Source organism: Anolis sagrei, chromosome 9 (genome assembly GCF_037176765.1).
Source record: "Anolis sagrei isolate rAnoSag1 chromosome 9, rAnoSag1.mat, whole genome shotgun sequence".
Taxonomy (NCBI): Eukaryota; Metazoa; Chordata; class Lepidosauria; order Squamata; family Dactyloidae; genus Anolis; species Anolis sagrei.
The window spans coordinates 31,647,703-31,705,427 of record NC_090029.1 but is presented as its reverse complement, the minus strand read 5'-3'; the positions used below and the strand labels follow the sequence as shown (position 1 = coordinate 31,705,427).

General features: G+C 42.7%; 2 protein-coding genes across 3 annotated transcripts; one reads left to right on the top strand and one right to left on the bottom strand.

The window, feature by feature from the left end:
* Positions 1-2,238: 2,238 nt before the first annotated feature.
* Positions 2,239-12,349, bottom strand: BLOC1S6 (biogenesis of lysosomal organelles complex 1 subunit 6). The gene is made up of 5 exons (XM_060755240.2): positions 12,081-12,349; positions 8,775-8,919; positions 7,084-7,171; positions 4,757-4,843; positions 2,239-3,224 (listed from the first exon to the last, which is right to left on the bottom strand). The coding sequence occupies exons 1-5, from the start codon at positions 12,151-12,153 to the stop codon at positions 3,090-3,092; spliced, it is 528 nt and encodes a 175-aa protein (XP_060611223.2). The 5' UTR covers positions 12,154-12,349; the 3' UTR covers positions 2,239-3,089.
* Positions 12,350-17,672: 5,323 nt separating this feature from the next.
* SLC30A4 (solute carrier family 30 member 4) lies at positions 17,673-52,353 on the top strand. 2 transcript variants are annotated; one of them, XM_060755241.2, is made up of 8 exons: positions 17,675-17,926; positions 22,034-22,582; positions 34,039-34,185; positions 39,116-39,269; positions 41,153-41,360; positions 46,042-46,147; positions 48,500-48,634; positions 49,453-52,353. In XM_060755241.2, exons 2-8 carry the CDS (start codon positions 22,201-22,203, stop codon positions 49,605-49,607), a joined length of 1,287 nt encoding a protein of 428 aa, XP_060611224.2. In that variant the 5' UTR covers positions 17,675-17,926; positions 22,034-22,200; the 3' UTR covers positions 49,608-52,353. The 2 variants fall into 2 exon arrangements, with proteins under 2 accessions (XP_060611225.2, XP_060611224.2); XM_060755242.2 differs by lacking the exon at positions 49,453-52,353 and having other exon boundaries at positions 17,673-17,926; positions 46,046-46,147; positions 48,500-48,585.
* Positions 52,354-57,725: the final 5,372 nt, after the last annotated feature.

The following is a 57,725-nucleotide window of genomic DNA, read 5'->3' as shown; positions in this document are numbered from 1 at the left end:
ACTGTGGACTCAAACTATGATGGATCTGGACCAAACTTGGCACCAATATTCCATTTGCCCAAATATGAACACAGATGGAGTTTGGGGGAAATAGACCTTTATATTTAGGAGTTGTAGTTGGTGGGATTTATAGTTCACCTACAATAAAAGAGCATTCTGAACTCCACCAATGCTGGAACTGAACCAAATGTGGTACACAGGACTCCCATGCCCAGTAGAAAACACTAGAAGGGTTTGGTGGGCATTGACCTTGAGTTTGGGAGTTGTAGTTCACCTACATCCAGAGAGCACTGTGGACTCAAACAATGATGGAACTGGACCAAACTTGGCACGAATACTCCATTTGCCCAAGTATGAACACAGATGGAGTTTGGGGGAAATAGACCTTGACATTTGGGAGTTGTAGTTACTTGGATTTATAGTTCACCTACTATCAAAGGGCATTCTGAACCCCACCAATGATGGAATTGAACCAAACGTGGGACACAGGACTCCCATGACCAGCAGAAAACACTAGAAGGGTTTGGTGGGCATTGACCTTGACTTTGGGAGTTGTAGTTCACCCACATCCAGAGAGCACTGTGGACTCAAGTAATGATGGATCTGGACCAAACTTGGCACTTATATTCCATATACCCAAATATGAACACAATGGAGTTTGGGGAAAATAGACCTTGACATTTGGGAGTTGTAGTTGCAGGGATTTATAGTTCACCTACAATCAAAGAGCATTCTGAACTCCACCAATTATGGAATTGAACCAAGTGTGGCATACAGGACTCCCCTGAGCAACAGAAAACACTGGAAGGGTTTGGTGGGCATTGACCTTGAGTTTGGGAGTTGTAGTTCACTTACATCCAGAGAGCACTGTGGACTCAAACAATGATGGATCTGGACCAAACTTGGCGCGAATATTCCATTTGCCCAAATATGAACACAGATGGAGTTTGGGGGAAATAGACCTTGACAACTGGGAGTTGTAGTTGCTGGGATTTATAGTTCACCTACAATCAAAGAGCAGATTATAATACAATATAATATAATATATACAATATCATTCTAATAATATTAATATTACAATATAATGGTATAGTGCAATATAGTAATATTTAATACTGATATTGTATTATAAGTCCCAGCAACCACAACTCCTAAATGTCAAGGTGGAATGTGTCCAGAGGAGGGTGACTAAAATGATCAAGGGTCTGGAGAACAAGCCCTATGAGGAGTGGCTTAAGGAGCTGTTTAGCCTGAAGAAGAGAAGGCTGAGAGGAGATATGATAGCCATGTATAAATATGTGAGAGGAAGCCACAGGGAGGAGGGAGGAAGCTTGTTTTCTGCTTCCCTGGAGATTAGGACACGAAACAATGGCTTCAAACTACAAGAAAGGAGATTCCATCTGAACATGAGGAAAAACTTCCTGACTGTGAGAGCCGTTCAGCAGTGGAACTCTCTGCCCCTGAGTGTGGTGGAGGCTCCACCTTTGGAAGCTTTTAAACAGAGTCTGGATGGCCATCTGATGTTCTTTTGGCTGGTTTGGCTGTCAGGGGTGCTTTGAATGCAATATTCCTGCTTCTTGGTAGGGGGTTGGACTGGATGGCCCATGAGGTCTCTTCCAACTCTATGATTCTAAGGTCTATTTTCCCCAAACTCCACCAATGTTTACATTTGGGCATATCGTGCTTTTGTGCCAAGTTTTTGTCCAGATCCATCATTGTTTGCGTCCACACTGCTCTCTAGATGTATGTGGACTACAACTCCAAAATTCAAGGTCAATGTCTACCAAACTCTTCCATTATTTTCTGTTGGTCATGGGAGTTCTGTGTGCCAAGTTTGGTTCAGTTTTATTGTTGGTGGAGTTCTGAATGCTCTTTGATTGTAGGTGAACTATAAATCCCAGCAACTATAACTCCCACATGGCAAAATGAATTCCCCCCTCCACTACTATTCAAATTTGGGCGTATTGGGTATTTGTGCCAAATTTGGTCCAGTGAATGAAAATACATCTTGCATATCTGATATTTACATTACGATTCATGACAGTAGCAAAATTACAGTGATGAAGTAGCAACGAAAATAATGTTATCGTTGGGGGTCAACACAACATGAGGAACTGTATTAAGGGGTCGTGGCATTAGGAAGGTTGAGAAACACTGCTTTAAGTCAAGAAGACTGTGTTTTGGAGATATATAAATATATTAAGCAGAACATTAAGCAGACAAGAAACAAGCTTAACATTCGGTGTGCAAAAATCTTTCCTTTTTATTTTTCCAATATATTTTAAAGACAGTATGTACAGTCTAAGTTCATTTACACTTTATTACAAACTGGATGTTGTAAGAGTAGGTTTTATAGTCCCCCGCACCTCTTCTGGACTCTAGGATTTATGTGCTTTTCTTTTACACGAAGGCCAACACATTTTTTCTGGCTTGTTTGATTTTGCTGGTTAAAGAAGTACGCCATCACGTTTATTCTCTTTGGAAGCCAAGCAGAACTCTTTCCTATGAATGACTGCCTTTATCCCCGGTCAGCCATAAAAAGTGCTCACATTTTAAATTGAGAGTAATTTTCACCAACTTGCCGCTTTGAACGGTGAGGTCCACAACGGTTTACATAAATAAGACAAAGGTTTAACTAAAGGAAACAAGCCACTGAAAATGTGAGGCTCAAAGCCTCCACTTGCTTTTGATCTGTTCAGAGTGTTGATAATATCCTTCTATACATGATTACAATCAAGAAAGACTTAAGAAAAAGAAGAGTCCAGTAAACAAAGTAAAAAAATTCAATTTGGACCTGTATATGCCAACTTCAGACCGTTTTAAGATACTGTAAAAGTCAGACATTAATGTTTTACTCCAGTTGTGCAAAACATCTGACATGACAATATTATGCGGCACAGCATTAACCAAAAAGGCATTATTGAAACCTCAAGCTCCCAGCCACCTTCCCATGTACGGCAACAACCATCACAAACTATTCATATTGTACGAATTGGCTTCTCGGCAAGAAAAAATATATATCTGGTTATGAGGTATAACTCCGCTTTTCCAGCCAGTCCAGAGAATGTCCTTAGCAGCTCCACAAGTCACTACATGTCCGGCTTTGATGTTCTTTTGGCTGGTTTGGCAGTTAACTGTTTCTCTCGTTCAAGCTCTTTCTCCCGTTGCTGCTCCCGCTCTAGTTCTTCTTTCTGCCTCTTTTGCTGGAGTTTGAGAGCTCTTTTCTGAAAGAGTGGGATGGCAGGAAGTTATGTAAGTGGGCTGAAGGCAAAAATAAGGTTACTTCACAGTTTATATTCACACTTTAATCTCCCAGGATTCCTGAGATAGTTTTTTTGGCTATTGATGTAGTGGTTTGAACATGGAGTTCAGGATTAGCATCCTTGCTCAGTTATGGAAACCTTGGACAAATCACACTCTTTCAGTCTCAAAGGAAGGCAAAGGCAAACCCCTTCGGCGCAAATCTTGCCCCCAAAAATCCCATGATAGGTTTTCCTTAGTCATTGTATTTATTTATTTTATTTATTTACGACATTTATATGCCACCCTTCTCACCCCGAAGGGGACTCAGAGCGGCTTACAAGATATATATACATACAATATATATTATTAGCATAGTACAATATCAGTATTATATATTACTATATTGTACTATACCATTATATTGTAATATTATTAGTAACATTACATGTAATATAAAATATATAATTATAATATGTTATTAGTAGTATTATATTGTATTACATTATAATATTATAAATATTACATGTATTATAAAATATTATAAATATTATATTGCATTATATTACATCATATTACATTGCACTGCATTATATTATATTATATTATATTAAAGTTATCATATTTATTTATTAGAGTCATCCAGTCCAACCCCCTGCCAAGAAGCGGGAAAACTGACTTCAAAGCACCCCCAACAGATGGCCATCCAGCCTCTGTTTAAAAGCCTCCAAAGAAGGGGCCTCCACCACACTCTGGGGCAGAGAGTTCCACTGCTGAACAGCTCGCACAGTCAGGAAGTTCTTACTAATGTTCAGATTGAATCTCCTTTCTTGTAGTTTGAAGCCATTGTTCCACTGCGTCCTAGTCTCCAGGGCAGTAGAAAACAAGCTTGCTCCCTCCTCCCTGTGACTTCCTCTCACATATTTAGTACATGGCTATCATGTCTCCTCTCAGCTTTCTCTTCTTCAGGCTTAACATGCCCAGCTCTTTAAGCCACTCCTCATAGGGCTTATTCTCGAGACCCTTGATAAATTTAGTTGCCCTCCTCTGGACATATTCCAGCTTATTAACATCTCCCTTCAATTGTGGTGCCCAGAATTGGATACAGTATTCCAGGTGTGGTCTAACCAAGGCAGAATAGAGAATGGGGAGCATGACTTCCCTGGATCTAGACACTAGACTCCTATTGATGCAGGCCAAAATCCCATTGGCTTTTAAAGCTATATATGCTATATATTTTTGCTATATAGCTACTATTGCTATATATGTTTACTAAGAAATATGTTTAATTGATTACAATATTAAGAGCCAAATTTCTCTGGTAAATCATTAAGTCTCAATTCATACAAAGATTAAATTTAACTTCAAGTTACCACATCTGAATTTGAACACTGGGAAATCCACAATGGCACTGCTATAAGAAAATATATGCAAAAATCAGTTTGCAACATTTTCAAGGATGTAAGGCAGGGGTGCTTTTCCATCTTTGTTAGCCAAAAAGAGAAATGATACTCACTTTCAACTTTGACGTTTTCTCATGGAGCATCATCATTTCTTTTCTAATGTTGACCAACTTATTATGATAATGCTTTGCTTCTGAAAACTTTGAAGGAAAAACATGAGAATACAGTGGGAGTCGATCCAAACACATTTATTCCACACAACAGATTTTAGTCATTTCAAAAATGTAATCAACTAAAAAGGACTGACTGGAAGTATGAAATAAGTGTAAAATTGCACTCTTACATGTACAATATCAATAGAAATTAAGTCCAATTGGCTCAACAAAAGTTAACCTGACTTTTGTTGTTGTTTATTTGTTCAGTCGCTTCCGACTCTTCGTGACCTCATGGACCAGGCCACGCCAGTGCTCCGTCAGCCGTCACCACCCCCAGCTCCTTCAGAGTTTATGATTATGATTTATTATATTTGTTATTTATTATTAACCTGACTAGACGTATTTATTTATTATTGGTTTGGTAAAATGTTAACATGATCCTTCTCCAAATGATCCTCCTCCAAATACCAAAAAGTTAGAAAAAAAACCCCCTCTAATCTTTAATTTTATGTATTTAACAACCTCTGGCATATCCCTAGATCTTATTTAGGGCCCTTCCACCCAGCTGGAAAAAATCGCACAATATCTGCTTTGAACTGGAATATCTGAGTCCACACTGCTGTAAGTCCCAGTTCAAAGCAGATAATATGGGATTTTTTTTCCAAGCTGTGTAGAAGGGGCCTCAGTCAGTTTCATCCTGTCTATTTATGGCCAGTTTTTTAAAGGGTAGGCATGGTTCACTTCCAATCAAATCAATATATGTTATAATCTTTGTTAGAGAACAACCAGATTTAACTAAATCTTGTTTTCTGCTCTTTAATATTGGTGTTATTGCAATGATAGATTTTAACCTTGTTTTTATTCTGTATGTCACATAAATAACTCTTGTTACTGGATAGCTATGGAGCAAAATATGAAATATATACACCATATTTAAACGTAAGTCTGGAGAACAAATGAGACTCCATCACAGGAACAATGGTTAATAAAGAGTATAGACATTATGAACATGGACAAATTGACTCAACTGATGAATGCAAACCAAAAATTGAATACAACAAAAATAGACTGGTCTTTAGTAAAGAATTTTATATCACAAGAAAACTGGAAATGAATTATTCACTTAAGGTAAAAACTGGAACACAATGCTCTTAAAGAAGATTGTAAGACTGACAACTGTTAATGAAGGAAAAACTACAAAAAATATCATTACCGACATCAAGATGATTAGAAGTTTGTTTTCCCAACCCAACTCCCAATTACCCACTTTTTTCTGTTTCCCCATCTCTTTCCTTCAACCCCACCCCTAGCTTCACCCCAATTTTTCCTTGTTAACCTTTTGTTTTTAAAACAATCTCTGTAAGAAAACCTTAATAAAATATCCGCATTATCACAGGGTGTCTGCGCCCTACACCACTGGAGAAATTACACTGCTTAGCCGGTATTGCACCACCTGACATCCGCCGGGAAGTAGCAGCCAATAGTGAAAGGACCAAGGCAGAGACATCTCCAGCTCATCCCCTGTTTGGGTATCAGCCAGCACGTCAATGACTTAAATCTAGAAATAGTTTTCTAAGATCTACAGAGACACTCGCTGGAACACCTCAGCAAGCGAGAGTCCAAAAGTAGCAGGCTCAAACCCAGAACCTCAACCAATGGCTGATACCAAATGAGAGACTCCCCCCTGGGCACACAGAGGACTGGGGAGACTTGGAAGGCGCTGAACAGACTGCGCTCTGGCACCACGAGATGCAGAGCCAACCTTCAGAAATGGGGCTACAAAGTGGAATCCTTGATATGCGAATGCGGAGAGGAGCAAACCACTGACCACCTGCTGCAATGCAACTTGAGCCCTGCCGCATGCACAATGGAGGACCTCTTGCAGCAACACCAGAGGCACTCCAAGTGGCCAGATACTGGTCAAAGGACATTTAACCAACTACCAAACTCACAAATGTTGTATTTTATCTGTTTGTTTGCTTTGTTCGGTTAGAAATGTAATATAATTGACTGGTTGCCCTGACACGACAAATAAATAAATACCAAAAAAAATAAGCCCCCATGCCTATGGTAGGCATGTCAAGCGATATTGTAGTCCTAAATGCAGTATGTGAAATGTTAAACTTCTGATTGAGAAGTTAAGATTTTTGTTAAACAAAATCAAATTTTACCCTATGCTAGATTTTTCATTTAGAACAGACTTTCTAATGCAGTGTTTTTATACAGAGTGGAAACTAAGTACATAGTGTTTGATTAAACAAACAAAACTGAGAGAAGAGACTTACCAGTACATTGATATCAAGAACAGAATTACATTCTTTAAATTTTGAGATTTCTTGCTGAAGAGTCTCTAGGAGTACTTCTTGGTTCTGTCTGAAAGAACACAATATTTCTAATGCACTTTGAAATCAAGTCACACAGGGTTCAGAACAGGATGACACATTTACTTTTAGGAATACGGACTGATAGTGAAGATAAAGCAGCTCTCTGAAGTATTTGGAGAAGAACAGGCTGAAACCGTGCTGAAAGTTTAGGTCTACACAGAAATAAATTATTCTTGTAGTCTTTGAACAGAAAGGTCAAATCAAAAAGAGGAAATAGCAACCTTCTCAAGCCTCCACTAGTCGTTTGTCATGTCTATAATTGCTTACTGTATTGTGTGTGTATTGCTATTTTACCTAACCTCTTTGTTGTGCGAGGGGCTGCAGACCATGTGATCAGTACTGAGAATGTTCAGGACTCTGACTCCATTTTAGTTCAATGTTTGCTTTAGACTTCAGTGGAAATAGAAGCTATTTAGACTCTTAGAGTTAGTAGAACTGTAAAAGTAGAGTTACATTACAACTGTACCCTCGGTTCAATTCTGATACGATAAATAAATGGTCAAAGCAATCTGTAAGCTTTAGACTTCAATGCAGGAACAGTATGCTTAGAGAATTATTTATTTACGACATTTATATGCCATCCTTCTCACCCCGAAGGGGACTCAGAGCGGCTTACAAGTAAAAAGTAAATACAATATATTATATTATTATCATAGCACAATATTATTATTATATATTATATTGTACTATAACATTATACTGTCATAATATTATTAATATTACATTTAATATAAAATATATATATTAGTAGTAGTAGTATATTGTATTACTTTATAACATTATCAATATTATATGTATATGTGTGCTTATATTATATTATATTATATTATATTATATTATATTATATTATAAGCACAGTGCAGGAGACAAGATGGAACTGCCTTCCTGGCCCCTCTCTTCACTCAGAGCAGCAGTTGGTGCTGGAAGGGGTGGGGGGGTCCCAACCTATGACACTAGCGAATAGACAGTCTATTGGATTCTCAAAACAGAGAGATGCCTTGACTATGTACTATTGTTTCTAAGGAAGATGCCCAGTGTTACCTGCACAGAGAAACTATCACAAACTCATATTATAACTGGTTTCATAAGCAAAGTACCTATATGCTGTATATATGAAGTTTTGTGAGTAAACCAACTCTGTTACTTTTTTAAAAGACTGTTGATTTTGTCTCTTGAGGGCATGATTTAAAGGCAAATATATTTTAAGGGAGAGTAGATGTTTTTGGGCAACCGAAGAAACACTTCTGTAACTCTGCTGAAAAAATATATATTTTGTGCATTGGCATGTCTTTGTCTCTAACAGTTCAAAAACATACCTAGCTACATTAGTTTAACAGCTGAGAAATCTAGTTGCCTTGCATGAATGCTGGTGACTGCCACTTTTCAAAACCAGTTAAGACTTCTAACAAGATCGTGCCTTTCCTTTGATCAGTGGTTTTCAAAAGAAGGTTATGAATCCCATTTCCCAAATGGTTATGGAGATTCACATTTTCCAAAATTCTGACATCAAAATATTGACTACACAACCCATTCGTGACTGAAAGGCATAAAAAGATCTCAATGCATGTACTTCATTTTATAGCTTTACGTACGTTAGCTCTTTTAAAGCTAGTTTTGACCGCTGGAGATCGGGTACATAATGATTAATCAGCCCTTCTGTTAGTTGCTCCACAGCTTTTTTATTCACAACACTGAAATCGTCTTCTAATCCTTCATCAGGAGAACGGTCGTTTGAATCTGGAAAAAGAAATAAAATGCAGAAAATAATTTTACCAAATAAATCCTCAGCAATGATTGCAAGAAATATTAAATTATAAGACAACATTAATTTCTCAGATACTTTGTAGACAGCCTTAAACTGTGAGCGTTCCTAAAGAGTGTGGGTATTTGTAAATGGGAAATAAGTTACAGATGAACAATTAATAAGGGCCCTTCCCCACAGTCAGACAACCCAGAATATCAAGGTAGATAATCAGGAGACCCCAGTGGCACAATGGGTTAAACCCTTGTGCCAGCAGGACTGAAGACCAACAGGTTGGAGGTTCAAATCCGATGAGAGCATGGATTAGCTCACTCTGTCAGCTCCAGCTCTCCATGTGGGGACATTAGAGAAGCCTCCACAAGGATGGTAAAACATCACAACATCCGGGCGTCCCCTGGGTAACTTCCTTGCAGATGGCCAATTCTCTCATACCAGAAGCGACTTGCAGTTTCTCAAGTCACTCCTGACACACACAAAAAAGGCAGATAATCCACAATATCTGCTTTGAACTGGATTACTGGAAGGCCCTTCCACACAGCCCTATATCCCAGAATATCAAGGAAGAAAATCCCACCAGGGTGGGACAAAGAACTCTTGTCTGCTGGAGCTAGGTGTAAATGTTTCAACTGACCACCTTGATTAGCACTGAATGGCCTGGCAGTGCCTGGAGCAATCTTTTGTTGAGATGTGGTTAGATGTCCCTGATTGTTTTCCCTCTGTAGTTTTGCTGTTTTAATTTTAGAGTTTTTAAAATACTGGTAGCCATTCAATGCTAATCAAGGTGGCCAGTTGAAACATTCCCACCTAGCTCCAGGAGACAAGAGTCCTTTGTCCCACCCTGGTCATTCCACAGATATATAAACCCCTTTTCCTAGTTCCAACAGACCTCACAACCTCTGAGGATGCTTGCCATAGATGCAGGCAAAACGTCAGGAGAGAATGCCTCTAAACCATGGCCATATAGCCCCAAAAAACGTACAACAACCCAGAGAGTTCCACTGCTGAACAGCTCTCACAGTGAGGAAGTTCTTTCTAATGTTCAGGTGGAATCTCCTTGTTGTTTGAAGCCATTGCTCCATTGCATCCTAGTCTCCAGGGCAGCAGAAAACAAGCTTGCTCTCTCCTCCCTATGACTTCGTGTCACATATTTATACATGGCTATCATGTCTCCTCTCATCCTTCTCTTCCGCAGGCTAAACATGCCCAGCTCTTTAAGCCGCTCCTCATAGGGCTTGTTTTACAGACCCTTGATCATTTTAGTCTATTTAATCAATTTCAAATCTGAAAATGTGGATTTTCTGCTTTGATAACCTTGTTGTTGTTCATTCGTTCAGTCATCTCCGACTCTTTGTGACCTCATGGACCAGCCCACGGCAGAGCTCCCTGTCGGCTGTCACCACCCCCAGCTCCTTCAAGGTCAGTCCAGTCACTTGATAACCTTATGATAACCATTTAATCAAAGCAGATAATCCGCATTATCTATTTTGAACTGGACTATATGAGTCTAGCTTGCCACATAATCCAGTGCATTGAATGGCTAAAAAGGTAAAGGTAAAGGCTGTCCCCTGACATTAAGTCCAGTCATGTCTGACTCTGGGGTGTGGTGCTCATCTCCATTTCTAAGCCGAAGAGCCAGCGTTGTCCGTAGACACCTCCAAGGTCATGTGGCCGGCATGACTGCATGGAGCGCCGTTACCTTCCCGCCGGAGCGGTACCTATTGATCTACTCACATTTGCGTGTTTTTCGAACTGCTAGGTTGGCAGAAGCTAGGGCTGACAGCGGAAGCTTACGCCGCTCCCTGGAATCGAACCTGTGACCTTTCGATCAACAAGCTCAGCAGCTCAGTGCTTTACCAGTATTAAAAAACTCTAAAATTAAAACAGCAAAACAGCAGAGGAAAAACAAACGGGGACATCTAATCACCTCTCAACAAAAGATTGCTCCAGGCACTGCCAGGCTATGCAATGCTAATCAAGGTGGTCAATTGAAACATTCACACCTAGCTCCAGTAGACAAGAGTCCTTTGTCCCACCCTGGTCATTCCACAGATATATAAACCCATTTTCCTAGTTCCAACAGACCTCACTACCTCTGAGGCTGCTTGCCATAGATGCAGGCGAAACGTCAGGAGAGAATGCCTCTAGACCAGTGGTTCTCAACCTTCCTATCGCCACAATTCCTTAAGTGCGTTCCTCATGTTGTGGTGACCCCCAACCATAAAATCATTTTTATTGCTACTTCGTAACTGTCATTTTGTTACTGATATCAATTGTAATGTAAATATCTGATGTATTTTCATTTACTGGACCAAATTTGCCACAAATACGCAATACACCCAAGTTTGAATACTGGTGGGGTTGGGGGGGGGGGATTGATTTTGTCATTTGGGAGTTGTAGTTGCTGGATTTATAGTTCACCTACAATCAAAAAGCATTCTGAACTCCACCAATGATGGAATTGAACCAAACTTGGCATTTGGAACTCCCATGACCAATAGAAAATGCTGGAGGGTTTGGTGGGCATTGACCTTGAGTTTGGGAGTTGTGGTTCACCTCCATCCAGAGAGCACTGTGGACTGAAACAATGATGGATCTGGACCAAACTTGGCACAGGTACTTAATATGCTCAAATGTGGACACTGGTGGAGTTTGGGGAAGATAAACATTGACACTTGTGAGTTGTAGTTACTGGGATTTATAGTTCACCTACCATCTAAGAGCATTCTGAACCCCACCAATGACAGAATAGGGCCGAACTTCCCATACAGAAACCCATGACCAACAGAAAATATTGTGTTTTCTGATGGTCTTTGGCGACCCCTCTGACACCTCCTCGAGACCCCTCCAGGGGTCCCGACCCCCAGGTTGAGAAATACTGCTCTAGACCATGGCCATATAGCCCTAAAAAAACCTACAACAATCCACTAGTATGTGGATTTTACGCAGCTGTGTGGAAGGGGCCTCAGACTGCCATATAATCCAGTTCAAAGCAGATAATGTGGATTCAGAAACTGGACTGTAGGAGAGTGGGCAAGGCCTACCTCGCAGGGCTGTGCTGAAGGAGGGGGCAAAGGGGGAGGGACAGAGTGTCTTCCTTGAGGGAAGGAGACATGGAATGAGGCCCTAAGATACCCACCCACAGCAAGGTCGTCGAAGGAATGGGCTCGCAAGGCCGCCTCCTTCGCCTCGAGCGGCTCCGCCAGGGCCATGGCCGGAGAAGGGGAGGAGGGAAAGCAGGCAGGCCCCGGCACCCCTCGCAGGAAAGCCCAAGGCCCCTTGCCTTCCTCCGCTGAGCCCCAAGCCGAGCCCCGCGCCTCAAACCGGAGCTCCTGAGGGAAGGAGGTGGGCACGCGAGCCCCGCTTCGAGGGGAGACTAGGCCTTCCGGCCAGGCCTGTCACTTATGCGGAAGGGGCGGGGCCAAGCGCTGACAGCCCATAGAGCTAGGAAAAGAATAGAACCACCATGTCAGACTACACAGAGAAGCCATTGAAATCCACAAGCATGTGGACAATTTCAACAGAAAGGAAGAAACCAAGAAAACGAACAAAATCTGGCTGCCAGTATTAAAAAACTCTAAAATTACAACAGAAAAACAGCAGAGAGGAAACAACCAGGCACAGATTAACACCTTTCAACAAAAGATTTTCCCAGGCTCAGCCAGGCCTTCAAATGCTAATGGAAGTGGTCAGTTGAAACATTCACACCTAGCTCCAGCAGACAAGAGCTCTTTGCCCCACCCCAGCCATTCCACAGATATATATAAACCCATTTTCCTATTTCCAACAGACCTCACTACCTCTGAGGATGCTTGCCATAGATACAGGCGAAACGTCAGGAGAAATGCCTCTAGAACATGGCCCTATAGCCCGAAAAAACCCACAAGAACCTAGAATAGAAGTTCTTTTGAGGCTCTTGGGAAAGATGGAGCAGAGTTTTTCCCAGACTCCTTCCACACAGATATATACAATCCACATTGAACTGGATTATATGACAAAGTGGACTCAGATGACTCAATTCAAAGCAGATATTGTGGATTATCTGCCTTGATATTCTGAGTTACATGGCTGTTTGGAAGGGTCCAATAAAGGGAAATGGAATAATACAATACACATTTTATTTTGGATCTCAAAGAGTAGGCCAACTACAGCCCTTTATACACTGCCATTTAAGATCCAAACTATTTGAACAGTTTGGGACCGCATTTCTGTGTACGAACCCACACGATCTCTTCGATCATCTGGAGAGGCCCTGCTCTCGATCCCACCTCCATCGCAAGCGCGATTGGTGGGGATGAGAGAGAGGGCCTTCTCGGTGGTGGCCCCTCAACTCTGGAACTCACTCCCTAAGGATATCAGGCATGCCCCAACACTGGCAGTCTTTAGGAGGAGCTTGAAGACATGGTTGTTCCAGTGTGCCTTCCCAGAATAATGAACCCTTAGCATTACCCTTAGATTACTACAGATGCAGACAGTGGCCAGAAGACGCTTATTTCTTGGGAGGAGAGCAATGTCCTGTCTCGATAAAATAGTAAAGAGCAGAGACATCAGACTGGCAACAAAGATCCATTGCCTAGTCAAAGCCATGGTATTCCCTGTAGTCACCTACGGATGTGAGAGATGGACCTTCGGGAAGGCTGAGCGAAGGAAAATCGATGCTTTTGAGCTGTGGTGTTGGAGGAAAGTTCTGAGAGTGCCTTGGACTGCAAGAAGATCCAACCAGTCCATCCTCCAGGAAAGAAAGCCCGACCGCTCATTGGAGGGAAGGATACTAGAGGCCAAGTTGAAGTCCTTTGGCCACATCATGAGGAGACAGCAAAGCCTAGAGAACGGAATGATGCTGGGGAAAGTGGAAGGCAAAAGGAAGAGGGGCCGACCAAGGGCAAGATGGATGGATGGCATCCTTGAAGTGACTGGACTGACCTTGAAGGAGCTGGGGGTGGTGATGGCCGACATGGAGCTCTGGCGTGGGCTGGTCCGTGAGGTTACCAAGAGTCAGAGACGACTGAACGAATGAACAACAACACAGCATTATGTCCTCCAAAAGCACTTTATACTGATTTAGCACTGCTTGTATGTTCCCTCCACGCCCCACCTCCTAAATATGTTTTGTTTCCACTGTTCAATGTTTATGCTATTTGTGTATGAGATTTATTTTAATTGTTTCGCATTAGTATTTGTTTGTTTTGATGTATTGTGGGTTCGGACTCATGTAAGCCGCACCGAGTCCCTTGTGTACCTGGTAGCGGGGTACAAATAAGGTTTTACTATTATTATTATTATTATTATTATTATTATTATTATTATCTGCTTTGCACTGGATTATGTGGCAAGCTAGAGTCATATAAACCAGTTCAAAATAGATAATGCGGATTATCTGCTTTGATTATATGGTTATCATAAGGTTATCAAAGCAGAAAATCCACATTTTCAGATTTGAAATTGATTAAATAGACTAAAATGATCAAGGGTCTGGAGAACAAGCCCTATGAGGAGCGGCTTAAAGAGCTGGGCATGTTTAGCCTGAAGAAATGGCTGAGAGGAGACATGATTGGTAAAGATAGTCCCCTGACATTAAGTCCAGTCATGTCTGACTCTGGGGTGTGGTGCTCATCTCCATTTCTAAGCCGAAGAGCCAGTGCTGTCCGTAGACACCTCCAAGGTCATGTGGCCAGCATGACTGCATGGAGCACCGTTACCTTCCCGCCAGAGCGGTACCTATTGATCTACTCACATTTGCATGTTTTCGAACTGCTATGTTGGCAGAAGGGTGAGAGGAGACATGATAGCCATTTATAAATATGTGAGAGGAAGCCACAGGGAGGAGGGAGCAAGCTTGTTTTCTGCTTCCCTGGAGACTAGGACGCGGAGCAATGGCTTCAAACTACAAGAAAGGAGATTCCATCTGAACATGAAGAAGAACTTCCTGACTGTGAGAGCCGTTCAGCAGTGGAACTCTCTGCCCCGGAGTATGGTGGAGGCTCCTTCTTTGGAAGCTTTTAAACAGAGGCCGGATGGCCATCTGTCAGGGGTGCTTTTAATGCAATATTCCTGCTTCTTGGCAGGGGGTTGGACTGGATGGCCCATGAGGTCTCTTCCAACTCTAGGATTCTATCTTCGTCTACATTGCCACTTAATCCAGTTCAAAGCAGATAATCTGGATTTTTTTATGGCAGTGTAGAAGGGGCCTTTGCCGTTCCGTTTTACTAGCAAACCAGAGGTTAAGACAACGCCTTCTAACAGAGTTGAACATATAAACTGCAACAGTTAAATGTACACAAGCATGTGGACAATTTCAACAGAAAGGAGGAAACCATGAAAATGAACAAAATATGGCTACCAGTATTAAAAAATTCTAAAATTAAAACAGCACAACAACAGAGAGTAAACAATCAGGCACATCTAATCACCTCTCAACAAAAGATTCCCCCAGGCACTGCCACCCCATCAAATGCTAATCAAGGTGGTCAGTTGAAACATTCACACCTAGCTCCAGCAGACAAGAGTTCTTTGTCCCACCCTGGTCATTCCACAGATATATAAACCCATTTTTCTACTTCCAACAGACCTCCCTACCTCTGAGGATGCTTGCCATAGATGCAGGAGAAACGTCAGGAGAGAATGTCTCTAGACCATGGCCATATAGCCCGAAAAACCTACAGCAACCCAATTAAATGTGTGAGGACACAACAGGTCACATGAAAACCATATATAAGATGCATAAAAATTCAGGCAAATTTGTATTGCTCATTTCACATAGCCTACACATATCAGTGTAGGCTTCTACACTAATATATAAAATCCAGATTATCCGTTTTTAAGTGGATTATATGGTAGGGTAGACGCAGATAATCCAAAACATGTGGATTATTTGCCTTGATATTTTGGATTATATGGCAATCTAGAAAGGCCCAAAGTTTAATGCAAGCAAGTAACTGGAAAAAAGGAAACGACTTGTCAAATATTTTATAGCCAACATGGAACACAAAGCTTCAAAATATTTATAAGTAAACTATACAAACTATCAAAAAGCTAAAGAGAAGAACACGCCGTTCTTTTGCCTTTACAGATTTGGTTCTTGGGAAAGACGAGGCTCTGTGTCCATCCCACAACAATAGAAAACCAAAATGAGATAAGCCGCAAACGAAGAACAGTAAAGTCTAATTCTTATTATCAAGTGTTTTCAAAACAATTTACAAATTGTTCTTCTGGTGCTCTCTGTTCTACTGCTGCGGTTTGCGAGATCAATCCTGTTCGTATTTCTTAATAAAGTTTTCCCCTTTTTTTCTTGTTTGCATGCATTTTTGAATCAGTACCATTGTGGATCCTAATTTGCACCGGTCACAGACTGCGAATAAATGCACTTTTGGACCAATGGGATTGCAGATCCCGGCACTGCACCAATCGCCTGTTTCTCATGTTCCCAAATGCATATGAATTCTCTATATAATACCCATGGTCTGTATTTGAAAGACACACTGGATCAATTTCTACTCCTGCCTTCTGCTTGTTTCATTGGACCAACTGGAGACCCCGGGATTTTGGAAAACAGCTGGGTAAGATTTCCTAAAGACTCAAGCTGGTTCTACACTGCCATGTAATACAAATGATCAAAGCGAGTAATCCACGTTACCTGCTTTTAAGTGGATTATAGAAGTCTACACTGCCATATAATCCAGTTCAAAGCAGATAATCTGGATTTTATATGGCAGTGTTTTAAGTGTTGTCAACTGGTTTTAATTCCTTTTTTTAATATAGTGTAATAATTTATTTTGGTACAATGAATTTGGTATTTTGTTATATACATATACACATACATGTCCATACACACATATATATACACTCACATACACATATCCACACATATATATACACTCACATACACATATCCACACATATATATCCATATATACACATACACATAAACATACACATATATACAATACACACATACACATATCCAGATATACACATACACATGCATATAAACATACACATACACACATATATATCCATATATACACATATACATATATACACATATATATCCATATATACACATATACATAAACATACATATATACAATACACACATATACATATGTCCATATATACACATACACATACATATAAACATACAGATATATACAATACACACATATCCATATATACACATACACATGCATATATACAATACACACATGTACACATACACACATATATATCCATATATACACATAAACATACATATATACAATACACAGATACACACATGTCCATGTATACACATACACATGCATATAAACATACACATATATACAAACACACATATATATCCATATATACACATGCATATAAACATACACATAAATACAATACACACATATACACATACACGTCCATATATACACATATACATATACATACACATATATATATATACACATACACATATAAAAACATACACACATACACACATATATCCATATATACACATACATATAAACACACACATATAGGTCCATATATGCACATAAACATACATACACACATATACACATTCACATATACACACACACACATATATAAATTTATATACACCCTAAGAATGCATGCTGCCTCAAGTCCCAATGGGGAAAAGTAGAGAGGGGCTGAGACTGAGTGGAGGCGTGGCTACCGCCTGCGAGGCCCCGCCCCTCCTTCCCTGCCTACAGTTCCCAGCCTGCCTTGCGCGCGGGTTAACCCTTCCGAAGCCGCGGCGCCGGGGCAGTTGCTGGTTGAGAGACGTCGCCGTGGACGAGGAGGAGGAGGCCTCTCTCTCTCTCTCTGCCTTCAGGGCTGAAGGGCGGCATGGAGAGGCAGCAGCCGGGGGGGCCTGGCCGGGTCCCTCTCCCTCCCTCTCCCCAGGAATGCCCCTCCTTCCCTCCCTGCCAGGCGGGGACCCGCGCCCATCCCGACGTGCGCCTGAAGACACGCGTCTTGGAGGTGCAGCATTCGTATCCCTCTCACAGCAGGCCTGGGCCAACTTGGGCCTTCCCTCCAGGTGTTTTGGACTTCAACTCCCAGAATTCCTAGCAGCCTCAGGCCCTTTTGCCCAAAGGGCCTGAGGCTGCTAGGAATTCTGGGAGTTGAAGTCCAAAACACCTGGAGGGAAGGCCCAAGTTGGCCCAGGCCTCTGCTCCACAGCCAAACCCCATCTAACCTGGGCAGAGCCAAGCAGAGGCTGGGTGGGCATCTGTTGGGAGGGTTTCGATGGTGCCTTCCTGCCTTGTGGGGTCTCTTCTGACACTTTGATTCTGGGGTTGCCTACCTTCTCTGCCCCCTCCATGGACACTTGAGGAGATGGACGAGGTGTGAATGAAGAGGAGAGCCATGACTGTCCAGCCTTGCTAGACTTTGCACCTGGGCAAGGAGGAGCACTGTTGTGCCATGTTGTGTACCTGCAAGTCTTTTATGACTTTGCGATGGAAAGACAGGTGCTGTTGTGTATTTGCAAGTCTTTCCTGGCTTTGCGATGGAAAGAGCGGTGCTGTTGTGTACCTGTAAGTCTGTTGTGTCCCTGCAAGTCTTTTCAGGTATACAACTGCAAAAGAACTGCTGTTGTATACCTGTAAGTCTTTCCTGACTTTGTGATGAAAAGAGCAGTGCTGTTGTGTACTTGTAAGTCTGTTGTGTATTTGTAAGTCTTTTCTGACTTTGCGATGGAAAGAAAAGTTCTGTTGTGTATTTGCAAGTCTTTTCTGACTTTGTGATGGAAAAAGTACTGCTGTTATGTACCTGTAAGTCTGTTGTGTCCCTGCAAGTCTTTTCAGGTATACAACTGCAAAAGAACTGCTGTTGTATACCTATAAAGTCTTTTCTGACTTGGCGATGGAAAGAGAGGTCCTGTTGTGTATTTGTAAATCTTTCCTGGCTTTGTGATGATAAGAGCAGTGCTGTTGTGTACCTGTAAGTCTGTTGTGTACCTGCAAGTCTTTTCTGACTTTGCAATGGAAAGAGAGGTGCTGTTGTGTATTTCCAGGTACTTTCTGACTTTTTTGGTGGAAAGAAAAATTCTGTTGTGTATTTGCAAGTCTTTTCTGACTTTGTGATGGAAAAAGTACTGTTGTTGTGTACCTGTAAGTCTGTTGTTTACCTGTAAGTCTTTTCTGACTTTGCGATGGAAAGAAAAGTTCTGTTGTGTATTTGCAAGTCTTTTCTGACTTTGTGATGGAAAAAGTACTGCTGTTATGTACCTGTAAGTCTGTTGTGTCCCTGCAAGTCTTTTCAGGTATACAACAGCAAAAAACCGGCTGTTGTATACCTTTAAGTCTTTCCTGGCTTTGTGATTAAAAGAGCGGTGCTGTTGTGTACCTGTAAGTCTTTTATGACTTTGCGATGGAAAGAGAGGTGCTGTTGTGTATTTGCAAGTAGTTTCTGAATTTGCGGTGGAAAGAAAAGTTCTGTTGTGTATTTGCAAGTCTTTTCTAACTTTGTGATGGAAAAAGAACTGCTGTTGTGTACCTGTAAGTCTGTTGTGTCCTTGCAAGTCTTTTCTGGTATACAACAGCAAAAGAACTGCTGTTGTATACCTGTAAGTCTTTCCTGGCTTTGTGATGAAAATAGACTGCTGTTGTGTATCTGTAAGTCTGTTGTGTACCTATAAGTCTGCTGTGTCCCTGTAAGTCTTTCCTGGCTTTGTGGTGAAAAGAGCGGTGCTGTTGCGTACTTGTAAGTCTGTTGTGTACCTATAAGTCTGTTGTGTCCCTGCAAGTCTTTTCGGGTATACAACAGCAAAAGAACTGTTGTGTACTTGTAGGTCTGTTGTGTACCTGTCAGTCATTTCTGACTTTTTGATGGAAATTTCTGTTGTGTACTTGCAAGTCTTTTCTGACTTGGTGATGGAAAAAGAACTGCTGCTGTGTACCTGTAAGTCTTTCCTGGCTTTGTAATGAAAAGGGAGGTGCTGTTGTGTATTTGTAAGTCTGTTGTGTACCTGTCAGTCATTTCTGACTCACCCCCCCCCATGAAAATTTCTGTTGTGTACTTGCAAGTCTTTTTTGACTTTGTGATGGAAAAAGAACTGCTGTTGTGTACCTGTGATGAAAAGAGTGGTGCTGTTGTGTATTTGCAAGCCTTTTCTGACTTTGCGATGGAAAGAAAGGTGCTATTGTGTATTTGCAAGTAGTTTCTGGCTTTACGATGGAAAGAGAGGTGCTGTTGTGTATTTGCAAGTAGTTTCTGTCTTTACGATGGAAAGAGAGCTGCTGTTGTGTATTTGCAAGCCTTTCTGACTTTGCGATGGAAAGAGAGGTGCTGTTGTGTTGCAGTTTTTTATGACTTTGCAATGGAAAGAGAGGTGCTGTTGTGTATTTGCAAGTAGTTTCTGACTTTGCAATGGAAAGAGAGGTGCTGTTGTGTTGCAGTCTTTTCTGACTTTGCGATGGAAAGAGGGGTGCTGTTGTGTATTTGCAAGTCTTTTCTGCTTTTGCAATGGAAAGAAAAGTTCTGTTGTGTACTTGCAAGTCTTTTCTGACTTTGTGATAGGAAGAGAGGTGCTTTTGTGTACCTGCAAGTCTTTTCTGCCTTTGCAATTAAAAGAGTAGAACTGTTGTGTAGCTGTAAGTCTGTTGTGTACCTACAAGTCCTTTCTGGCTTTGCGATGGCAAGAAAGGTGCTGTTGTATACCTATAAGCCTTTTGTGTCACTGCAAATCTTTTTTGCTTTTGCGATGGAAAGAGACATGCCTTTGTTTACCTGCAGGTCATTTCTGGCTTTGTGTTGAAAATAGCAGTACTGTTGTGTATCTGTAAGTCTGTTGTGTCCCTGCAAGTCCTTTCTGAGTTTCAAATAGTTTCTGACTTCGATGGAAAGAGAGGTGCCGTTGTGTACCTTCAAGTTGTATCTGGCTTTGTGATGGCAAGAGAGGTGCTGTTGTGTACCTGCAAGTATGTTGTGGACGTGCAAGTCTTTTCTGACTTTATGATGGCAAGAGAAGTGTTGTTGTGTACCTGCAAGTCTTTTCTGACTTTGCGATGACAAGAGAGGTGCTGTCGTGTACCTGCAAATCGTTTCTGGCTTTGTGATGAAATGAGAGGTGCTGTTATTTATTTATTTATTTACTTTGCTTGTTGTGTGCCTGTAAGTCTGTTGTGTACTTGCAAGTTGTTTCTGAGCTTCTGCTGGTTAGAGAGGTGATGTTGTGTATTTTCAAATACTTTCTGACTTTCCGATGGAAAGAGCAGTGCAGTTGTGTACCTGCAAATCATTTCTAGCTTTACGATCAAATGAGAGGTGCTGTTGTGTACCTGTAAGTTTGTTGTATACCTGCAAGTTTTTTTTCTGAGCTTCTGCTGGACAGAGAGATGATGTTGTGTATTTGCAAATACTTTCTGACTTTCCGATGGAAAGAGAGGTGCAGTTGTGTACCTGCAAATCGTTTCTGGCTTCATGATGAAATGAGAGGTGCTGTTGTGTACCTGCAAGTTGTTTCTGAGCTTTTGCTGGGTAGAGAGGTGATGTTGTGTATTTTCAAATACTTTCTGACTTTCCGATGGTAAGAGAGGTGTTTACCTGCAAGTTGTTTCTGGCTTTGTGATGAAAAGGGAGGTGCTGTTGTGTACCTGCAAATATGTTGTGTACCTGCGAGTTGTGTCTGGGTAGAGAGGTGATGTTGTGTGTTTTCAAATACTTTCTGACTTTCCGATGGAAAGAGAGGTGCAGTTGTTTACCTGCAAATCGTATCTGGCTTTGTGATGAAAAGGGAGGTGCTGTTGTGTACCTGCAAATATGTTGTGTACCTGCAAGTTGTTTCTGGGTAGAGAGGTGATGTTGTGTGTTTTCAAATACTTTCTGACTTTCCGATGGAAAGAGAGGTGCAGTTGTGTACCTGCAAATCGTTTCTGGCTTTGTGATGAAATGAGAGGTGCTGTTGTGTACCTGCAAGTTGTTTCTGATTTGTGGTGACCCTAAGGCAGAGACTTTGCCTTTGGCTTCATCTGAGGCTGAGAGAGAGTGGTCATCTAGTGGTCTTCCACAGCCGAGTAGGGATTCAGTCCCCGGTTCTAATGGGAGAAACATTCCGTTTGTTTCCTAACTGACTTCTCTTTGCAGCTTTGATCTTCTGACGAGCCTGACACTCCACGGTGCGCTTGGCTTCATCGAGATGGAACATGGCCCAAACAAATAGCACAAGGAAGCCCGAGCGGATCACCGAAAGGCCAGAGCTCGCCTGAGGGAAAGAGGCACTGTTGGACGTTCCCGGCCCAACAGAAGGAAGGATGGCCCGCTCCGGCATCTGGAACCGCCTCAAGTCCATGCTGAGGAAGAACGATGACGCCTTGTTCTTGAATGACTGCAGTGCCTTTGACTTCTCGGACGAGGGGGGCGAGGAGGACATCCCCAGGTTCAACAAGCTGCGGGTGGTGGTTTCGGAGGAGGCGGGCGAGGCCTCCGCCAACGGGACTCATGTGGGGCCCCATTCCGACGACGAATCCTTGCTGGACAGGGATGTGGCTCCGCGGAGCGCCCAGGCCGGCCCCGGGACGGACCCTTGCCACAACTGCAGCAAAGAACGGGAGCGGGCCAAGCAGAAGAAGGTGAAGAGGCGCCTGGTCCTGGCAGCCATCCTCTATCTCCTCTTCATGACGGGGGAGCTGATAGGTAAGAATGATCCCTTGATATCCATCTCTCGATTGGCCTTCCTCTTTTCCCACTTTGAATCATAGAATCAAAGAGTTGGAAGAGACCTCACGGGCCATCCAGTCCAACCCCATTCTGCCAAGAAGCAGGAATGTTGCATTCAAATCACCCCTGACAGATGGCCATCCTGCCTCTGTTTAAAAGCTTCCAAAGAAGGAGCCTCCACCACAGAGTTCCACTGCTGAACGGCTCTCACAGTCAGGAAGTTCTTCCTCGTGTTCAGATGGAATCTCCTCTCTTGTAGTTTGAAGCCATTGTTCCGCATCCTAGTCTCCAAGGAAGCAGAAAACAAGCTTACTCCCTCCTCCCTGTGGCTTCCTCTCACATATTTATTCATGGCTATCATATCCTTTCTCAGCCTTCTCTTCTTCAAGCTAAACATGCCCAGCTCCTTAAGCCGCTCCTCATAGGGCTTGTTCTCCAGACCCTTGATCATTTTAGTTGCCCTCCTCTGGACACATTCCAGCTTGTCAAGATCTCTCTTGAATTGTGGTGCCCAGAATTGGACACAATATTCCAGGTGTGGTCTAACCAAAGCAGAATAGAGGAGTAGCATTACTTCGTAGATCTAGACACTATGCTCTGATTGATGCAGGCCAAAATCCCATTGGCTTTTTTTGCCGCCACATCACATTGTTGGCTCATGTTTAACTTGTTGTCCACGAGGACTCCAAGATCTTTTTCACACGTACTGCTCTCGAGCCAGGCATTGTCCCCCATTTTGTATCTTGGCATTTTGTTTTTCCTGCCAAAGTGGAGTATCTTGCATTTGTCACCGTTGAACTTCATTTTGTTAGTTTTGGCCCATCTCTCTAATCTGTCAAGATCGTTTTGAATCCTGCTTCTGTCCTCTGGAGTATTGGCTCTCCCTCCCCATTTGGTGTCGTCTGCAAACTTGATGATCCTGCCTTCTGACCCTTCATCTAAGTCATTAATAAAGATGTTGAACGGGACCGGGCCCAGGACGGAACCCTGCGGCACTCCGCTCGTCACTTCTTTCCAAGATGAAGAGGAAGCATTAGTGAGCACTCTCTGTGTTCGCCCATTTAACCAATTACAGATCCACCTCACCGTAGTTTTGCCTAGCCCACATTGGACTAGTTTGTTTGCTCAGTACAATATTTGCTCAGTTGATGTGTTTCGAGCATAGTATCTTTCAACAGAAATTTTTGGTACCAGAGGTAGAAATAGTATGGAAAGGTACATCCCTAAAAAGCGAAGCCAGGCCAACATGTTTCAGCAAACCTTTTATCCAAAAAGAACAGTATGTACATAGGAAATGAAACAACCAACTCAGATCAGCTTTGTATAAGTAAACAATCATATTTGAGGCTTCTTGAGACTTTAAAGGCTTCCAAAATGCTTATAGGGTCGACTCTTTGAAAATCCAGCTGTCACTTTTATGATTTTTCCATTTTGGAAAGTCTTTGTTTTCTTTTTGTTGCTGTTCACACATGTTCAGTAAGGGATCCTGAAAGCGGGTGTTCAATATCTTTTTCAAGGTAGGCACACACAAAAATATTAGGAACAGCTAGAGCAGATATTTGCAAACTTTGGCCCTCCAGGTGTTTTGGACTCCAAGTCCCACAATTCCTAACAGCCAGTACGCTGTTAGGAGTTGTGGGAGTTGGAGTCCAAAACACCTGGAGGGCCAAAGTTGCCCATGCCTGAGCTACAGCACAATCCTATTCTTCCTAGTCAAAGTTTTATTGCTTTGTTTACTACAGATATAAGGCAGCCTGATATCAAAAGTTTGTACTTTTCCAGCCTTCCTTCATTTCCTCCTGATGCTGCTAAAAACCTTTCAACTTGATCAGTGTTTCTCAACCTAAGGGTTGGGACCCCTGGAGGGGTCTCGAGGGGGTGTCAGAGGGGTCGCCAAAGACCATCAGAAAACACAGTATTGCTCATGGGGGTTCTGTGTGGGAAGTTTGGCCCAATTCTGTTGGGGTTCAGAATGCTCTTCGATTGTAGGTGAACTATACATCCCAGTAACTGCAACTCACAAGTGTCAATGTTTATCTTCCCCAAACTCCACCAGTGTCCACATTTGGGCATATTGAGTATTCATGCCAAGTTTGGTCCAGGTCCATCATTGTGTGAGTCCATAGTGCTTTCTGGATGTAGGTGAACTACAACTCCAAAAGTCAAGGTCAATGCCCACCAAACTCTTCCAATATTTTCCGTTAGTCAAGGGAGTTCTGTGTGCCAAGTTTGGTTCAATTCAATTGTTGGTGGAGTTCAGAATGCTCTTTGATTGTAGGTGAACTATAAATCCCAACAACTACAATTCCCAAGTGACAACATCAATCCCGTCCCAACCCCACCAGTATTCAAACTTGGGTGTATTGTGTATTTGTGCCAAATTTGGTCCAGTAAATGAAAATACATCTGATATTTACATTACAATTGATATCAGTAGCAAAATGACATTTATGAAGTAGCAATGAAAATGATTTTATGGTTGGGGGTCACCACAACATGAGGAACTCTATTAAGGGGTCATAGAATCATAGAATCAAAGAGTTGGAAGAGACCTCAAGGGCCATCCAGTCCAACCCCCTGCCAAGAAGCAGGAATATTGCATTCAAATCACCCCTGACAAATGGCCATCCAGCCTCTGCTTAAAAGCTTCCAAAGAAGGAGCCTCCACCACACTCCGGGGCAGAGAGTTCCACTGCTGAACGGCTCTCACAGTCAGGAAGTTCTTCCTAATGTTCAGATGGAATCTCCTCTCTTGTAGTTTGAAGCCATTGTTCCGCGTCCTAGTCTCCAAGGAAGCAGAAAACAAGCTTGCTCCCTCCTCCCTGTGGCTTCCTCTCACATATATATACATGGCTATCATGTCTCCTCTCAGCCTTCTCTTCTTCAGGCTAAACATGCCCAGTTCCCTAAGCCGCTCCTCATAGGGCTTGTTCTCCAGACCCTTGATCATTTTAGTCGCCCTCCTCTGGACACATTCCAGCTTGTCAATATCTCTCTTGAATTGTGGTGCCCAGAATTGGACACAGTATTCCAGATGTGGTCTAACCAAAGCAGAATAGAGGGGTAGCATGACTTCCTTAGATCTAGACACTATGCTCCTATTGATGCAGGCCAAAATCCCATTGGCTTTTTTTGCCGCCACATCACATTGTTGGCTCATGTTTAACTTGTTGTCCACGAGGACTCCAAGATCTTTTTCACACGTACGTGGCAATAGGAAGGTTGAGAACCACTGAACTAGATAGAGGGTGAGGAGGAAAGGGAATCTCAAAAGACCTTGTTAAAATGAGCTTCTTTGTCACAGGCTTTGTTAACTGTAGTTTTTGGGAGTGAATCACATCTCATCACTTGTCCAAAGTACAACAGCCTCAGTTAGTTTAGTCAGCTCAGGCTTGATTTCTCTTGGACCAATTTGTTTGTTTGTTTGTTTAGCATTCTTGATATACAGCTTTCCTCCATCACCACATTGTAAATGCATTAATAAAATAATAATAAAACTTTATTTACATACCGCTCTATCTCCCCGGGGGAACTCAGGGTGGTTTCCAAGCAACAACATCAAAACATACAGAGTCATAACATGAACAAAAAATAACAGTAACAGCAACATAAGCATGGAATTACCCAACAACACATAAATCTTAAAAGAAAAAGATCCTGCCTGCTCTTCATGCCTATTTGTAAGGGCATGGAAAAGGAATGGGAAAGGAGAATTAAAAGGCTGGGTCAAGGCTGATACAAATTGAAATAAGATGGGACCAGCATTTGGGTATAGTACTGTAGTAGGTAAACAACAAAAGCGGGGATAGACTATTTCCAGGGGTCTGTTAGGAGAATGACTAGGGTAATATATAAGGGGCTAGGTCGTGTCCGGATAGTGTCTGGGTTGAGCTAGCACTGGTCACTCTCAAAGATTTGTTGAAACCACCAAGTCTTCAAACTCTTACGAAAAGGGGGGAGAGATGGGGCCTGTGATATTTCCCTTGGAAGGGAAATAAGAGGTGGAGGCCACCATCCAGAAGACCCTCTCTCTCGTCCCCACCAACCGTGCTTGTGACGGAGGTGGGAGAGAGAGGAGGGCCTCCCCAGAGGATCTTAGAGTTCACACATCAAGTCTCTTCCTTTTCTTTACTGTCCACCCATCCATAGAAATCAGAAAGATGATGGGTTGGATGGTTCCAACAACCACTTTATACTTGTCTAGTTCCTTCATCAGGACCATAGGGAAGGCTGAGTGAAGGAAGATAGATGCTAGAGGAAAGTTCTGAGAGCGCCTTGGACCATGAGAAGATCCAACCAGTCCATACTTCAGGAAATAAAGCCCAACTGCTCACTGGAGGAAAGAATAGTAGAGGCCAAGATGAAGTACTTTGGCCACATCATGAGAAGATAGGAAAGCTTAGAGAAGACAATTATGCTGGGGAAAATGGAAGGAAAAAGGAAGAGGGGCCGACCAAGGGCAAGATGGATGGATGATATCCTTGAAGGGACTGGCTTGACCTTGAAGGAGCTGGGGGTGGTGACGATCAACAGTGAGCTCTGGCATTGACTGGTCCATGAAGTCACGAAGAGTCGGAAACAACTGAACGAATCTTAGTCTTCTGCTTTATTGATTCCACTTTCCATTCTGATTATTGACGAATAATTAGGAAAATCGCCTTCATTATTTTCTTGAAGGGACAATGGAAACTAGACTTGTAGTTGCAAGGAAGTAGCAAGTGGAGTAAGCGGAAGCAAGCAAATAGAGAAATGGGGGCACCGAAGGGCATTGGCAACATCTTGAGCTTCTGTTGTGCTGACTTAAGTCTGCAGAAAAATACAATCGCTCAGCTTTCAAAAAAGATCCAGTCAACTAGATTGTGTATTAAATTGCTAGTGCTTTCAAGGTCTTTTCAGGAAGGGCAAGTCTAAAAGAAAACAAAGCACAGCCCAGAAAACACACTACCAACTGGTCTGTCTGCTTGTACACCCAAGTGATTAACAGATCATTGGGCTGGAAAGTATAACTTTATTTTGAACCCTATGGAATTTGCATCAGAAGCTTCTCAGTCTTGCTCTCAAAGGTCAATCGAGAAAAAGTTTGGTTGCGGGTAAAAACTCCATAGGAAGAGGTGCGTCACAGCATAGCTCAGGTTTGGGGAAAGTTTCCAGAGCCATTTTTATGATTTCTGAAACCTCTTTGAGGCCTCCCCTCTATCTAGCAAAGGACAATCACCCTTGACCTTCTGTCCACCCTTGGCTTAATGCATTCCATTGTTCTCCCTGGAATGATTCTTACTGACTTATCATTGTGAGTTCAGTTGAACTTGTTATATGGATACATGCTTGGTTCAAACGCTTAATTCTTTGGGAATATATTCTGGAACAAGTGATACAAAAAAATCAATCCCGTGGTTTTTTCTTACTCTGAATTTTCCCTTCAGTTGGATTTATGAGAATCTATCTGTGTAGCTTCTGCCAACCTAGCAGTTTGAAAACATGCAAATGTGAGTAGATCAATAGGTACCGCTCCGGCAGGAAGGTAACAGCGTTCCATGCAGTCATGCTGGCCACATGACCTTGGAGGTGTCTACGAACAACACTGGCTCTTCGGCTTAGAAATGGAGATGAGCACCACACCCCAGAGTCAGACATGACTGGACTTAATGTCAGGGGACTACCTTTACCTTTACCTATCTGTGTAAATAAAAATGTAATGTTAGTTTGTGGGATTAACATAACTCAAAAACCACTGGGTAAATTGACACCAAATTTGGACATAATGCGCCTATCATGCCAACAATTGACCATCACTCATAAAAACACTGAAAAACACATCAGAAGAGACTTTAAAGGCCAAAAAACAAAAAAAAATCCATTACAATGCATGCAGAAAACCATATATATATGATGTGTGTGTGTATATATATATATCTATATATATAATAAAGAAGAGTGTTTGTATCGGACAGAGGAAGGGCGGCGGGCGGTGTATGTGCCAGCGTTCTGATTGGCTGCCGCTGTGGTGCTATTTGCATATGGTCTCTGATTGGCCAGCTTCAATAGGAGCCCCTGGTGGAGAAGAGGGTTCATGGCAGAAACGGGGCATGACAGAAGGAAATTTGCATATGGTCTCTGATTGGCCAGCCTCAAATCCAACATTCCGAGATGAGAAAAAGAGGAAAGGAAAGGCCGGGGCCTGGGTCAGAACACTACCCATACAGACTGAAATAGGCACACAGAGCCCCCATCGCCCACTCTACATCCTACTGCAGTTTGGAGGAGGATGAACCATGGATGATGGGACTTGCAGTACCACCACTCACATTCTGAGACCGCTGTTAACCTCATCCAATGACTGATCAGGACCAAACTTCGCACATAGACCTCTCATAACCCACTGTACGTCCTGGTGTGGTTTGGCCGGGGATGGACCGTGGATTATGGGACTTGCAGTACCATTGCTCAATTCTTCATACCACTGCAACCCTCATCCAATTACCGATAAATACCAAACTTGGCACACTGATTCTCCATGACGCACTCTACATCCAGGTGCAGTTTGAAGGAGGATGCACCATGGACGATGGGACTTGCAATACCTGCACTCCCTTCCTAAGACCATTACAACTGCCAACGATGATGGATCAGGACCACAATTTACACAGAGAGCCTGCATAACTCACTCTACATCCTGGTGCGGTTTGGAAGAATTTGACAATGGATGATGGGACTTGCAGTCACTTCACTCACTTCCTGAGACCACTGAGACCCTCGCCAATGACTCATCAAGACTAAACTTGGCACATGGAGCTTCAATGACCCACTCTACATCCTGGAGCACTTTGGAGGACGACAGACCATGGATGATGGGACTTCAAGTACCTCCACTACCCAAGACTGCTGCAAAACTCATCTTATGACCAATCAAGACCAACGTTGGCACACAGAGCCCCCATGACCCACTATACATCCTGCTACAGTTTTGGAGAAGGGTGGACCATGGAGGATGGAACTTCCAGTACCTTCACTCACATTCTGAGACCTCTGCAAACCTCATCCAATGACGGATCAAGACCAAACTTGGCACATAGACCTCTCATGACCCACGTTACGTCCTGGTGTTGTTTGGAAAACTTTGGAGATGGATGATGGGACTTGCAGTACCTTTGCTCACTTCCTGAGACCACTGAGACCCTCGCCAATGACTAATCAAGACTAAACTTGGCACATGGAGCTCCAATGACCCACTCTACATCCTGGTGCAGTTTGGAGAACAGACCATGGATGATGGGTCTTCAAGTACCTCCACTCCCTTCCGAAGATTGCTGCAACCCTCTTCTAATGACCAATCAAGACCAAACTTGCCACATAGAGCCCCCATGATCCACTCTACATTCTGCTGCTGTTTGAAAGACGATGGACTTTGGATGATGGGACTTGCAGTACCTTCACTCACTTACTGACACCACTGCCACCCTCATCTAATGACTGATAAAGACCAAACTTGCAACCGGAGCCCCCATGACCCACTCTATATCCTGCTGCTGTTTGTAGGAGGATGGGCCATGGATGATGGCACTTCAAGTACCTTCACTCACTTCCTGAAAACAATGCAGCCATTATCCAATGGCCAATAAAGACCAAACTTGGCATACAGAACTGCCATTACCCACTTTCTCTAATAACCCGGGCAGCGCCGGGTCCCCAAGCTAGTATATATATATATATACACACACACACACACATATACACATATACATATATATATATACACACACACACACACACATACACACACACACATACATACATATATATATACACACGCAAATACACATACACACATACAGTATGCACAAATACACACACATATACACACACAAAACACATATACGCAGACTGGGCCATAGCAACGCGTGGCAGGAAACAGCAAGTATATAAATAAAATGTAATGTTAGTTTGTGGGATTAACATAACTGAAAAACCTCTGGACGAATTGACACAAAATTTGGACACTACACCCTTAACAGACCAATGAGTGACCATCACTCATAAACCACCCCAAAAAACAGTGGAAAGGACTTAAAAACCAAAAAAGCTAAACAACAATACAGTGCATATTTCCAATTTCCTATTCCTGGACTGCAACTCTCAGCAATGCTCTATATAGATAAGATGAATAGATTACATAGAGATAGATATGTAGGTAGATAGGTAAATCAATCAGGAGGACTGCTGGGAGTTGCAGTCCAAATATAGGTAGAGAAGGAAGAAAGGAGAGAAAGAAAGAAAAAAAGGGAAGAAAGGAAAGAAAGAGGGAGGGAAGAAAGGAGAGAAAGAAAGAAAGGAGAGAAAGAGGAAAGTTGGCCACAGCAACGCGTGGCGGGTACAGCTAGTTGCAAATAATGTTTGTTGGGCGAGCGGGCTTATTTACAAAAGACTGTCTCCATAAATGCACAGCAGAGGAACTGATTAGCAGCAGCATGACCCCGCACCAGTAGCCAAAAGTGATAAGAAGAACAAAAACACACAGACCACAGAAGCACCGGGACTGTGACGCAGCTGGCTGGGAGTCAGCTGCATTAAGATCACTACTGACCGAAAGGTCATGAGTTCGAAGCCAGCCTGGGTTGGAGTGAGCTTCCGACCAATTTGTGTAGCTTGCTGTTGACCTTTGCAGCCTGAAAGACAGTGGCATCTGTCAAGTAGGAAATTCAGGTAATGCTTATGTGGGGAAAGTAATTTACGACGCCATAAAAATCTCCAGCAAGCATGCAAAGAATGAGGAAGTACTTCATCAGCGTCACAAATGGACGGTGAAGCGACAGCTCCCTTGGTGGCCAGAATACCCTCATGAAAAGCTGGAATGTTAAATAGCCTCTGTGTGTCTGTCTATATGTATTGTGTGTCTATGGCAGTGGTTCTCAACCTTCCTAATGCCCTGACCTCTTAATGCAGTTCCTCATGTAGTGGTGACCCCCCCCCCCCAACCACAACATTGTTTTTGTTGCAACTTCATAACTGTAAATTTGCTAATATTATGAATCATAATGTAAATATCTGATATGTAGGATGTATTTTCATTCACTGGACCAAATTTGGCACAAATACCCAATATGCCCAAATTTGAATCCTGGTGGGGTGGGGTGGGGGGGTTGATTTTGTCATTCGGGAGTTACAGTTGCTGGGATTTATGGTTCATTTAAATTAAAAGAGCATTCTTAACTCCACCAACGATGCAATTGAACCAGATTTGGCACACATAACTCTCATGACCAACAGAAAATACTAGAAGGGTTGGGTGAGCATTGACCTTGAGTTTGGGAACTGTAGTTCACCTACATCCAGAGCGCACTGTGGACTCTGTGAACAGTGATAGATCTGGACCAAACTTGGCACGAATACTCCATATGCCCAAATGTGAACACTGGTGGAGTTTGAGGGAAAATAGACCTTGACATTTGGAAGTTGTAGTTGCTGGAATTTTTAGTTCACCTGCAATCAAAGAGCATTCTGAAGCCCACCAATGATACAATTTGGCCAAACTTCCCACACAGAGCCCCCATGACCAACAGAATATACTGTGTATTGTCGAAGGCTTTCATGGCTGGAATCACTCAGTTCTTGTGGGTTTTTTCGGGCTATATGGCCATGTTCTAGAGGCATTTCTCCTGACGTTTCGCCTGCATCTATGGCAAGCATCCTCAGAGGGTGAGGACCTCACCCTCTGAGGATGCTTGCCATAGATGCAGGCGAAACGTCAGGAGAAATGCCTCTAGAACATGGCCATATAGCCCGAAAAAACCCACAAGAACTGAGAATATACTGTGTTTTCTGATGGTCTTTGGGGACCCCTCTGACACCTCCTCACGACCCCCCCAGGGGTCCCGACCCCCAGGTTGAAAAACACTGGTCTATGGTATTGAATGTTTGCCATGTATATGTACATTGTAATCAGCCCTGTGTCCCCTGTGGGGTGAGAAGGGCGGAATATAAATACTGTAAATTAATTAATTAAATATAAATAAATAAATAAATGTTATCTCTTCCATAGGAAGACATTTTCCTTATAGCAAAATAATATGGTTGCACTATTTACAAAAACAAGGTGTCCATAACACAAACAAAGTTCTTTATACTTCCTTCTTTGCTTCCACGCTGGGTGAGATGTGGAGACCCAAGTTTATTAATAACTCTTGAGGTCCTTGCAGCTTAAATTCTGCAAGGACCTTTATCAGAAAGTCATTTATGCACCCTCTTTGAGTAAATTTGCAGAGCGATAGAAAGGAAAGAAAATCACATGTCCAGAATGCCTCAGGCAGCTGAACTAACCAAACACTACTTAGATAAATGGAACGATGACCTATCAAATTGCGGCTAAGATAAGCATTTTGCTGAGCTTCTCACCTCAACTGAAAGTTTTCTGTCTGTAGCTAACTCACTTTTTCTGCCCTGCCTTCTTTGGAGTTCGGAATATCCTAATCTGCTCATGAAAGGGTTTGTGATCAGCCAGTCGTGAGCCGGCCCTTTAGCCTTCATGGCTCATTGAAGACAGCAATGTGGCATCAGGCTCATTCTTGACATACGTGCCTTTTTGAAGTTTCTGTTATACAAAGGGACGGCAGGAGATTTGAGAAAGGAAGAAAGAAGCCTTGGTATGTGACACAGGCATTCTGCAAAGCTGGATTAAAGGCGCATTGAAATTTCTTCTCAGAATATACTTTTCGTTCTCCTGCTCACATTTTCTCAGATTCTGCCACTTTTATCACTGTTGTGGGTTATGATTTTGGTTGTTGTTATTTGCTCTTAAGTGTACTTTGATCGATAGCAATCACCTTCCAATCTAAAGAGACTTACAGGAGCCCTAGTCAGGTTGTGCAACTCAGGGCCATGGCTTCTTCGTGCTCCCACCTGCATCGCAAGTGCGATTGGTGGGGACGAGAGAGAGAGGGCCTTTTCGGTGGTGGCCCCTCGACTCTGGAACTCACTCCCTAAGGACATCAGGGATGCCCGGATGTTTTACCATCCTGTGAGAGGCTTCTCTTTAAGAGAAGCCTCTCACAGGATGGTAAAACATCCGGGCATCCCCTGGGCAACGTCCTTGCAGACGGCCAATTCTCTCACACCAGCAGCAACTTACATGAAAAAAAATTAGAGCACTGCAGAAATCCTGTTACACTCCTTAGCACAATGTGATGTCTGTAGCTACACTGCTGTAGTGAAATTGAATGAATCCCTTCATTTCAGCAAAGGTTTCTGCATTGTTTCTGACTAATATTAATTTGCGCGGGCTTGATATACATCCTGAAAAAAAGAGCAGTGCTTATAGAGCTGTGAATCAAGCATAGGGTATAGATGTTGCTATCTGTTGCATAAGCTTTTGTGTGATCTATATCGAGGTCTCCAGATATTGTATGCTAATGTTATTTTATTTTGAAATCAATGTTAAGGTGGATATGTTGCAAACAGCCTCGCAATCATGACGGATGCACTTCATATGCTAACTGACCTCAGCGGCATTATTCTGACCCTGCTTGCTTTGTGGTTGTCTGCAAAATCGCCCACCAAAAATTTCACCTTTGGCTTCCATCGCTTAGGTAAGTGACATAATACACATTGTTATGAGCCATGGTGTTGTCTTTTAAAATTTGGCACATTGTGATGTCTGCATCTTCCTGTTCTAAAAAAAAAATGCAATTTGCTGATCAGCCACAAACAATGTGCAATAACAGATTTGGAATATGTGCAATGACTATGGAACGTTTTTGGACTGCGATTATGGATGGCGTGATTTACCGTATATACTCGAGTATAAGCCGACCCGAATACAAGCCGAAGCACCTAATTTTACCACAAAAAACTGGGAAAGCGTATTGACTCAATTATAAGTCGAGGGTGGGAAATGCAGCAGTTACTGGTAAATTTCAAAATAAAAAATAGTTATCAATAAAATTACATTAATGGAGGCATCAGTAAGTTAAATGTTTTTGAATATTTACATAAAACTGTAATTTAAGATAAGACTGTCCAGCTGTGATGAAATCATTATTCTAATCTTCAGTGTAAATGTGCTTATGTATCCCTCCAATAATAATAAAGAGAGTAAAATAATAATAATAATAATAACAACAATAATAATGAAATCCAGCATATATACCTCATTTGCTGTGTCAAACTGTGTTTTTGTGTCAGGATAATCTATATATATAAATCTGAAAGTGGCATCGAACAGGACAGCAAAACTCAAAAACCTCCCAATGAAAATTAACCAAAATTCCCATGCACCTACCACAACCCACAAGGTACAAACATATCTAATCAAAATAAAAAAACAACACAACAACAGACTCACAAAAGGACAATACAACTGAGCATGCGCAATGGCGCAAAGTCCCCGGCGCGCGCGCGCACATGGCCGAACAGCCAACGCACCCTCCGCACCTCCCTCCCTCGTCCCGCCCAGCACGAACACGTCACCTCACTCCCCCGCGGCACACACACACACACGCCACAACACGTCACCTCACTCCCCCACGGCACACACACACACACACACACGCCACAACACGCCCCTCCTCCTCCTCCTTCCCCAATCATACCTCCTCACCCTCCTTCTTCTTCCCCTCCAAGCCCCGCCCCTCCAAGCCCCGCCCCTTCCCGCCCTGTCCAAATCCATCCCTCCTCCCCCTCCTTCTTCTTCCCCTCCAAACCCCGCTCCCTCCAAGCCCCGCCCCCCCTTCCCGTAGAGAAAGGGATGGAAGGAAAGAAGGAAAGAGAGAAGGAAGGAAAAAAAGAGACAGCAGAAGAGAAAGAAAAAGGGGGGAGGAAGGAAAGAGATAGAGAAGGAAAGACGGGAAGGAAGGAAGGAAGAAAGAGAAAGGGAGGTAAAGAAAAGGGGAAGAAAGGAAAGTAAGAGAATGAAGGAAGAAGAAAAGGAAAGATGGAAGGAAAGATAAGAGAGAGAGCAGAAGAGAAAGAAAGAGGGGGAAGGAAGGAAAGAGGTAGAGAAGGAAGAAATGAGAGAAAGAGGGAGGGAAAGAAAAAGGGGAAAGAAGGAAGGAGAGGAGGAAAGAAAAAAGGGAATGAAGGAAGGAAAGAGGGAGTGAAGGAAGGGGAAGATGTAGAGAAAGAGGGAGGGAAGGAAAGAGAGAATAAAGAAAAGAGAGACAGCAGAAGAGAAAGAAAAGGGGGGAGGGAAGGAAAGAGGTAGAGAAGGAAGAAATGAGAGAAAGAGGGAAGGAAAGAAAAAGGGGAAAGAAGGAAGGAGAGGACGTAAGAAAAAAGGGAATGAAGGAAGGAAAGAGGGAGTGAAGGAAGGGGGAAGATGTAGAGAAAGAGGGAGGGAAGGAAAGAGGGAAGGAAGAAAAGAGACAGCAGAAGAGAAAGAAAAAGGGGGAAGGAAGGAAAGAAGTAGAGAAGGAAGAGGAGAAGGAAAGATGGGAAGGAAGGAAGGAGGGAAAGAAGGAGAGAAAGAGGGAAGGTTGGCCACAGCAAATAAAAAGTGAAAGAAGGAAGGAAACATGGAGGGAAAAAAGGAGGCAAAGGAAGAAAGGGGGAGGGAATGAAGGAAAGAGAGAAGGTACCTCTCTTTCATAATAGACCAGATATCTACCTCTACTATGAAAAGATTTCCTATAGGCCACAGCAACGCGTGGCAGGGTACAGCTAGTAATAATAATAATAGAGTAAAATAATGTCCAAGAGTGTTCTTTTACTCCATTCAGAAGGGTGGGTTATGTTTCATAATTTAGCCTGCCAAACCTTTGGTTCCTCGACAGAGACATTTTCCGTCAGCCTTCTAGGATCAACCCCATCAACTCTTTATTAAAGCCATACACTGTAGTAGAGCAGCAAATCTTCTTGGGACTCAAACAATAACGAGTTTGGCAGCGATCAAACTTTTCTTTCAAGAGTCTTTAATTTTGAGGAATGAGAATCCTTAGGACTGAAACACAACTCCACGGGGGCCAAGTCGAGTTTCGAAAGGTATTTAAATACACCCTTGTGCTTAGTGTTATTACCCTGCTCCCAGGGGATTTCAAAGAACAACAAAAATGTTTCTTGTGTGGGGGGGGGGGGATTTAATTATAATGTGTGTGCGTGTGTGTATTTACTAGCTGTCCCCTGCCAGGCGTTGCTGTGGCCCAGTCTGGTGATCTGGAAAATAAAGTAATGACAAAGTGTTGGTTTCTAATATCTGTAATTTCTTTATGCTTGTGGGTAAACAGTATTTCTTGTTGTTTCTTTGTCAGTGTTGATGTGGAGAGTGTCTGTTTTGCCTACTCTGGAACATGCCGCATATAATTGTCCTTCTTTAGGGGTCCCTTTCAAATCTATGATACTATATCTCTGTATGTGAATCATATCTATCTATCTATATCTATGGCTGGATGGCTCTTTGTCAAGGAGGGCTTTGATTACGTTTTCTTGCCCTGGTGAAGGGAGTTGGACTGGATGGCCTTAAGTATTTTCTGTTGGTTATGGGGGTTCTTTATGGGAAGTTTGCCCCGATTCTGTCGTTGGTGGGGTTCAGCATGCGCTTTGATTGTAGGTGAACTATAAACCCCAGTAAAGGCAACTCCCAAATGTCAAGGTCTATTTCCCTCAAACCCCATCTGTGTTCATATTTGGCATATGGAATATTCGTGCCAAGTTTGGTCCACATCCATCATTGTTTGAGTCCACAGTGCTCTCTGGATGTAGGTGAACTACAACTCCCAAACTCAAGGTCCATGCCTTCCAAACCCTTCCAGTGTTTTCTGTTGGTCATGGGAGTCCTGTGTGCCATGTTTGGGTTTATTCCATCGTTGGTGGAGTTCGGAATGCTCTTTGATTGTAGGTGAACTATAAATTCCATGAACTACATCTCCCAATTGAGAAAATCAATTTTTTGAGTGATGGTCACTCCTTAGGCTAGTAGGTGTCTTGTGGCCATATTTGGCTGCAATTTGTCATTACATTTATTTATATTTATGCATTACATATATATATATATATATATATATATATATATATATATATATATATATATATATGTAATGCTTAGGAGCCCCCGGTGGCGCAGTGGGTTAAAGCACTGAGCTGCTGAGCTTGTTGATCGAAAGGTCGCAGGTTCGATTCCGGGGAGCGGCGTGAGCTTCCGCTGTCAGCCCTAGCTTCTGCCAACCTAGCAGTTCGAAAACATGCAAATGTGAGTAGATCAATAGGTACCGCTCCGGCGGGAAGGTAACGGCGCTCCATGCAGTCATGCTGGCCACATGACCTTGGAGGTGTCTACGGACAACGCTGGCTCTTCGGCTTAGAAATGGAGATGAGCACCACACCCCAGAGTCAGACATGACTGGACTTAATGTCAGGGGACTACCTTTACCTTTACCTATGTAATGCTTGTTTGTGGGATTAACATAACTGAAAAACCACTTGACAAATTGCAGCCAAATATGGCCACAAGACACCTACTAGCCTAAGGAGTGACCATCACTCAAAAAATTGATTTTCTCAATTGGGAGTTGTAGTTACTGGGATTTATAGTTCACCTACAATTAAAGAGCATTCCGAACTCCACCAACGATGGAATAAACCCAAACATGGCACACAGGACTCCCTATATATATATATATGAATGAGGAGGAATCATGTGAACAGTGTATGGAGACCAACCTAGCAGAGGAATAAAGAAAAGAGCTGGGTCAGGGCATTCTTCTTTGAAAGACACATTTTTTTCGTTCAAAAGATTTTCTTTCATAACAACTGGGCTTAGGCCACTGCCACAAAGAGTTGCCAAGAAATTTTACCTGCCTTTTCTTGGCAACTTTTTGCAGAGAGCGTTGATCTCAGCAGATTAGCTATTTATGGTTACAAAAGCTGTATCAGCTCATTCACAATCCAGCACCTTATGCTTTGCAAGGTAGCCTTTCCGAACACAGAAATAGCTTTTCTGTTGATGTAGATGCAGGCCAGGGAGGAAAAGGACTGTACACAGATCGAAAAAAACAGATTTCTTAACCCAACAACAAGCTATGGTTTCACGTTGAGTTGCGGTGAGTTTTCCAGGCTGTATGGCTATGTTCCAGAAGCATTCTCTCCTGACATTTTGCCCACATCTGTAGCAGGCATCCTCAGAGGTTGTGAGGTCTGTTGAAAACAAAGGATCCCCCCCCCCCCCCCCGGCAGCAACCAGAAAGGCTTTGGATTTGCAAGGCCATTAATCAAGGTGGCCAATTGCAACTTTCACACTTGCCTCAAGCAGAGAAGAGTTCTTTCTCCCACCTTGGGACATTATTCCACAGATATTATTTATTTATTATTTATTTACGGCATTTATATGCCGCCCTTCTCATCCCGAAAGGGACTTAGATTGGCTTACAAGATATATTTATATACAATTTATTATATTATTAGCATAGTACTATATCAGTATGATATATCACTATATTGCACTATATCATTATATTGCCATATTATTAGTAATATATTAGCTGCTTGGAAATAACAAGTGCTACTATTGTTTTCTTTTTTCTCTCCCAGAGGTTTTGTCTGCCATGTTCAGCGTGTTGCTGATTTATATCCTTATGGTTTTCCTCTTGTATGAAGCTGTTCAAAGGACCATCCACATGGACTACGAAATCAATGGGGATGTCATGCTTATTACCGCCGCCGTCGGTGTGGCTGTCAACCTCATGTACGTTGACCGGTTCCTCTTCTGAAAATGAAGATCATCCATTATCATTATCACTTTCATTTTATAGTGCCTTCCACGTAATAGCCACGGTGGTGCACTGGCTAGTACACCTTTGTGCTGGCTGAACTGCTGACCTGAAGGTTGGGTTTGTTGACCTGAAGGTTGCCGGTTCAAATCACCCTTGAGCTGGCTGAATTGCTGACCTGAAGGTTGCCAGTTGAAATCACCCTTGTGCTGACTGAACTGCTGACCTGAAGGTTGGGTTTTTTGACCTGAAGGTTGCCAGTTGAAATCACCCTTGTGCTGGCTGAACTACTGACCTGAAGGTTGGGTTTGTTGACCTGAAGGTTGCCGGTTCAAATCACCCTTGAGCTGGCTGAATTGCTGACCTGAAGGTTGCCAGTTGAAATCACCCTTGTGCTGGCTGAACTGCTGACCTGAAGGTTGGGTTTTTTGACCTGAAGGTTGCCGGTTCAAATCACCCTTGTGTTGGCTGAACTGCTGACCTGAAGGTTGCCAGTTCAAATCACCCTTGTGTTGGCTGAACTGCTGACCTGAAGGTTTGGTTTTTTGACCTGAAGGTTGCCGGTTCAAATCACCCTTGTGCTCGCTGAACTGCTGACCTGAAGGTCGGGTTTCTGACCTGGAGGTTGCTAGTTCAAATCACCCTTGTGCTGGCTGAACTGCTGACCTGAAGGTTGCCAGTTCAAATCACCTTTGTGTTGGCTGAACTGCTGACCTGAAGGTTTGGTTTTTTGACCTGAAGGTTGCCGGTTCAAATCACCCTTGTGTTGGCTGAATTGTTGACCTGAAGGTTGGGTTTCTGGCCTGAAGGTTGCCAGTTCAAATCACCCTTGTGCTGGCTGAACTGCTGACCTGAAGGTTTGGTTTTTTGACCTGAAGGTTGCCGGTTCAAATCACCCTTGTGTTGGCTGAATTGTTGACCTGAAGGTTGGGTTTCTGACCTGAAGGTTGCTAGTTCAAATCACCCCTGTGCTGGCTGAACTGCTGACCTGAAGGTTGGGTTTCTGACCTGAAGGTTGCCGGTTCAAATCTGTGAGATGGGGTGAGCTGTCTGTTAGCTCTAGCTTGCAGGGACATGGGAGAAGCCCCCCAGCAGGATGGTAACACATCCGGGCGTCCCCTTGGCCACATCTCTGTAGACGGCCAATTCTCTTACACCAGAAGGGACTTGCAGTATGTTCTCAAGTCTTTTTTATGCTTTACACACACTTTTTCTCACTTTTCAATCTGTTCCTTCCAGGTCTCTTGAACCTGAGCAGAGGGAGATACATGCAGAAAAAAAGTCTTTTTAAAAATACATATTTTTATTAAATTTCAAAGTACACTAAAAAAGACAACTATTTAAAAGAATTTCAGATAACTAAGAGAAAAAATAAAGAAAAAGTAGAAGAAACCACTTTAGATGTATAAGAAAGATACATCAAATTAGAATAACGACTTCCAACTTCCCTTTTGATGGTTGTAAACAGATACTGTATTTCTTCCATTTTAAGACTTATTTTTCCGCTAGATCTTTAAAAATCACAGATATATTTTATGTATTTTTGTTGGTGGTGGTTGTACTGAAATTAGAATGCATTTTACAACTGGAGAAATATGGTATAATAGGTCTTACATCTCAATCCAGAATTAGCTCATACACTTCTAGTTATCTGCTTTTAAATCCAAAGTAATTTCTAGCTCTGTCAAAGAAGTAAAGCCCATGAACACATTTGCTTTGCTAACTGTGATATAGCTGTATTGCAGCCTTTATACACATTTTTTGTTGTGGTAGGATTCAAAAATAGGGGTATATGTGGGGGGTTTCTTCCCCTTTTCTCCTTATTTATTCCCTGCTTGTGCTCCGCGCTCTATTTCAGAATGGGCTTTTTGCTGAACCAGTCGGGCCACCTTCACTCGCATTCGCACGCTCCATCCTCCGCCCCTCCACCGAATCCCTCTGCCTCGGCGTCTGGGCACAGCCATGGCCACAACAGCCTGGCCGTCAGAGCTGCCTTTGTACACGCTTTAGGGGACCTGGTCCAGAGCATTGGTGTTCTCGTAGCCGCGTACATCATTCGCTTCAAGGTAGGATTGCGAGCCGTGCATGTGAAGCAAAACATTCCTGATCATAGCTTAGTGGTTATAGAAAGTAAGTTGATCCCAGAGCTTTTGTAATGGAGAATATTGCTCCACATAAACAAGGGACATTTTGGTTGTTGTAGTTTTTTTCAGGCTATATGGCCATGCTCTAGAGGCATTCTCTCCTGACGTTTCGCCTGCATCTATGGCAAGCATCCTCAGAGGTAGTGAGGTCTGTTAGAACTAGGAAAGTGAGTTTATATATCTGTGGACATTATTCCACAGATATATAAACCCCATTTTCCTAGTTTCCAACAGACCTCACAATCTCTGAGGATGCTTGCCATAGATGCAGGCGAAACATCAGGAGAGAATGCTTCTTGAACATGGCCATATAGCCCGAAAAACCTACAACAACCCAGACGTCATCTTTGCCTTTCATCTCCTTCCCTCCAATGAGCAGTAAGGCTTTCTTTCCTGGAGGATGGGCTGGTTTGGAGGGTGGGGGGGCCAAAATACAGTTGAAGATTACCTAGGGCCGGCCCTGGCAACATAGAACATCTCTGGGTTGTTGTAGGTTTTTCCGGGCTACATGGCCATGTTCTAGAGGCATTCTCTCCTGATGTTTCACCTGCATCTATGGCAAGCATCCTCAGAGATAGTGAGGTCTGTTAGAACTAGGAAAAAAGGGTTTATATATCTGTGGACTGACCAGCGTGAGACAAAGGACTCTTGTCTGCTGGAGCTAGGTGTGAATGTTTCAACTGACCACCTTGATTAGCATATAATGGCCTGACAGTACCTAGAGCAAACTTTTGTTGAGAGGTAATTAGATGTCCTTGTTTGTTTCTTCTCTGTTGTTGTGCTGTTGTAATTTTAGAGTTTTTTAGTACTGGTAGCCAGATTTTTGCTCTAGGCATTGTCAGGCCTTATATGCTAATCAAGGTGGTTAGTTGAAACATTCACACCTAGCTCCATCAGACAAGAGTCCTTTGTCTCACCCTGGTCAGTCCACAGATACATAAACCCATTTTCCTAGTTCCAACAGACCTCACTACCTCTGAGGATGCTTGCCATAGATGCAGGTGAAACGTCAGGAGAGAATGCCTCTAGACCAAACTATGGCCTGGGGGCCGGATATGGCCCTCCAAGGTCATTTTCCCGGCCCTCGCTCAGGGTCAATCTAAGTCTGAAACAACTTGAAAGCACACAACAACAACCCTATCTCATCAGCCAAAAGCAGGCCCACACTTACCATTGATATACTAATAATTTTATATTTGTTAAAATTATTCTTCATTTTAATTATTGTATTGTCTTTAAGTGTTTTTTTTTGCACTACAAATAAGAGATGTGCAGTGTGCATAGGAAATCGTTTGCATTTTTTTCAAATTATAATCCGGCCCTCCAACAGTTTGAGGGGGACTGGAACCTGGACTTCTGTTTAAAAAGTTTGAGGACCCCTGCTCTAGAACATGTCCATATAGCCCGAAAAAACCTACAACAACCCAGTGATTCCGGCCATGAAAGCCTTCGACAATACAAGGGACATTTGGTCTTCCATGAGAAAATCCATAAACAGTATACCCTCACTTATTGTGGATGATCCGTTCCGGGACCACCCGCAATAAGTGAAAGTAAGGATGCTCTGCCCACTCGGCAGCGGCCTCATCCTCTTCGCCGAGTCTGCTGCTCGCCGCCTCGGAGGACCCTTGGGTGCCATTGATGGCACTGCCAGGCTGGGCTGAGGCCTGGTCAACAGAGCTCAAGGGGTCTCTGGGGCAATGAAGAGCAGAATCAGCAAGAGGACAAGGGCACTGCCAAGTAGGTGGAGTGTCCCTACTCTGCAGCAACCTCATCCTCTTCGCTGAGTCTACTGCTCGCCGCCTTGGAGGCCCCTTGGGCAAGTTGATGGCTTCTGAAGTGGCGAGCAGCAGACTCGGTGAAGAGGACGAGGCCGCTGCCGAGTGGGCAGAGACAAGAACCAGGGTAAGGCCTAGTGCAGTGTTTCTCAACCTTCCGAATGCTGTGACCCCTTAATACAGTTCCTCATGTTGTGGTGACCCCCCAACCAGAAAATTATTTTCATTGCTACTTCGTAACTGTAATTTTGCCACTGTTATCAATTGTAATATAAGTATCGGATATGCAGGATGTGTTCACTAGACCAAGTTTGGTACAAATACCTGATATGCCCAAGTTTGAATACTGGTGGGGTGGGAGTGGGGGGATTGGTTTTGTCATTTGGGAGTAGTAGTTTATTTATTTATTTATTTTGAGTACTTCTACCCTGCCCTTCTCAACCCCCAAGGGGGGACTCAGGGCGGCTTACAACCGGCACAATTCGATGCCAACAATTCAACAAGTAAAATACATAGCAGCAGTAATCACAAATAGTTAAAATAGTTGCTGGGATTTATAGTTCACCTACAATCAAAGAGCATCAAAGAGCTTTCTGAACGCCAACAATGATGGAATTGAACCAAACTTGGCACACAGAACTCCCATGATCAACAGAAAATATTGGAAGAGTTTGGTGGGCATTGACCTTGAGTTTTGGAGTTGTACTTCACCTACATCCAGAGAGCACTGTGGACTTAAACAATGATGGATCTGGACCAAACTTGGCAGTGATACTCAATATACCCAAATGTGAACACTGGTGGAGTTTGCGGGAAAATAGACTTTGACATTAGGGAGTTTTAGCTACAGGGACTTATAGTTCACCTACAATCAAAGAACATTCTGAACCCCACCAAGAATAGAATTGGGCCAAACTTCCTATACAGAACTCCCATGAGCAACAGAAAATACTGTGTTTTCGGATGGTCTTTGGTGACTTCTCTGACACCCCCTCGCGACCCCTACAGGGGTCCCAATCCCCAGGTTGAGAAACACTGGCCTATTGCCCGACTCCCTCTTCCCTCCTCCTCTCCCCCCCCCCCCCCGCAGCTTCCCCCTGCTTATTGCGAACCCGTGAAACAGTAAGTCTACAATAAGCGCGCCGCAATATAGTGAGGGAACACTGTATACACATAGTGGAATTTTTGATCTGGGAATTGTTGGGCTGGATTTGTTGGGATTCAGCTCCACATTGCCCAAGTTGCAAGTCCTCAACAGGTGGGGAGTGAGATGGAGAGTGAGGGTGCGATTAGGGAAGTGTCTGTCTGTGTCCTCATAGCCAGATCCTTCTCCAGTTCCTCTCTTCACTACCAGGAGGATGTTGACTAATAGTAGTTCCATAATTAAGAGCTTGTAGAAGTATCACTCTCGTCTGTGCCTTCCAGGATCTGAGCTACTAGGAGAAGGGAGGGGGCTGAATCATTCTGTTTTCAATCTGTGTTAAGACCTGTTCACTAATTGGACTCCCATGCTGCATGTTGTGGCACGTAAGCATCCCACTCCATCCACAATTTCCCTGTATTTACTGGAAACACCTGGAATGGGCTTCATCCAAATGGGATGTCGAAGCCATATACAGTTGGGAGATCTACCTGTCCAGGAATCCTGATTGTGTGGAATATGGTAGCTATGTTCACCAGAACATGGCTACGTTTTCTTTTCAGACACAGAACGAATTGTAAATCTCTTCCTCATTGGGTTGTTGTGAGTTTTCTGGGCTGTATGGATATGTTCCAGAAGCATTCACTCCTGACTTTCCACCCACATATATGGCAGGCATCCTCAAAGGTTGTGAGGTTTGTTGGAAACTAGGCATGTAGGGTTTATATATCTGTGGAATGTCCAGAATGGGAGAAAGAAGTCTTGTCTGTTTGAGGCAAGTGTGAATGTTGCAATTGATCGCCTTCATTAGCATTGAATAGCCTTGCAGCTTCAAAGTTTGGCTGCTTCCTGCCTGGGGAAATCGTTGTTGGGAGGTGATTAGCTGCCCCTGATTGTTTCTTGGAAATGGCTTTGTGAGTGTATAATTAATGTTATTGTTTTTAATCTATTGTGTATTTATGGGTTTATATTGTTGTTATATTATGAAATTGTGACATCGAATTGTTAGCCCGTGTTAGCCGCTCTGAGTCCCCCCTCGGGGGTCGAGAAGGGCGGGGTAAAAATGTTGTCAATAAATAAATAAATTCTTGTCTTCAATTCCCTGTTTTGAAATTGTCCAAGCACAAAAGGAGGAAACCATGAAAATGATCAAAATCTTGCTACCAGTATTTAAACACTCTAAAATCAGGTCAGTAAATAAAGACCAACACTTAAAAGAAAGAAAAAAGGGGGATTCCAGACAAGAAACAATCAGGGCCAGCTAACACCTCCTAACAAAGCTGCAAGGCCATTCAATGCTAATCAAGGTGGCCAATTGCAACATTCACACTTGCCTCAAGCAGACAGGAGTTCTTTCTCCCACTCTGGATATTATTCCACAGATAAATAAAACTCACTTGCCTAGTTTTCAACAGTCCTCACAACCTCTGAGTAGCCTGACATAGATGTGGGTGAAATGTCAGGAGAGAATGCTTCTGGAACATGGCCATACAGCCTGGAAAACACAGCAACCCAGTGATTCCAGCCATGAAGTAGGTTGGCTTGCATAAAAATGAAAGCTGAGCCAAATTGCCTACCAGCCCTTGTTCCAAACTTTCAAAATATTCCAAAAGAAGGCACAGACTGCTTGCTAAGCTCCCTTCTTAGGCGGAGTCTAACCAGGCTTGCATCTCTTTTGTCTCAGCCAGAATACAAGATTGCAGACCCGATATGCACATACGTATTCTCCATTCTTGTGGCTTTCACAACATTTCGAATCATCCGGGACACTGGAATAATTGTACTTGAAGGTAATAATTCTTACATTTGACATCAACGACTGCAAGCAGGTAAAAGCCACAATAATGTGCGCATCCAAGCTGTTTTCATGGAGGTTTTCACAGGGCGGGAGGTTGCCATTGCATGTGCCATGCGGGATTTTCACTGATATCTTTTGGAATGGAATTTTGTATTTTGTCTTCTCCTGAAATGAGGCGCGCCAGTAATGACCTGAATGTATGTTATAAAGCATGTTGTTGTTCATTCATTCAGTCGTCTCCGACTCTTCGTGACCTCATGGACCAGCCCACGCCAGAGCTCCCTGTCGGCCATCACCACCCCCAGCTCCTTCAAGGTCAGTCCAGTCACGTCAAGGATGCCATCCATCCATCCTGCCCTTCGTCGGCCCCTCTTCCTTTTGCCTTCCACTTTCCCCAGCATAATTGTCTTCTCTAGGCTTTGCTGTCTCCTCATGATGTGGCCAAAGGACTTCAACTTTGTCTCTAGTCTCCTTCCCTCCAGTGAGCAGTCGGGCTTTATTTCCTGGAGGATGGACTGGTTGGATCTTCTCGCAGTCCAAGGCACTCTCAGCACTTTCCTCCACAGCTCAAAACCACAGCTCAAAAGCATCTCTCTTCCTTCGCTCAGCCTTCCCTAAGGTCCAGCTCTCACATCCGTAGGTTACTACAGGGAAGACCATGGCTTTGACTATGCGGATCTTTGTTGCATCAGCATAGCCCCGTGATTTTTCACTGTGCGATCCAATTCCTGAACGGATGTAAACATCTATGGAAGTGTTGTTCCCTAATTTAAAACTTTTCAAAATTGTAGAATCTTAGAATTAGAAGGGGATCGTAAGGGCCATCTAGTTAGTCCCCTGCCATGCAGGTATATATAAATGCAGTGTAATTATTTATAAAGCTTACATACTACCCACTAGTCTTGGGCATTCGGGGCTTACATTCATCTGTTTCGTGTCCCGGCTTTCTGTGGGGGTTCCAATCCGTTTCATCTGAGCCTACCAAAATTGGGAGGTCAGATATTTGTTTCCTCTTTTCGGGGCCGAAATATCATTTTCTTTTAGCCCATCATTGGAGGGATGGGACGGTACCCGCTCCCGTCTGCCTTTCGTTTCGGGGCTGTTTTCATTCCAGGAGGTGCCTTCCTCTTTCGTGCCATCCAAATGGATGGAGTGTAGGCCCAAAGCACCCGGGCATATGGGTGAAGGCTTTGGCCCTATGTGCCCGGCCTTGCAGGGCCTGCAGTTGAGTACCAAGTAAGGAACGCTCCTTACTTGGCACTCGGTTGCAGCTTTGTGAGGCCCAGGTGTGTAGGCCCAAAGCGTCTGCGCCTACAGGTGCAGGCTTTCGACCTATGTGCCTGGGCCTGCAGTTGAATACCAAGTAAGGAACGCTCCTTACTTGGCACTTGGCTGCAGGCCTTGTGAGGCTCAGGTGTGTAGGCCCAAAGCGTCTGCGCCTACAGGTGCATGCTTTCGACCTATGCATGTGGGCCTGGCAGGGCCTGCAGCTGAGTGCTGAGTAAGGAACAATCCTTATACAGCGCTTGGTTGCAAGCCCTGCCAGGTCCCGGCGCTTTGGGCCTATGCGCGAGGCAATCGATCCAAAAAGCAGATTTGGAGTCGGTACCCGCTCCCGTCTGCCTTTCGTTTCGAGGCTGTTTTCATTCCAGGAGGTGCCTTCCTGTTTCGTGCCATCCAAATGGATGGAATGAAACGGAAACATGAATCAAACAGATGGGACAAATTTCGGGACCATGACAAGTACCCACTTGGTGAGTGCCCTTGGGTCAGTTTGCAAATTACTTCATTTATATAAATAAAATTGTAATGTTCGTTTGTGGGATTAACATAACTCAAAAACTACTGGATGAATTGACACCAAATTTGGTCACAATATAGCTATCAGGCCAACGAGTGACCATCTATATAAATTAAAATGTAATGTTAGTTTGTGGGATTAACATAACCCGAAAACCAATGGACACAATACACCTATCAGGCCAACGAGTGACCATCACTCATAAAAACACTGAAAAACATAGCAGAAGAGACTTAGAAAGCCAGAAAAACAAAAAGTACATTACAACGCATGCAAAAACACATATATACACATATACGCCCACATATATAAACACAAAAAACACATATACACACACTGGGCCACAGCAATGCATGGCAGGGGACAGCTAGTGTTTGTATAAATGTGTAACAATATTTCAAGAGACTGAAACCTTTGCCGCTTCAACAGCTGATGTGCATTTTCAGACTATTAAGGAGTTAGCACTATGCAGCTGTTTGGCCAATTATATCATTATTCAATATAATAATTTCGTTTTAATGTGATCCTTGGTTTTCCTTTTAGGTGTCCCAAGACATTTGAATGTGGAACTCATTAAAGAAGAGCTAATGAAAATCGAAGATGTGTTTTCAGTGCAAAACCTCAACATCTGGTCACTAACTGCAGGAAAAACTATTGTCGTAGTCCACTTGCAATTAGGTAAAAAAATGGGGCTCATACTGTTACATCCAAAAAGTACGTTGCTTGTATTATAATGATCATTTGTAAAACATCTGTATCTACTGCATGTTCTACACATGTGGTTTCTGAATACTCCCCTGAAAAACTCCAAGCCCCCTTTTCATGTTTAAGTGAAAATACAGGAAAAGCACTACAAAAACATGGCATCCTGTTGGTTCCTCACAGCCTCCCGTAACAAGTAGAAAAATTAGGTACCACCTATGTGTGGGGAGGCTAATTAACTAATTTATGAGGCAATAAAAAGACTCCAGCAAAAAGCACTCCAGAAAAGCATGTGGGGAATGCGGAAGTACTTCATCAGTGTCGCAGATGGACAATGAAAGTGACAGTTCCCCTGGTGGCCAGAAAAAGTTAAATAGCCTCTGTGTATGTCTATATACGTTGTATGTCTAATTGGCATTGAATGTTTGCCATATATGTGTACATTGTAATCTGCCCTGAGTCCCCTGCGGGGTGAGGAGAAGGGCGGAATATAAATGCTGTAAATAAATAAATGCTGTAAATATATACACTCCACTTGCTTCACTGCTAACAGAACCTCTGGAGATAACGGCCACAGATGCAGGCAAAACATCAGGAGATAATGCTGCTGGAACATAATAATAATAATAATAATAATAATCTTTATTAAAATATTCCCATCCAAACCCAAGCAACGAAGGTGTAGGCATTACTTTCAACCCTCATAAATATGCAGTTGGAATGGCAATGTGTCTCCTGAAATTTGAGATTTTACACGTGTAAAGCATTTTCTGTGTGTTTCCCTTGCCTTTCAGTTCCTGGTGCCTCGTCTAAGTGGGAAGATGTCCAGGGCAAGGCCAGGCGGTTGCTGCTGAACACCTTTGGGGTCTATCAGTGCTCAGTCCAGCTTCAGAGTTACCAGCGAGAAGAAAGCAAACCCTGCACAAACTGCCAAGGATCTAGTGCCTAATTTTTTTCCACGCTTTTTAAGTGGAGGGACTCCCTGCCTTATTCTTTTTCAATCTTGCAGCCAAAAGACCACAAAGCAATAAAAAAGCGGACCGAGATTTGCAAATATTACAGAATCCTTTCGGTCTGGGGTTGCATTCGCAGGCAGTGCAACGGAAAGGACTGGGAATGAGCAAAAAGCTCTGGATCAGGAGGACGACCCTTTCCATGGAGATGAAGTTATCTCTCCCACTATTCCGTTTTGCTAGGGTTTTTTTCTTGCCAATGTATCTCCGATAAGTTGTTTACAGATTGCATTACAACTGGGCAGATACCTCATTCCGTACTCTTCCATGTTGTCATTTGTCAACGGTACTTTTCCTACGCTCCGAAAAGGGCCTCAGGAATTTACTACTTGAGTTTCTGAGAAGACTTGAGAAAAGGGCAATCATGTCCACAACCGCTAGATACGTTCATGATTCCTCGACTGGTTCCCGTAGTATTCTATTCCCTTCACAAGAGCCAGGTTTGTTGTTCCTTTGCCTGAAAACCCAAGTCATTGCAGGCGTAACAGAACCCTTTCTTCACAGAAACTTGAACTCATCCTTGGCAGTGTAACTTTTATCGGAGCCAGTCGCAGAAAAGTAACTTCAGCCTGCGCTCCAAGCGACGGAAGGTCTTTTACTGAGGACAAGCTGCCTTTTCCTAAAGACGTCGAGGCTGGACCCGCTCTGTTGGGAAGGATTGGGGTTTTGTTTTTGTGTCTTTTGTATCTTTTTGACATAGGACTTGTACTGTAGGGGGAAAAAGGCGTATCTCATTTCTTCAACTGTAAACGTTCGGCTTTGAGATGTTTTCTTTCTTACGGATCATCTTGACTTTCTAATGTTCTAACCTGCTTCAAGAAGTCCGTCGGTGAGCACGAATCTTGCGTCTCGTCAAGACGTGTCGCCGCCACTTTGGGATCAATTTGCAAAAGATACAGGGCTCTATAGAATTTGCAAACGAGTTGACTCTGATGTAGATATTCAGGAAATGTGAGAGGATAAAGATACTTCATCTCCAATGCAATCCCCAAGGGTTTAGAACGGCGAGAATCTGCCTTTTGCATTTCCTTTCCGTTCATATGCGTCTTCTGCATGACAATGTGCTAAAATGTGCCATTAGTGATTTGGTGAACAGTACTGCTTTCCAGTCATAAAGGAGAGCTTTTTTTGTTTTTTCTGCTCTCTTTGCCAGTCTAAAAAGTAACCATCTTTTCTGACCTGTGCTGAATTGCAGGCCTTCAATGAGCTGCATTGGAGGCACCAAATTATTTGACGGTTCTTCTTAATTGTTCGAAGGGGAAGCCACTGAAAGGCAGATATGTTTCTTTCGGTTCATCAGAGTGAATGTAGATTATTGCTCAAATCAGAATGAATGTAGATTATTGCTGCCAATAATGGCCACCGCCCTATTGGTAAGCCCCCAGTCGAGTAGACCCATTGAATCAACGGTTGTAGAGCATCAACCCATTGCTCAATCCTGGATCTACCTGTAGTAAAAACTAACGTCAGAATACAGGCCGTTAATAATAATTATCAAAGAACAGGGCTTGGTTTCGCTGTCTTTGCACCTGCTTTGATTCATCAATACGAATAGCATTTCGGGTTTAAAAAGTATAGTTTCTAACCCAATTCAGTTTTAGACCCAACTAATGTAGGTCTAGGGAATGCAATAGGGTTTAGACTGGGATTGAATAACAAGTGCTATTTGCTTCACTGAAATCGAAGTAGTCCTTGGTCTTTGCTTATGAGATTGGGAGCAATTGGTTTTGTTTATATCACTAGTAAACGGTTATATTCCTCTGATTTTGTTTTGTACTTGGGACAAACAAGCTGGAAAACTACACTGTTTGATCACAACAAGACAGTGAATTATGTGATGTTACCAATTACCAGCATATTTTGACTAATTGAATAAATACTTAGAGCAGATAGCCAGGCATCCGTAAATAGTTCCTTCATGGATTGATTATTACCGTAATCTCTTTAAGGACTGATATTTGTCTTCTGATAAGGCACGTTTTGATAAAATTTAATCCGTTTGTGAAAGAAACTGAAAATTATTACAACATATAGTAATTAAATATTTCAGTAAAGGTTATTGTCACATACCTTTCCACCTTTATTGTAATATACGTTGTGATGTTTTTGTTTTTTTACAAAAATATCACAACAATTGGGAGTTAGTGCCATGATTCGCCTGTTAAGATGTCTGCCTACCCAACAGACTGTCCCTCGTCGTCGAAACTAGTCAACTTTTTCTATTGCTCACCCCCAGGACAAAACTCAGTATTAACATGCGCAAAATGCACTATTTTTTTACCTTTTCGAAAGCAAGAGTGGTAATCTTACAATACAGTATGATGCGTTTCCAGCCCAGAGACGAAGAGCTGGTATCTTTGCAGACCGCCCGTCCTCCCCCAACCCAAAGTCCGCCATTACTACAAAGCCATATCACAGTTTGTGAAAAAAAAAATGGTGTTTTCCCTTCAATATAACTTTTCTGGGAGTCAGGTTTTTTTTTTTTTTTTGCACATGATGGTATTCATTACAAATATTTCATTAAGTTAGCTTTTACGGTACACATGATTAGAAACTGGGATTTTAGCAGATCTATGCTGTACTTGGGCATTTTTACAATTGTACTTACATTCTATATATTTGTTTAATGAGACAACTGTGTTGCTTTCTTGTGGATTTATTAAATCAGTTATAAAAACTGTTTTGACTTGTTCCTATTGTTTGTGCACTCAAGAGACAAAACAAAGTAGTCTTCTTGAAAAACAACATCTCAAGGTTTACTAACAAACTTCTTGTATATATTCAGCATACTAGTCCATAGTCTAATGGCTTTTGAAATGGCAGGGAGAAGGTTTGAGGAAAAGAGACGAAAGAGAGTTCCTGAGGTCTGTAAAAGCACGGTTTATTCTCGGTTGGCTCCAACCGGATATGGATCCTGTTGTATTCCAGGGAACAGGGTGCTGAACAAAAGAATTGCCTTGGTTTATGCACCCTTTAAAATAATATGCATGTATCATACAAGCATCACAATGTGCATCACAAAATTCTACTTTGGATGGGGAAAAAAGCCAGAATAAAATATCAAGTCTTGACAGACAAAAAAAATATTGAGGTGGATTTGGATTTCCCAATCTCAAACTGTACCATAAAGCATGCGCTTTGATTTGGCTAAGGGAATGGATTACACTAAAAAGAGAAAACCTTCTTACGCTAGAAAGTCATGATCTCCGAGTTGGTTGGCATGCATACGTCTGGTACGGAAGAGAACAGAAGGAAAGAAATTTCGGTAACCACTTTGTTCGCTCCTCACTAATCAGAACTTGGGATAGATACAAAAAATATTTTTATTCAAAAATACCTCTTTGGATCTCTTCTATGGAAGCTAAGCAGAGAAGGTTATTGGGTTGGACAATTTGGCCAACCTATAAAGAACTTTATCTCGATAAAATAGTAAAGAGTAGAGACATCAGACTGGCAACCAAGATCCATTGCCTAGTCAAAGCCATGGTCTTCCCTGTAGTCACCTACGGATGTGAGAGCTGGACCTTAGGGAAGGCTGAGCGAAGGAAGATCGATGCTTTTGAGCTGTGGTGCTGGAGGAAAGTCCTGAGAGTGCCTTGGACTGCCAGAAGATCCAACCAGTCCATCCTCCAGGAGATAAAGCCCGGCTGCTCACTGGAGGGAAGGAGACTAGAGACAAAGTGGAAGTCCTTTGGCCACATCATGAGGAGACAGCAAAGCCTAGAGAAGACAATGATGCTGGGGAAAGTGGAAGGCAAAAGGAAGAGGGGCTGACCAAGGGCAAGATGGATGGATGGCATCCTTGAAGTGACTGGACTGACCTTGAAGGAGCTGGGGGTGGTGACGGCTGACAGGGAGCTCTGGTGCGGGCTGGTCCATGAGGTCACGAAGAGTCGGAGACGACTGAACGAATGAACAACAACAACAACATAAAGAACTTTTAATAAACGACTCAGTGGAATTGAAATCTCAAGCAGAAATAAATCAAAGTTTTCCTAAGATTACGTGGCTGAGCCATTTACAAATAAAGGAACAATATAACCAGGATAAAAAGCTAAGTTTCCAGATCAAGGAAGTATTCTGGGATAAATTCTTTGTATCACAAAATTATACGATAAATTATTAGAATGGTCAACGGAGACCGAATTAATAAAAGGCTGCATGGTGAAGTGGGCAGAAAACTTTAAAAGACCTATAGCAATGTGTGACTGGGAAATAATGTGGAAGAAAAAAAATTAAATACACCTATGCAACGGACTTGAAGGAGAATTGGATGAAAATGTTTCATAGGTGGTACATGACCCCAGTTAAACTAAATCACATGTACAAGGACGTATCAAAAGCTTGTTGGAAATGCAATGAGCATGAAGGCAGCTTTTTCCATTTATGGTGGAGCTGTGTAGAATCTCAGAAGTATTGGAAAGATATTCATGAAGAAATGCAGAAAATATTTAATAAAAAATTTCCAAGAAAAGCAGAATACTACCTATTGGGAATTGTAGATGCTGATATAAAATTAGATCCGAATGAGGATATTCTGTTCATGTATATGACAACAGCCGCTAGAATTGTCTTTGCGAAACTTTGGAAACTGAAAGAAATACCAGATAAACTCCTCTGGATAAACAAGGTGAATGAAATTAAGGACATGGACAAGTTAACTTTTTTATTAAAAAAGAATACAGGCAATCCAATCAAACAGACTAACTGGTCAATAATTGATGATTATAATGAAACTAATTATAAGGACTTATAACAGTACTGAGGATATAATGATGATGTAAATCGGATTAAATTTAAGACATGGATTAAAGAGAAAACTGAACGGGCAGAATCAGAAGGAAGTCCAATTTTTATTTTTATTTTTTATCTTTTATTTTTTGTTTGGTGTTTGATTTTTTTGGACGTTTTGACTTTTCGATTTTCTTTTTATTTTAGGGTTTTTTTTGTATTTTTTTCTTTTCTTTTTTACTTTTTCACACGGGGGTTATTGAAACTATCTTCTTAATTTTCCTACTTTTCTATTCTCTTGAATTATTCCCCCACTTTCGCTGTAACCTTTAAAACACAATAAAAATGTATATATATATAAAAACTACTTTGTTGTACCCTAGAGCAGGAGCAGGGCCCTCTAATCATTAAAACACCACACCTTGAATGAAGGAAGAGTCCTTTTTTATTGAAGAAATACTGGAGCCAAGAAAAGAGATGAGTATAAAACAGGTAAAAGTCCAAAAGCAAACAAGCCAAATAAAGCAGCAAAATAAGCAGAGTCCAGACATAGGAATAATAGCAATGTCCAAAAAGCTTGCACAAATAATCCAATGCAATGAATGTTCCAAAGCCTTCAATAGGAAACCATGAACAGACTAGCTCCTGCTAATCCACTTGAAAAGCAAGATTTATCCTTGAGACGAGACCACATGAAACAGGATTTTCCATGAGACTTGAGCTTGATTCCGAATGATGCCTGATCTGAAGAAGATTCTCTAAGGGCCCTCTATAAATCCCAAAAACCGGGATTGATAAAATCAATCCCCCCCCCAACCCCACCAGTATTCAAATTTGGGCGTATTGGGTATTTGTGCCAAACTTGGTGTAGTGAAAGGAAATACATCCTGCATATCGGATATTTACATGATGATTCATAACAGTAGCAAAATTACAGTTCCAAAGTAGCAACAAAAATAATGTTATGGTTGGGGGTCACCACAACATGAGGAACTATATTAAGGGGTCACTGCATTAGGAAGGTTGACGAACACTGCTCTAGCCTGTGTTTGGTCAGATTCGTCCGAAGACTTCCGCCAGATGCACTCTAGTCTCCGTCGCACTTGCTTCATCACCACCAGCTCACCTTGAAACTAAGGAGCCAAGTTGGGAAATCTCCCCACCAGTAAAACCCACAATGACAAAGAAACTTCCGTGAAAAATGTCTGTCACATTGCTGACTGAACATATCCCATAATGTCCAGCCCTGCGGTTGTGCCGTCTCACCCAGACCCTATAAAAATAAAGCTAAGATGTGCTTCTCTCTTTCTCTGGGCGGACCGCGGGGGTCTTTCTTTAGAAGCTTGAGATTTCCAGCAACTGAGGCTACTACAGGCTTTGAACATCAAAACAGAATATTTATTTCTCAAAGTCCTTGCAGACTTGGCACAGCTTGGCAAAGATACAAACAAAACAGTCGACTGGTGAAACAATAGAGATGATCTTTCTTTCCTTTCCTTTAGTTACTGAGATAACTTTTCCCCAAAAGGCAGAAGAAAATCCTGATATCTTTTCACCCTAACCCTGAGCTGCTATGGTTTAGAAAAAAGCAGGTTTTTCCCTATCTATAGCCCAAGGTTAGCTTTGGAGATGAAGTAATGCTCAATATATAACTCAATACCTATCCTATCTTTCTATCTCTATAGTACTCAATAGTTTCCTTATCTAAATTTCAATAAGCTTCCATATAGCTCAATAGTTCTTATAATGGTTTTTTTCAGAGTTACCTGCCTGACCAACAGCACATCTGAAGCTTTCTTTCTCACTGAAAGAGGCAGGGGACATTCCAAAATGGAGATCTCAACCCAGGAAAAAGGGCTGTTCTGTCGCTGCTGGAGCTAAAATTAAATGCTTCTAAGAGAGGATGCAAGGCTTGCGTCCAACGGGAAGCCCGGGGGCCCGAGAAGGAGCCTTTAGAGGAACTTTCCCTACTAAGCAGGCTTTAGGAGACTTGAACTTAAATACAACAGTCTTTATTAATGAACAAGCAGGAATTGTAAGATTTCTAAATAGTCTATTGGGTCTTGCAGTCTTGTTTACAAGAAACAGGCACTATCTTCAAGAAACTTTGTTTAACAGAAAAATTCCCCTTTAAAGCTCCTCCCAGGCTGCTGTGAACTTAAACCTAACTGGTTTGAGTCTGCTACCAGCTGAACTGCGTCAGACGTACCATCCGAACTGAACAGACGTACCATCAGGCTTGAAATCACTTAGCTGAAGTTGAAGAGCTGTTATTCCCTCCGGAGGTCCTCAGGGCTGTGAAGCTGTTCCCTGGAACCCTTTGGGAATCCGTAGAGGCCTTTAATCTGTTCTTCCCCAGGAACTCTTAAAAGACGAAGCCTTTGCACAGGAGGAGCATCTGTATGCATCCTCTGCCTTGGCTTCCCTTGTTGTGACTAACTGAAAAATGGCCCCTTCCCTCCAAAAAACCCAGAGAGGGGCGGGACCAGGGATCCTAACTATTATTGACAGATGGCTTGCCCTATGAATGCAGCCAAAGGAAGCCACCTATCTGCAAAGTCCCTGCAACTTAGGACTATGAACAAACACTCAGTGCAAAACACAAATTTGGAGCCCCTGGAACACCCGTTCCAGAACAAGGGCGGTCTCTAAACCCAAAGAGATACTTTCTGAACCAATAGCTGCAAAAGGGGCCTGCAGGTTGGCTTTCCAGCCTCTAATGTTGTTAACTTTCAGAGTGCAGCTGAGATTGTAGCAACCCTGGGGAAATGCAAAGGAATACTATCCCATGCAACTAAAAGGTAATGCAAACTATACTCCTGGAAGACGGAACAGCGGTAGTATTGGGTATATATTGATTTGGTAAACGTTCAGGATGCAATCATTCTTTGGCCTTGATCCCCTCCTGTGCTGTCGCACCCTGGGCCTGTGCATAAAACTGTAGACAGGACATAAATTCTGTGTGTCCAACGGGACGCCTCAGATTAAAGGCCTTTGGATTTCCTTAAAACAGTCTCTAGATTGCTCAAAGGTTTAATAAAGTTCTTTATTAATGAAAACAAACAGGTACTTTAAGGCTTTCGGAACAGTCTATTGGCTCTTTCAATCTTGTCCACAGGGAACAGGCACTATCTTCATAACTGTAACTAATGGGGAAATCCTTAACTTCTAATCTGGGCAGTCTGTCTTTGCCTCTGTTGGCGTGGAGCCCCTGCACCCGGTACCAACTGCTTCTGGCTTCCGCGCGAGACCCTTACCAAGCAGAGCTTTGTAGACTTCCAGGGGGAAAGAACTCAGGTTTCCGTGATGGCTGAATGAAGTCC

What these genes read in the sequence shown, in the direction of transcription:
- BLOC1S6 (XM_060755240.2), bottom strand. Translation starts at nt 12,153, where the DNA reads ATGGCCCTGGCGGAGCCGCTCGAGGCGAAGGAGGCGGCCTTGCGAGCC. An exon ending in CTTCGACGACCTTGCTGTGG is followed by an intron (nt 8,920 to 12,080) that starts GTGGGTATCTTA and finishes TTCTTTTTCCAG; the next exon opens with ATTCAAACGACCGTTCTCCT. An exon ending in TTCTTGATATCAATGTACTG is followed by an intron (nt 4,844 to 7,083) that starts GTAAGTCTCTTC and finishes TTTCCTTCAAAG; the next exon opens with TTTTCAGAAGCAAAGCATTA.
- SLC30A4 (XM_060755241.2), top strand. Translation starts at nt 22,201, where the DNA reads ATGGCCCGCTCCGGCATCTGGAACCGCCTCAAGTCCATGCTGAGGAAG. An exon ending in CATGACGGGGGAGCTGATAG is followed by an intron (nt 22,583 to 34,038) that starts GTAAGAATGATC and finishes ATCAATGTTAAG; the next exon opens with GTGGATATGTTGCAAACAGC. An exon ending in GGTGTGGCTGTCAACCTCAT is followed by an intron (nt 39,270 to 41,152) that starts GTACGTTGACCG and finishes GCTCTATTTCAG; the next exon opens with AATGGGCTTTTTGCTGAACC.